This window comes from Phyllostomus discolor, chromosome 4 (genome assembly GCF_004126475.2).
Source record: "Phyllostomus discolor isolate MPI-MPIP mPhyDis1 chromosome 4, mPhyDis1.pri.v3, whole genome shotgun sequence".
Classification (NCBI taxonomy): Eukaryota; Metazoa; Chordata; class Mammalia; order Chiroptera; family Phyllostomidae; genus Phyllostomus; species Phyllostomus discolor.
In genome coordinates this window covers 166,053,995-166,126,083 of record NC_040906.2, presented here as the reverse complement: position 1 = coordinate 166,126,083, position 72,089 = coordinate 166,053,995, and the positions used below count along the sequence as shown (strand labels likewise).

The 72,089-nt window shown below is 40.4% G+C and overlaps 1 protein-coding gene and 1 pseudogene across 2 annotated transcripts; one reads left to right on the top strand and one right to left on the bottom strand.

The window, feature by feature from the left end:
* Positions 1–34,897: 34,897 nt before the first annotated feature.
* LOC114495068 lies at positions 34,898–35,684 on the bottom strand (annotated as a pseudogene).
* Positions 35,685–36,145: 461 nt separating this feature from the next.
* On the top strand, positions 36,146–69,220 carry OSTM1 (osteoclastogenesis associated transmembrane protein 1). Of its 2 annotated transcripts, XM_028509997.2 has the most exons (6): positions 36,146–36,644; positions 44,118–44,232; positions 56,416–56,513; positions 59,547–59,714; positions 61,879–62,044; positions 66,456–69,220. In XM_028509997.2, the coding sequence occupies exons 1-6, from the start codon at positions 36,243–36,245 to the stop codon at positions 66,509–66,511; spliced, it is 1,005 nt and encodes a 334-aa protein (XP_028365798.1). In that variant the 5' UTR covers positions 36,146–36,242; the 3' UTR covers positions 66,512–69,220. The 2 variants fall into 2 exon arrangements, with proteins under 2 accessions (XP_028365798.1, XP_035880433.1); XM_036024540.1 differs by lacking the exon at positions 61,879–62,044.
* The last annotated feature ends 2,869 nt before the right edge of the window (positions 69,221–72,089 follow it).

Here is a 72,089-nt window from a genome sequence, read left to right as displayed (position 1 = left end):
AAGAGATTAACGTGGGTGTAAGCCATGGATCTAATCAGCCACCTCATCAAAAGACAGAAATAGAAATGGGATTTTTACCATCAGAAATACTGCCAGCTTAAAAAGAGAAAGGAATGGAATGAAGGCATGCTGTTAACATGGCTTATCTTTCAAGAAAAGGGAAGGCTGCTTTCTCCTTGGTTGTAGAGGGCAAGACCCTTGAACAGAGCCCTGATGGGGCCCCCAGCAGAGAGCTGAAGGGGTGGGGGTGCCCACAGAGCCTTGAGGGCGACATCGCTGCCACAGTGGCCCTGAAAGCAAGGGCATCTGACCAAAGAGGACTGTTCTCGAGCCTTAATAAGAGCTAGTGAAATGCCTTCCTGCCATTAGACTTGCTTGGGACTCATCACCCTTTCCTTCTTTCCTGTTTCTTCCTTTAGAAACGAGAATGTTCTGTCCCTGTCACACCGGTGCATTTGGGAAGCAGATAACTTTTCTGGTTTCATGACTTTACAGCAGGAGAGGAACTTTTCCTTACCTAGAGTCTCACCCATATCTGATTTAGATGCTATTTAGGTGAGACTTTGGACTTTAGAGTTTAATTTGATGCCACAATGAGTTAATACTTTTGGGACTGCTACGATGGAGTGCATGTATTTGTATGTGAGAAGAACACAGATTTAGGGGGGTCAGGGGTGGAGTGTTGTGGACTGATCATGTGTGTCACCCCACCCAAAGTTCCTATGTTGAAGCTCTAACCCCCTATGTGACTACACTCATATTTGGAGATAGGGCCTGTGAGGAGGTGATGAAGGTTAAGTGAGGACATAAGAATGAGGACCTAATCCAATAGGGCTGGTGCCCTTATAAGAAAAGTGAAAGACTTGAGCTCTCCCTTTCTCATGTGAGGACAAAGAGAGAAGGCAACCATCAATAGGCCAGAATGAGAGAGTTCTCACCACAAACCAAACTGACCAGCACCTTGATCTTGGGCCTCCCAGCTTCCAGAACCATGACAAAATAAATTTCTGTTGTTTAAGCCATGCAGCCTATGGCATGTTGTTATGGCAGCCAGAGCAGACTAACACAAGAACCATGTAAAGGAAATACCAATCATTGCCCCCACCCACTTCCCCTTCTAAAATAACCCACTTTGGCCTGCCCCATGGGCCGCATGCTCTTGTGTCTTCAGCTTATGGGCCAGGGATGAGGTGAGCATCTGACCTGGGAGACTCCTTTCATTGGCCCCTGAAACATTTCTGGCATAAACCCCACAAATTACAACTTAGTTTAGGTTCAGAAGATCTTTTGTATTAATACTTCTATGGGATAACTCATGTTAGGATAAGCTAGCTTGGTCAGATAATCTTAATACCTACTTGAAAAGTTTGTTGTAACAGTAATTTTGAAACTTGACTCACTTTCCAGAAAGGACAGGCCTCAGACCAGTGTAGCCTTTAGGACCTTTCAGAAGCAAAGGTCAGTGGGGATGTAGGACACGTGTGGGGAGTGGTTCAGAAGTTGGGGAGGGTGGGGAGATGGAAGCTGGCAAGACAGACTTGGCTGGCGTTGCAGTTTTCCCCAGAACTTCTGATCATGCAGTCTCCCCACCATTTCCATCCAATTCATCTTGAGAGTGGCTGTTGTTACCATTGTCCTAATGGAAACAAACGCGATTAAAAAGATACAAGACCCATTCAAACTTACACATGTATTGGGGAAGGGGTGGCGGTTATTGGATGGATAACGGGGAAGTATAGCCGGACTTCTCAGAAAGCTACAGGTATTCCCTTCTCTCTCTCTCTCTCTGCCTCTGAGGCCCTGTGGCTTCCCGCGTAGGTTCACCTGGGCAAGTCTGCCCATCCCTGTGCACAATGCTCTCTCTGTCACCACAAGGTAGGATGGGATTAAGTCATCAAGCATCTGTTGAGGAAAGGCGTGCTGAAAATTTCTATTCAGATTGTTAGAAATGTTTAAAAATATCTTTTTTTCTATTTTAAATCCTAAATAATTAGATTTAAATTTGGATTAATGGGTACACTGGGGAGTGAAATATAATGACTCATTTTCTGATAAAACCTTTGTGATAACCAGAAAATGCTTTTATTAAAAAACATAAAATAAAAAACTTCAGCCTGGCTGGTGTGGCTCAGTGGGTTGAGTGCCAGCCTGCGAACCAGTTCTATTCCCAGTCACGGCACATGCCTGGGTTGCAGGCTAGGTCCCCAATAGGGGGCGCGTGAGAGGCAACCACACATTGATGTTTCTCTCCCTCCCTTCCCCTCTGTCTAAAAATAAATAAACAAACCTTTAAAAAAACCCCAAACTTCAAAGCCCTGGCCAGATATCTATTTGATTAGAGCATCATCTAGATACACCAAGGTTGTGGGTTCGGTCCCTGGTCAGGGCAAATACAGGAAACAATCAATGATTGTATAAACAAGTGGAACAACAAATCAATCTCTCTCTCTCTCATTAAAAAAATGTTTTAAAGTTCACAAGAAAATGTTTCTAAAATGTTTGTGTTCCTCTTTTTCTAAGACAGTGACAGTATTGTTCCCTCTAGGTGACATGCGAGTCATGATTTTAAGCAGCAGTTCCCGTGGAAGAGGTCCCAGGGAGAAGGGGAAACAGTGCTGGGTTTAGGGATCGGAGCATCCCCTTCCAGCAGGCCCTACTGTCAGAGGAATCTCAGGTACATCACTGAGCCTCTTTGAGCCCTACTTTCCTCGTATGACAAAGAAGAGATGGAGATGATGATACTTTTCTTTTCTTTTCATCTTGGGGGTAATTACTTCAAATTTATATGTGGAATGAATCAGTAGATGTAAAGTGAAAGTTATTATTTCAGTCTTGGCATATAGGACTTGCTCTATAAATGTTTGTTGAATGACTTCTATGGTGCTAAGGATCTCCATGTACAAGGTATAAGAAATTGGGCTGAATTTATGCAAATCCCAAATCTTATTAACCATTAAATTGAGGTTACTGTTTTAAATGCTAAAGTCATAGGAGTTACTTCTGTTAGCTCCTCCTTTCACAAAGTATGATATATGGAAAAAATCAGAAAAATCGAGGGTTTCATTTATTGAGTTCAGGTTTACCTGAGCTGCTACTGAACAAGAGAGTCATTAGTAACGTATTCATTTTTTAGGAACTTCTTCAACAAACATGTACTGTGGACAGTGGAGATAGATGGCTGAACAGAAACAGACTCGATCCGTGCCCTCAGGAGCTGACAGTCTGGTACTCAGAGCGCCCTCACACACCAGAAAGGACTGTGAGAAGCTTCATCTTCCCTGCCTGGTTTTCTTAGTCCCCGCAAATGTCACTTTTGACCAGCGCCAAGGTGGAGGTGAGAGAAGCAAGACAAACACCAACGTCCATCAGTCCAGCGAGGCACAGGGCCTCGATCTAAGTCCCACATAAAGGTTGTTAGATCACTGCTGGAGGGAGGGGAGAGATTGTTTTTGTTTTACTTTGTTTTCACTGATGCTGGAACACCCGCAGTCACTCTGTGTGTGACAGTATCCAAATGCCATGCCTTGGCTTCACTTCTTTAAAAATTTGGCTTACCTTTAATCAGAGGATAACTAATACTTTTTGGGAGCCTATTAAATATCTGGCACTGTGTGGGACACTTCCTGTGTTTCGTGTTTAATCTTCATACTGATCTTCTGAGGTAGACCCTGTCATCACCTCCAGTTTGCTTACCAGGGGACTACAGCTGGAGAGGACCTGGTCAAGGTCACAATTGGTGGTTCCAAGGGAACTAAACCTGTTGCATCCTACTCCAGTGCCTTCTTCTTCCTGCCAGGCCATGCAGGCCCTTCACTCCTTTCTAGACAGGGTGTGGGAGCTTTGTATTTCTACTCCTCGCCACAGTGGGGGAAAAGTACATGTGTTTTTCAACCCATCAAAGGATAATGATGGCAATAGCTAATGTTAATTGAGTGATTACTATATGCCAGACTACTCTAAACTTTTTACATGTATTCTTTTTGTCTTCACAAGCCTATGAAGTGGTTACTCATTATTTAATATTATTCACTTACTATCTTATAGATGAGGAATGGAGACAGAGGGTAAGCAGTTTATCCAAGGTGACTCAGCTAGTATATGACACAGAGTTTAGACCCAAGGTGTCTGGCCCCAGAACTTAAAATTTGTCATTTCATCCAAAAGAAATATACTACTTAAAACATCTGTTGTAGTTTTCCTAAAGTGGAGAAGTAGAGATGGCTAGCATGGGAGGGGACCCCTCTGTCCTCACCCCCCACCTCAGTAAGCTGGAGACCCAATTCCATCCACAGGCTGATGGAATGCTTCCCTCTGTCTCTGTGCCATGTTCGACCTACACAACGGTAAGCAACAGCCCTAATTCTGTCCACCACAAAATGACACATGACCCAAAGATGCACCTAATTTAGTTTCTGTTCCCACACATGGAAGGTTTCCCACAGATGTGCAAGGTCTCTCAGAGAGTTAACAGCATGCCTTGAGAAGAGAAGTTGAAGAAGCCTAGGAGCATTTTCTTTCTTTCTTTTTAAAAATCCTCACCCAATGATATTGATTTTATTGATTTTAGAGAGAGTAGAAGGGGTTGGGGGGAGAGAGAGAAATGTGAGAGAGAAACCTGGATCAGTTGCCCCCCATACATGTCTGAACCTGGGATCAAACCTGCAACCTGGGTATGTGCCTTACGTACGTACCAGATGAGGCTCAGCCAACTAAGACACCTGACCAGGGCAAGGAGCATTTCTTTACCAGCTCAGGCAAGTGACTGAAAGTCAAAAATTAATTGTTTCAAATACTAGGTTTTGGAGCTTCACTCCGCCTCACTGGCTGTTTGGGTAAATTGGACAGTGGCATCACTGACTGGCACCAGTGCAGGGGCACGGCCGGGGGCAAGGCAGGGGCAGAGGGCAGCAAGAACAGGCCAGGGCTGCGGGCTGGTGGGTTCTCACCTCAGTCCAAGAAGAACACTCTCCCTCTTCCTGCATCACAGAGACACACGCGAGTGATCTCTGAAGCAGGGTGACATCCTCAGATATAAACCTCATTTGTGGCTATGAACCATTAAGGATGCTTGATAACTACTAATTAAATGAATTAGGTACACAATATATAATTACTAATGTTCTACTCTCCCCCGTCTTTGCTGCATCGTGATCACAAAAAGTTTCCACCGCAATTTGTTTGTATAAGCAAAAAACAAAATTAAATTAAGAGGTCACACACCAGTAGCAAAGACAAAATCAGGAAAACATTTTCTAATCAGAAACTGCAAAGAAATTGGGGCTTTTATATAATAGCGAAATTAGGATTTGGATGGTAGTATTCTTTCAACCAACTTTTCACAAATATTTCCTGGAACAGGCCCAAGGACGGAGTCCTAATTTAGCCTATTCTTTTTCAGATGTAACTGAATTCACTCGTTTGGGTTTCTGCCTCCCCCACCTTCCCTCCAGTGGTGGCCCAGGAGTGCTGCTTGGCCCTCAGGAGGCACCAGGGCGGCCAGTGACTGTGACTGTGTTTGCTGGTCTCTTCTCCAGGGATCCGGGGCTCTTAATCCATCCTCCGCTACTCCATACCCCGGGGCAGTTTCTCCAGACCCTTCCCTCCGCTAGTGCTGCTCACCAACACCCCCTCCACTGCTCTGCACTCCCAGGCCCCAAAGTTACTCTCCTATGAAAATGACTCCCTCAGATGGGGAGGCAATGGTCTGGAAAATATCCTCTGGGAGGAATCGCTGCAAGAAAATATGAAGAAAGCTGTCGAATCCTTGACTGACATCACTTAAGATTGCGCAAGCTGACACTAATGTGAAGCAACCTTGGTTCCTTGTGGCTAAGGGATTCCTGCCTCAGGAGAACCAGGGCAGGTACCTTCTGTTGTCTCAGCCTGTGGGGAGAGGGTCTAGCAGCACACACCCCGGGTTGGGATGAAGCTCTCTGAGGACACAGTCATTCCCATGTTAGGTCCATGAGGGCAGGCCTCTGGCTTGGCATCTACTTGGAGTGCGAACAGCAAAGCCATCTCCACAGGAAAGATGTGAGGTGCCCAAATGTTCCCACCACCGCCTGGAGGGCCCCTCCTGCTCCTGGAGTTCTCCCTGGCACATTGGCTGGCTGACTTGGCTTCAGAATTTGACAAAAATATTAGCTTTTACGCCTGCTCTTTGAGATTAAAAAATGTTCAGATGAAGGCAAGGCAAGGAAATATCAGAAGCCCATGTCTCTCTCCTTTCTGTCCTGTCTGCATTTTAAAAAAGAATTTGATTTGGAGCTAGAAACCTAAATAAAAAGACTTCCCCTCTCCCCTTGGAGGGTTCTTTTCCCACGGTCAGAGGCTAACTAAGGTGACTGGAACACACACACGCACACACACATACAAGCGTACACACTCCCCAGCAGGTCAGCAGTCTCTGGTACTCACATTTCATCCTCAAGGAAGTAAGGGCCTCCAGGATGAGAACCCCACAGCCACTGGGCAGTAGAGTCTGGTGAGAAGCCAGGGGGCCCCGTCTGCTCTTGCCACGGGGGCTTCTTTAGCCTGGTTTAGTAGGAATCAGAGTCTGTGTAATTTCTGCCATGGTGCCCAGACCCCAGTTGTCCCGTCTCCAAGCACAGCCTGCGACGTGCGGCAAGAGAATGCAGGCTTCTTTGAAACAGGATTCTTAGAGCATGAGCTTAGGGAGCTAAGTGTGAAGGATGTCAGTAGCGGTGACACGCCCTGGGGGAAGATATGGGACCAGCTGGGCTCTGAGCCAACCGCAGGAGAGGGGAAGGCTGCAGGGAGTCAGAGGAGTTCTTCCAGGGTCCCATTTTCTTAAAGTGACCCGTTCACCGTTGCTCTTATCCTGGCCCCAGGGCATGCACTAATTTTCGTTCACGAATGTATGCCTTGGCAATCAAGTCATTCTCATACAAATGGTATTGTTTACTCCTCATAACCCAGGAATTAAGTGGCATTGCCCCCATTTTATGGATAAAGAAACCCAGGTTTCAGAGTGGCTTACATAATGTGTTCCCCAATGTAACACTATTAGCCTTAGCAAAGTCTCAGGCCCCCTCAATTTTAAGTTCTTTCTCTTGCACACCTTTAATCAATGAACAAGTGTGTACTGTACTCCTAGCATGGAACTAGTATCAGGTTCTGTTGGGAATTCAAAGACACTGTGACTTAGTCCCTGTCATCCTGGCACTTACAATCTGGTCAGCCAGAATCATCAGATACGGAGGGGCTGGATGGTATCCGTTTAATGAGTTATTGGTTTGTGTATGCACTAAGCAATTGGTTCTTGAGAATTATGTGCCAGACGCTGGGATAGGAATAGAAGGACACAAAGATGAAAAGGACACAATCTGTTTTCAAGACAAGAGACTTTCACTCTTCGTGACTGTTCAGTGGCTCCTTGTTGCTTCTACAGGAAAATCTCAAGTTCCTAATGTAACCCGCCAGGCTATGGGAGACTAGACCTTTCTCCAACCTTACTCTGCTCCACCACACCAGGCTTAGTTGAATTCCTCAATCAAGCTAAACCTTCTTCCTTCTTTGGGGTCACCCAAAGAAGGAAGTCACCCAAAGAAGGAAGTGTCACCCAAAGAAGGAAGTGTCACCCAAAGAAGGAAGTGTCACCCTGGGATGACACTTCCCAAAGAAGGAAGGGTCACCCAAAGAAGGAAGTGTCACCCTGGGATGACACTCCTGAGAAGTGTCATTTGAGCAGGGTATTGAAGAACACATAGATTTCCAGGCAGATAGTGATGGGGGAGGCAGTGGAAATCCAGGTAGAGGAGTTTGAATGTGGAGGGAACTGAGTAAATAAGAGTGACTGGGAAGTTTCATACAGAAGGCAAAATGACCCTGGCTGGTGTGGCTTAGTGGATTGATTACAGGCTTGTGAACCAAAGCGTGGAGGGTTTGATTCCCAGTTGGGGCACATGCCTGGGTTGTGGGCCAGGTTCCCCCAGTAGGGGGCTGAGAGAGGCAACCACACATTGATGTTTCATTCCCTCTCTTTCTCCTTCCCTTCCCTCTTTCCATAAATAAATAAATAAATAAATAAATAAAATCTTTTTTTAAAAGGCAAAATGTTCTTTGTATATAACTGATATCCAGTAACTATCTGTTGAACAGAGTTGGGCTGGGATGGCTGAGGATGGACACTGTGGCAGGACAAGAGAGCAGAAGAGTGAGGGCGGGGCCACAGAAGCAAAGCCTTGGCTGAGTCTGCCCAGGGACAGAGAAGCCATCTGAGAGGCAGTGTGGGGAGGTGGGGCAGTGACGTGTGGGAGGGTGCGTACTTTATGGGATGGAATAGGAGAACTGAACTCCAGGTGTAGCTCAGCTACCTGCTTTGTGACCTTGGATAACTCACTTCTCTAGTCTGGGCCTCAGAACATGTGAGGAAGATGAGTCTCTAACCTCTTCTTTCCAGCTGAAATGTGCTCTTTAAAGTTCAGGTGATGATGGAGAATTGCAGAGGCCAGGGTGGATGCGAGACATTGGAAAAGAGGAGGAAACCCCAGGACAGAGAGACCCCAGGACAGAGAGAGCCCAGGCCGAGTGCTGGCACCAGAGCCCTCTGCAGCACACAGGGCTCTGAGGGAGGACTCGAGAGGCCTGAGGCGAAGCCAGGGGAGGTGTGGGCGGGGGGTGCTGCTGCCTATGCCCACCAGTGCCCCTCCAGCAGCAGATCAAACCCCGAAGAAATTTCCTAAGACAGCCTGACTTTTCCTCACTTCTACCCCGATCTCAAGTCTGATGTGGGGGGAACCAGGCCCACCATCAGGGGAGAAAGCTGCTGTGTAGATAAAACTGAGGGCCAACTTCAAAGGGTAAGGAAGGCGGGGAAAGAACTGAAGGGGCTTTGGGGGCAGTCCAAGGGAAAGGACAAGCCCTAACCCAGGTTTTTTCTCCAGCGACCCTGTTCTTCCCGTCACTTGTTTCTCTCCTTCTCTTTCTTTTTTCTTCTCTCTCCCCTCTCTCTTTTTCTTTCTTTCTTTCTTTTCTTTTCTTTTTTTTTTTTTTTTTTGGAGCTTTTGGAGAGGGGGAGCAGGGCGAGGGAGGTGGGAAGAGACTTTTTTTTTTCACATGAGTCCTCAGAATTACAGTTCACAAACTATTCAGTAAACTGACCGGCCTCAACCTCCCCTTCAACGGCCTAATCTAAGGGGTGGATCTATGTGTTTTGTTGCTTGTCAGAAACAATCGCTGCCCGGCCCATTACATTTACAGCACGTCGCCCTTTAATTGGTGTAACACGCTGAGGCCTGAAAGGAGGAGAGGCCCACAAAAGCGCCTGTGAATGAGCCTTGACTCACACAAAAACACTCTGCAGAAGTTCAGAGCTGGCCACTAACAAGGAGGTAGGGAGTTAGTTTGAAAAGGGGTGAAGTTCAGAAATGTGTCACCTTGAGGAGCCTCCCATCAAAGCAATGGTCGCATTGACAAGCTGCAAAGAAAAAAAGTTAAACCTTCAGGGCTGCGGACTTGCCTGCTGGATTTATTCTTTTTAAACTTGAGGAGGGGTTGGGGGAGGAGAGGGGAGAGTCTTTCTTTTTCTTCTCTTCCCCACCCTTGTCTCTCTGCTCCCCTTATTTACTTCAGAGTGCCTTAAAGAAGTCGGCATGAAAAACATACCCCCCACCCCCCTGCCAAGATACACTATTAAGAAAAATACATGTATAAAAAAGTCAGGCTGAATGCGGCTGCCTGAGGCCTCCGCAGTTGATTTCAGCCTCTGTGGGAATCGCGTCTTGCCTCTGCCCTCTTGTTTTCTACCGCGGTTCCCCACGTCCTGGCGCTGGGAGCAGAGCGGCCCTGAAGCCCGTGGAGCTGGATTCCACGAAGGCGGGGGGGGGGGGCGTGCGTTCCAGTCCCGGGGCGGCAGAGGGGACTGGTGCGAGCCAGGCCAAAGCTTGCGGGAGAAGGGATCTGTGCCCGCACAGCTCCAGCTCCGCCGGGTCCCGCCACCGCCCAGGGCAGGGGACGTAGCTTTCCCTCCTCCAGACAGTAACTCCTGGGGAGACCCTACCCAGGCCGAGCAGGTGACCACGCTTTAGTTCCAGTTTGCAAAATAAGGCTTTCCTACAATTAGAAACTAGCGCGCCCAGGTGCAGGGTGGAGGCTTGGGACTGGGTCGCACCCTCCATTCCTCCGCCTTCTATAGTCACCTGCTCGGTGCTCCTCGCGCACCTTCCTCGCTCCACATGTCCGGAATTTACCCACTGGTGGTGGTGGGGGGGGGGTCGATCTCTCTCGTCACCCTCCTCTGCACCTTGCCCCCTGCCTTCCTCCGTGGGTTGCTCCCTGCCACACCTTCCTCCCAGGCGCCGCACCCAGAGGCACCCTCCTCGGTTTGCCCCTCTCCCGCCTTTGTCTGGCGAGCGGACCCCGCCCCCCGAGCTGCTCCTGTGAACCTCGCGAAGGCCGGGGCGAATTTCAATGCAGGGCCGCAGCTCGCTCCAGGTTTGTAATCCGCCAAAAAGCCGCTGATTGCTGCAATCGTTACTTTTCATTAAAAAAACTTAGAAGCAATTTGGGAGAACCCTTCTCAATGAATACATTTACCCCCGAACGGGCTTTATTCTCCGCCTCCACTTGATGAGTTTCTCTGGCACGAATCCGTTCTTACAGGCACAGAATGGGCAATCCCTTGATCCCCGTCAATTGTCATCCCGAGTCGGGGCCACTTTGACCGCCAATAGTGGGGAAGTCAGAGCTAATCCTCAGAAGGAATCACGGGAAAAGAAAAGCAACAATAACCAAGTCAAGCGTAAAAAATGAAAGAGAAATCTCTATTATCACTCACTACATTTCCCAGCTATGTACTGAAAAAATCAGCTTGCTTGTCATTCGAGTCAGACACCCGCACAAGAATATGGGGTCGTGGTGGGTTGGTAGGCTCACACGACGTAAGGACCGATGTTTGAGAGCGAAAGGCCTCTCTTCTGCCTCTGCCAAATCCCCCTCACATCCACCATAACCATTAAATGCAGACTGACTTTATTCTGCAGGGAGAGGCCCAGGGGTGGGTGGTGAGGGAGCCCCTAGCTGTGCATGGATACAAAAAAAAAAAAATCCCAGGGGGGCAGGGTATCGGTACTAAAGAAACGCGCCCCTTGTGGGCACCTCTGGCTCCTGGACCTGCGGTTCCTTTAACTGAGCCCACCGGGATCCAGCCAGAGTACTGGGTGCCCCCTGCGCCCTCAGCCCCCGCAACCCTGCGGGCGCGCGGCCTTGGCGGTTTGGTCTTCGCGCGGGAGCAGGTGCTTCATGCGCGCGCGCGCGCACCGGGTCCGTGGGCCTTGGGCTGCGCGCAGCCGGGGATCTCCCTGCGGCCCACGAGCTGTGTGCTGGGGGTGGGGTGTGAGAGGATTGCCGTGCCTGGGGAGCAGACACAGTGAGACCTGTGAGAGTGCGCAAACACTGCCACTTTCCACGCTGACACCTACAATTATCTGACACAGGCTTTGATTCCTTTAAGCCGAAGCCAAGCGAGGGGCAAAGTTACTTTATTTATTTATTTATTTATTTATTTATTTATTTTTATTTTAATCATTGTTCAAGTACATTTTTCTCCCCCCTACTCCCATTCCAGCCCACCCACCCAACCCTCCCCTCTTGCAAAGTTACTTTCTAAAGAGGCCGATGTTTAAGCAGGACGCAGGGTGGGATTCCAGGCGTGGCTGCCCAGTCTGCAGGAGGGGTTGCCCTAGCAGCCGTGCACCCCTCTGCCTCCCACCCACGAAGGAACCTGGAGGTCGGGAACTGCTCTGGGAATCCGAGTCCCCCCCAGCACCAAATTTGGGAGGGCCGCGGAGGACCTGACTCCCAATGCACCTCCGGCAGGGAAAAAGGACCGGGGCCTGGGTGGGAACGCGCAGTCTCTGATCATCCGGTGGCTTCTACTCATTCTCTTCTGGCATTAAGTTACAAAACCGGTCTGGGGGTGCCTTTTTTGGCTACTTTCATTTTTCCTAGGTGGATCAAGGGAGCCTCCCGCGGCTGAGAGGTGAGGTTGCTTTACCTGCTTGCTTGTGGGACAGAGAGTAGGCGCCACACGCAGCACAAAGGCCTTCCGACAGCTCTGTCCGCCGCCACCAGGCCTCAGAGGCACCGCTTCCGCCAGCGCTCCGGCTCCGTCCTCGGCCTGCCTGGCGCAGCAGTCTCCCGTGGCATCGCAGGGCCTTCAGAGGCAGCGCCCAGCTCCCATTTCACCCCTGGGCACCCAAACTTGTGAAGCTTGGAGGGCTTCTCCTTGCGGGGAACCTCTTCAGGCTGTCTGCCCCCCACCCACCTTCACGCCACATACACAATATCACAAGTGTGCACATACCATCTATACGAAATTCTCACACTTGTGTGCATGCATACGGAAAAGCATTCACACAGTAACAGTACTTGCAGTTACACAAGACCTGGCTCACCGCGTGCACATAGACACGCAGACAGGCACACATTCCTGCACATCAGGCATGTGTGCACGACACGTGCACGCACTCCGGCACTGCCTGCCCAGAATGGACAGGAGGGAGCTATCCGGTTGGGGGGCAAGGACTTTGGCCCTGAGATCAGGGCCTCCTTTGGGATCTTGTCCCGGAAGATCCCTGAACTTCCTGTGGAGCCTGTGAGTTGAGCGCGAGCTGTGCTCTCACGCCTCAACCCCTACTCGGCAGGCGACCACACCGATCAGGCCAGAGCCTGCAGCGAAGACTAGACAGGGGAACTCTGCAGCACCCGACGAATGCCTGGGAGCATCCACAGGCAGTGGACCCACCATCCTCCTGTGGCCGGGGTTGGGGGGGTTGGGAGTGGGAAGGGCAGGGAAGGAGTGGATCCGACCTTACTGACCCGCATTCCCTCCCAGGTTGGGCAGCGGGCCCTAGAAGGATGGCTTAGCCAGCCGGGTGATAATCGCCTTCAACAAAGCAAGTCTGCCCAGATTTACATAAATGCGGATCTCCTCTCTGTCCCCGAACTGGAAAGGGTGCTTGCAGAGAGGGCGACATCCTGCAATCCTAATTAGTGATTTTTGTCCCCTTGTTACTGGGCTCAGTGTCTCATGCAAATGAACCCTTCATTTCAGCCACATTACCCCAGCTCCAGAATTAACTGACTCTTATCTTTAATGATATGCTGCTGAAGTTCTCCGAGCCCGACTAGCTTTTTATCTTGATTACTCTAATCAATAAGAAATGATAGAGTAGAAGTATAAACTCTATTGGCTTTTAAATGTTGCCGACAAGCCCTCTAGGTGCCATTCCCGTTCATTGGTATTGATTGAAATGATCTTCAGCCTAACAGCAGATGCAAATAAGAGGTGAACAAGAATTAGCCTCGGGATTGTCCCAGTCGGTCCCTGACACCTTCGCCTGCCCCCCAGTCCCCAAGGAAGGTTCTTGCTGTTTGGGATTGATATAGTGAAAACATACATATTTTAAAAGAAAGTTGCTCTTTTTGAGGAGCAAAAGAAACACACACATAAACAAATTAAGAAACACCAGATTCCCCATCCCACCCAGATAGATAGTCTTAAAGGTCGAGGCTTTGAAAAAGCTTGTTGGGATGAAGAGCGAGTCCTGGAAATGAATCCAGTGTACAGGACACACACGCACCCTCCACACTGACTGCACGCCCAGCTCACATACTTTGCACATCAATACCTATAGACATTTGTACAGGTACGTGTAATTTCAGACAGAAAATGCAATTTCCTCTACTTAGTTCCCTTGGAAGAAAAACGAGGATTGAATCTCTTGCTGTCTGCAGATGATACCTTCAACTCCAGCTGGATGTTGGGTGAGGATGATTGGACAAGGCGTCAAAGCGCCTCCGTTGGGAAGTTTTTGGGTTCCTAGACGTCCAGGACCAGATGGGTTGAGACGGGAGCACATCCCTCTCTCCTCCGGCAACCCATCACACACGCCCCTCCAAGGCCAGGACCCCGCTACTCTACCAGTCCCGCCTCCCTCTCAGGCCAAGTTTGCGAAGCACAGTCTGTTTCCCAAGATGCCAAAAAGGGGGTGTGGAGCACTTCTTTCCTTGGCTCCCCGAGAGTGAAGTACTTATGGTTTATATGAAACATCCCTTCTCACCCTTGACCACCTTAACACTCTCCCAAATCTGGGCTCTGAGTTAGGTCGCGTCCGGGCAGGAGCTTTCTGGGCGGCCCAGCGGCTGCAAGAAGGCTGGTCTTCGACGTTCATCAGAATCCTGTGCTAATTTACTAGCTTTCGTTAGAGCCAACAAAACCTATTGAGAGCCTACTCTGCCCCAGGGAGGAGTGTGGCCCTGGCCTTAGTCGCGCGGGATCTTTCCCCACCTCGTCCGACTGTCCGCCCCCGCCCCTCTGCGGACGGGTTCTCAAGACCGTGGCTTCCAAGCCTCGGAAAACACAAACACACACTCTGCCCTGCAAGCCATCAGGCCGGCAAGCCCTGGGGCGTGCAGCGCGGGTCTCGAAGCGTTTGCGCCAAGTAGGTGGCGCGCGACCGGTCCAGCTCAGGTAACCGAGAACTCTGGCCCCCGCCAGGCCCCCACCGCCGGGCACAGAGCACAGCCCGGGGCTCAGAGCAGCTCTCCGCCCCGAGGGCGGGGCGAGCTGCGCGCTCAGTCTCCCCGGGGCCCGCGGTCCTCGGAGTCCAACCGCAGCCCGCGGACGTGCGGGTGGGAGCAGCGGGCGGGGAGCCAGAGGGGCCGGAGCACAAACTCAGGTCCGCAAGGCCGCGATGGGTCCGTGGCAGGAGAAGTTGGAAATCGCGGGCAGGATAAGCCTTTTTTTTTTTTTTTAAATGACACGTGGGGGGAAGGGCTGTATGTATCAAAATCATGTAAAATTTCTGTTCTTAGCAACATCCTTGTTATTAGGAATGATGACTAAACCGCCAGGATTATTCTGGACTGTAAGTTATCAAGAGCCCACTAATTTCACATTAAAGCCCATTGACTGCAACGACGTGATTGAAGGGTTTTTAACAATTAACATAATCAGAAAATGAGCTGAGATAATTTTTATTCAACTCATTACTTTTTAATAATGTATTTCTTTTAATTAATATCTTCTCCGTGAACATAACACAAAGCGAAGCCCCAGTGCTGGCCCAAGCCAGCCTGCGGGACTGAATCTGACACAGCCAAACATTTCACCAGCCGCATTCACTGCATCTCTATTGTGGTGTGGAGGAGACGGAGAAATCTTGTCCAAAAGTCACCCTGTTGTTTTGAAACACAATTTAGGGGCGGGGGTGAGGGGTGGGAAGGAGGCTGGGAGCGTACAAGCCATACGCTTTTAATTCGGCTCGACGTTTTATATTTGGTCGCCTCTCTTGGTTTGCAGCCAGAGGGATACAAATGGGAAGGAAGAAGCAGGAGGAGAAACAAGAAAAGGCTTTTGGAGATGAATGTCCCATCCTGGGTTCTGAGATAATTGTGCTTTGGCTGCTAAGGCCCGCTCCCCGGGCCGTCTGGGGGACTTCGAAGGCACGGAGCTGCTTGACTGCAGCGCGCCTGCCCGGGGCCGCGGAGTCTCGGCCCCTGCGCACCCGGCTGGCGGAGCTTGTCAGGGCCCAGGCTTTCAGCCCTGGCCCCTACCCCGAGCTTCCCGGGCTGCGAGCAGGCGGAGTAAGTGTCTCCACTTCCCTGGCCCACAGGAAAAGGCAGGATCCTGAACCACAGCCGCAGCCGCTGTTTGCACTGCCCAGGCGTTTGCATTGCAGTCTAGGGTGGCTACCGCAACGGTCCCGCAACACTTTATGGTATCCCCAACCCCCGGGACCTAGATCCAACTCAAAGGCCTCAAACGGGGCAAAGGACGGGCATTTTTGGCGGCAGAGAGGACTCCAGCCTCCCCCTAGACAAGCTGCTTCCTCACTCGGGTAACTCCGACTCAGGTGGCAGGGGAAGCGCATCTGCCTTTAGCCTCACCACAATTCCCCCCAAAAGGCTGTGTCTGGACTAACATCTCTCGCGCTGTGGAAGCCGCGTCAGCCTCAGAAAAAAAGAAACAAAGTCGACCCCTGGTGGAAGAAAGTGGAATTTTAAGAAGATAAGGAAGGTTTGAGGGAGCTGCTTGTGTCCAAATATCTGTACACGGGAGGGAGAGGGATAGTAGAAGGAAGGGAGAGAGGGCAGGAAAGAATCAATAAGGAAAAGAATCATTAGAAGTGGCAGGAAACAGGAGAGATCACAGAGCAGCACGTGGAATTCAGGTGGAGAAGGCTGGGAAAAATTAGACCCAGAGAGCCCATCCTTTTGGGCCCTTGGTTGGAGTGCACCTCCATGCTTGTGGCCTGGCAGTGGGTGTCAAGGGCCAGGTAGGGACATCTGACTTCTCTTTCTCCCCAATGGAAGTCTGGAAGTTCTATGATTACAGAGGGTAGATGGAGGTTCCCGTTGGACACTTGCAGCCACTGACTGCCTCTCCCAGAGAGCGTCCAGTTTCCAGAAAATTCCTTCTCTTTCCTCTACTAGGGGTGCCCAACCTGCGGCCACATGAAGCTCAGGATGGCTGTGAATGTGGCCCAACACAAAATCGTAACTTTATTTAAAACATTATGAGATTTTTTTCGTGATTATGTGTTGCAGTGTACTCTTCTTCTTTCAGTGTGGCCTACAGGCACCAAAAGGTTGGACACCCCTGCTTGTGTCTCTGGCCAGTTCTCTCAGTCTTAGCTAGGTGATGGTGAGTAAGACAAAAACCCAACATACCAAGAAGGAGAAAAGACGCTGAGAACGCAAGCCCATTCCTCTCTGGTATTTATAAATGGCTGGATTTTCATGGAGAGCCCCTGGGACACAGGGCTGTGTGCCCCGGGGGGTGGTGGTGTTTCCGGCACTGAGGGAAATCAGTGATGGAAGAACCACTGTACCAAAGCCTCTGCTTCTGTCCAGGGTCAAACAGTTAAAAATAAAAGAAAGACAAGGTGACGTCAAAATTCTCACTAATGAGCAAGTCATCATTTACTCAGAGTGAGCACTTCAGGTTAATCAAGGAAGTGCAAAGGGTGGGGTTTATGGCCTTCAGCTCTTTTTAAAGCCTTTCTCCAATCCGCTGTCAAGATGTGCCTCTGTGTTTCCCCTGCATGCACACACACACTTCTATGTGTCCTGATACTATACAGGGGTTTCTTTCACACGCCTTCTCTCTCCTGCACCTATGACATGGCAGGAGCATCTTCTTTTCCCAGAACCCCCCTCCCCCCGCCCATTATCCATTATCCAGAACTTTGTCCTGAGTCAGTTCTTAGGAACTATTTGTTGAGTTGTTGACCATCTCTGATATTCAGAGTTTGGGCTTATAAACCAGGACTATGAGCAGGGAGGTTCCAGGCTGGTAAGGCAAAAATCCAACATATCAAGGGGGAAAAAAGAGGCTCAGAATGCAAGCCCATTCCTCTCTGATATTTATAAGTGGCTGGATTTTCATGGAGAGCACCTGGGACACAGGGCTGCGTGCCCAGGGGATGGTGGTATTTCCAGAATCTGGTATGAATCTGATATTGCCACTCCTTGGCAACTAAGAACAATTCTTGCTGTTACAGGAAGTTGTGCATGAGTGTATACTAGTAAAGAAAACCCACGTGCTGTGCTTGTAACTCTTCAATGCAAGAGTCACGTGTTCCATTTTGAGAGGGTGAAGAAGGCTTTGTTGTTAGTTATCTTGATTTTTAGTTGTTAATTATCAATGATAAACAACTGATTTCAAGTCTGAACATTTCCTTCCTACCTCTAACCCTTCACAAATCAGCACTAGGTTTTCAGCTGGGTCAAAAACTGTATTTTCTTTGAAGATCAAGAAAATGATAATCATAAAGAAATGGAGCACTTCCAATTTTATTCTAGCAGACAATGCAATTTCAATACCTTAGTTTATACAGTTTATATATAAGCTTATATAGTTTATTGTATTTTATCAAATGTCTCTGGAATGTGAGTGCTAAATGTGAGACTTTGGAACACAGGAATGGCTATAGCAAAATAATAATCAATGAAGCAGAGATTTGCAATTATTTGGTTCATTTGAACTGTTAGATAGCTTACCTGGGTAACTCAGAGCCCAAGGCCTGGATTTTCTCACTTAATTAATTTTCTAGTTTTTAGCATAGGTACGCAGTGGATGCTTAATGAATGCTCAGTGGTGAGGGTGACAACCAACATTTATAAAGCATGATACACTCCACCAAATCTTTTCACACATAAAGTACTAATATCACTATATGTTGTATAATTACACCTTAAATAAAAATGCTGTGAGACTACTATAAGCATTGCATCCCTATCTCAATCATCAATTTATTTTAGGTCTTTTTGTTTTTGTAAAAACGGACACATTAAGCTATTTGACCTATGAAGAGAGGGATAAGAAAGCTTTGTACCTTTTTAGGAGATGTAAACTTTTGATAAACTTGTAGAGTAAGCTTGTAAAAATTAGAACAAGCATCAAGGGGCAATGGAAGTAGCCCACCTAGGGTCAGTCTGGTGTCTTCTGGTGCTAGATTTCCTAGTCCAGAGCAGCAAATTTGCACAAGCCTGGGGACATAGTCTGTAGGTTTGCAGACTTGGTGACAGTGAAGGCAAGGAGAGTGAATTCTGGACATATGAAAAAATTAATACTGGCCAACACATCTAGGAACAGAAAGTAAACTTTTTCTGTTTTCTTTTTATTATGAAAAATTCAAACATAACAAAGGGTGGGGAGAATAATATAACTAACACCCATATGCTCATTGCTTATCTGTGATAATTGTTACTATTTTGCTATATTTGTTTCTTATTTTTTGCTGAAGTATTTTGAAGAAAATATATGCAGTATCTATCCCTAAAAATTAAGAACCATTTGTCTTCATAACTTCAGTGCCTTTATCATACCTGAAAGATTCACAAGTATTTTCTAATGTTATCTAATATCTAGAAAATAAACTTCATAGTATCATTCATACACAAATGAAATTGTAAATATTAAGTGGGGAAAAAAACATTCTTTAGCCACCGGTGTTCACCTTTGCTGTCCACAAAGGTGGTTTGGGGTTGTTATAGCACTCCAGGGCCAGGACACCTGGGCTCTGTCTGGAGCGCACTGCCAATTTGTGGTGACATCACAGACAAGTTGGCTGACTTCCCCTTCTCTCAGGTTCCTTACTTGTAAACAAAGAGGATGGAGTAGATTATTTCCACGGGGATTTGCTTGAAGAGCTGATAATCTGTAGGCCTAAAGGTTATTTGGCTCTATTTTCACACGTTTTTGGGATAGTACAGGAATAAAGCAGAAACAAGTTGTTTTACTATCTTAGTCCATGCAGGCTGCTGTAACAAAATATTGGCCCACAGACTGGGTGACTTATAAACAGCAGAAACTGATTTCTCACAGTTCTGGAGGCTGGAAGTCCCAAATCAGGCTGTCAACGTGGTTGAGTGAGGACCTCTTCCTTGGTCCCAGACTTCTCGTGTCCTCACATGGTGGAAGGGGCTAGGAAGCTCTGAGGGATCCTTGCTATAACAGCATTAATCCCATTCATGAAGGCTCCACAAAAGCCCCACCTCCTAACCCTATTCAAATTGGATTTTAGGAATCTGACATGTGACTTTGGAGGGGACACAGACATTCAGACCATGTCAGAAATATTTTTTCTATTTAAAATAGCATTCTTCTCTGTAAGAATATACTTGTATCACTAACTCTTTATTCTTTTTTCCATGATATTATCACCTTGACAGTGTTGCTGTGGCTGCTCCTTAAATGAAACTGAGCCAGAGCATTTTCTGACTTTTCCACAGTGGCTTAGGGACAGAAATGCATGTCCCTAGAACTTTGACCTTTCTTGACCTGTGTGATGGCTAGTTTTATGTGTCAACTTGGCTAGGCTACAGTACCCAGATATTTCATCAAACTCTAATCCAGCATCGCTGTGAAGTTGACATCTACCACCAGTTGATGTTAAGAAAAGGAGATTACTCGCAATAATTTGCGTGGGCCTTAAAAGCAAAAACAGGTTTCTTGAGAAGAAATTCTGCTTCAAGACTGCAACATGAACTCCTGCCTTAGTTTCCAGCCTGCCTACCTGCCTTACGGATTTCAGCCTTGTCAGCTCCCACAACTGCATAAGCCAGTTCCTTCATTACAAAAATGAACCTCTTCATACGCACGGTGCAGATCCTAGCAGTTCTGTTTCTCTGGAGAACCCTAACTGATACAACCTGCTTTACTGATCAGAACAATTTTAACATTACATATGTTATAAATTAACTTGGATTTCTCTAATTCAGGATTTTGTTAATGTAGAATTTTAATTACTTAGATGTTACTTTGAAGTCTAACTTTTTAATGTCTATGAAGAAGAGCACTGGGCAAAAATGATAGATCATAGGTGGCAATGTTTTTCCCAAAAGGAGAATAATATTTACTCAAAGGGAGAATAATGTGCAGATTGCAGAGATGGAGCAGTGTCTGCTTTCCCCTGGAATCACCTCCTAAATACCTACCTAAGGACAAGTCTTTAGCTCAGGCTCTGGTTTTCAGAGGCGTCTCGACTAAGACAGTGACAGAAATTCACTGCTAAAGAATGGCCTCGCCCTGGCTGGTGTGGCTCAGTGGTTTAACTGCCAGCCTGTAAGCCAAAGCATCACCAGTTCAATCCCCAATCAGGGCACATGCCTGGGTTGCAGGCCAGGTCCCCAGTGGGGGGTGCACAAGAGGCAGCCACACATTGATGTTTCTCTCCCTCTCTTTCTCACTCCTTTCCCCTCTCTCTAAAAATAAATGAATAATTAAAAAAAAAAAAGAATGGCCTCGAGGAGCAACTGAACCTGTTGATTAGAAATGAGTTCAAAATCATTTATGTTAAAATCATTTTTGCACAATGGTTTTTAACGTTAGTTTGGAATGCTTCATTTAAAGAAATTTACTTAGAACTCTAACATAGAAACAAAGAAAATTGGGTTTCCACTTCTTCCTCCAAAAGTGCCTGAAAGGGTATTTGTATTAGTTTGCTTATCCACTACAACCTGGGGTTGGGAGTGGGGCTAGGGCTTACACAACAGAAATTTATTACCTTACAGTTCTGGAGGCTAGAAGTCTGTGGTCAAGGCCAAGGTGTTGGCAGGGTTAGTGTTCTCTGAGGGCTGTGAGAGAAGGATCTTTTCCAGACTTCTCATCTCTAATGGCATATGGCCATGTTCTCCCCATGCATTGTCCTCTCTCTGTGCGTGTCTGTGAGCCCACATTGCCCCTTTTTATAAGGACACTAGTCACACTGGATTAGGACCCACTCTCACGGCCTCGTGTCTACCTGGCCACCTCTGTAAAGACTCTATCTCCAAATAAGCTCACATTCTGAGGTACTGGGAGTAGGATTGCCACATATGAATTTGTGGGGGACACAATTCAACCCATAACAGTGTTTAAAGACTTTTAGATCACAGTTTGAAAACTACTACTTTCAAGATCCAGTTGGAAAATTTGAAACAATCCCACCCATCAGATTAACATTTTTATTTAATAGGAGCACATTATGCAGATCCTTGGGGTAACAGTTCTACTCAAAATTAAACATCTCACGTGAGCGATGTTCAACTTTATTTTAGGGTAGAAATATATTATGTGGAAACTCCTGCCCTCAAAATTCAACGGTTATCTTGTAACACAGATCTTTAAGCTTACAGCAGATTTGAAACTGCTGTTTGGGAAAAGTTTTAGCCAAGATCGCAAAGTCTTACACTTTCATATAGTTTCTACTATGCCTGGGATAGTTGGGCCTCCTATTAATCAGCAGTACAGAATGCCTGAATTCTTCCCTCCCCAAAGTTACCATGTAGGTTTGTTAGATGCCAAAATAAATATCAATCTTATTAGTTTTGGACGTGACAAAATTTCATTGGGAAGAAAACTCTGGGAATATTAAAGGTTACTCTCCAATAAAAGACTGAAAGAGAAAACTAACCTGAGTAATATTTTTAAAGTAATAGACTTTGTTTTTTAGAACAGCTTTAGATTTACAGAAAAATCAAGAAGACAGTATGGAGAATTCTCATGTACCCCACACTCTGCTTTCCTTATTATTAACATATTTCAAAAGTATGAAGTATTAGTTACAACTGATGAACCAAGCAGTCATACATTCTTATTAAGTAAGGCCCATAGTTTTCTCAGATTTTCTTAGTTTTATTTAGTATCATTTTCTCTTCCAGGATTCCATCCCAGACACCATGTTATATTTAGTGGTCATGTCTCCTTAGGTTCCCTTTAGCTATAGCAGTGTTTCCTTGTTTTTAATAATCTTGACAATTTTGAGGAATATTAGTTAAATATTTTATAGTAGGCCCTTCTATGGAGATTTGTCTAATGTTCTTCTCATGCTTAGACTGGGGTTATGGATTTTTGTGAGGAAGACCCCAAGTGTCAAGTGCTATTTCATCACGTGATACCAAGAGACCATGATTTATCACTACTGATTTTTTTTAAATTTTATTTTGAAGATTTTATTTATTTTATTTTTAGAGAGAGGGGAAGGGAAGGAGAAAGAGAGGGCAAGAAACATCAACGTATGGTTGCCTCTTCCACTCCCCCTACTGGGGATCTGCCCTGCAACCGAGGCACGCGCCCTGATGGGGAAATTGAACCTGCAACCCTTTGCTTTGCGGGCCTGCGCTCAATCCACTGAACTATATACCAGCCAGGGCTTACTGCTGATTTTTACATTGCTCACTTGGCTGAGGTGGTGTTTGTCAGATTTCTCCAATGCAAAGTCACTCTTTTCTCCCTTCACACCCATAACAGTACTCTTTGGATAGAAGTTACTATGTGCATTTATGAAATGGGGAGTTGTATTCCACCTTCTTGAAGATGGAGGATCTACATAAATAATTGGAACTTTTTTGCAAGGGAGATTTGTTTCTTCTCCCATATTTATTTAGTCAATCCTTTATTATATCAGTATGGACTCATGAATATTCATTTCATAATTGAGGATATGCCCCTATACTCCTTTATTTTGTTGCTCAAATTGTTCTTTGACTGCTAGAAATGCTTTCAGTTGGCTCCTGTGTCCCTTCGATATATTCCCATCAAAGTAAGCTTTCTGTCTTTGGAGCGCTTCCATACCCTCTGGTGGTGTGGCTCTAGGCTCATCTTGTGTATTTCCTGCCCCAGTCCTAGAATCAGACATTTCTCCAAGGAGCCGTGGTTCCTCTTATTGGAAATTAGTATTAAAAACCAAGATTTGGGAGCTAGGTATGTTTGTTGCTACTGGGGTTGTAACAGGGTGCAGCCAAGAGGGGGTCCCCAAATAAGGATTTGTGACAGGGCCCAGAAGAGCTTGGAGATAATTGGCTCCACACCTGCCTGGAATGCTGGCAGCGGTGGCCAATTGTGGGAGGAGTTGGAAATGAGGCTGCAGAAGAAGATTGGCACTGGGATTTAAAGGGTGATATGGCAGCCATTTGGTGTCTCTTTTTGGGACCACGGGTCTTTTCGGGGATCACGCGGCTTTGGCACCTTGGAAGAGGAACCAAGCAGCTTTCGCAGAGTGGTAACCATGCAGCTTTGGAGAGAGTGAGGACCACATGGCTTTGGAAGTGCTCCCTTTTGCCACATGGATGGTGCTGGGAGCCTGAATCACGGGCTTCTACTTCTTTTCTGAGATAGAGTACCCCAGACTGGGCAGAGGGAGAAGGAAGGACTGTGTGCATTTGTGGGTATTCTAAACAACTTTAGTCTGTATAACTTTTAAATAAATAATAATTCCTTTCCTTTTCACCAATCTGTGGTATTGAGAGACATCTTTCCTCTGGCCAGGCAAAGTGAGCCTAGTGCGGGGGAGGAACCCCTGGAGAAAAACGGGGGTCTTTTATATAGTTCAGCCCCATTCCCCAGTCTGTTCTGTAACAGAGTGTCATTACTTCTAGGCCCTGCCAGCAGACACAGCATATATATATGCATGTATACTGACCTAATTATATATATACATCTATAAATATTTCTCTATATAACCATCTGTATCTATATTAAGCTAAACATAATGTAGTTCGTACTGATGTCTCCAATGCTAATCTATTCTAGTCTCTTGCTTATCAGTAAATTCCAGCTCTAACAGTGGGAGACCTTATTCCCACCATCCACTTACTTGATTGTTCAATTCCAGTATTCATGTGCAGCAGTATTGGCATCGTTAACATGTACCCCCGTGGGAAATAACACCGACTAGAGTATAGTGTCTATGTGCAGTTCCTTTTGCTTTTAATCTTATAGATTCTGCTCACTTTTGAAGTTGCTTAGGCCAGAACATTTCCCTCACCCCCTACTTTGGTAAAGTTGTCTCATACATTTACAATCCAGATCAATTCACTTGTGTTCCTTCTGTGTTCCTTCCTGGATCCCCCAACCTCCTAATTATTTTTTTTAAAAACTTTTCTTTATTAAATCTCACCCTTTCTGCTGCAAAGTATTAAGGTTTTGACAAATGCACAATATCATGTATCCACAATTACAACATTTTATAGAATCGTTTCAATGATCCCAATCCCAAATCCTGTCTTCTTCTATTTAACCCTCCTCTCTTCTCAAATTTGATGTAGCAATTTAATATAATTTTTTAAAGTCCACCTGGATTTTTTATGCAACTTGAGAAACTGATTAAAATACAAATGTAAGAGCAAATATCTAAAAATATACCAAACAATTCTGGTGGGGGAGGGCGGGCGTGGAAAGAATGAGGATGTGGAACTTTCTTTTTCAAATATCAAGTCATTACAAGGCTTTACCAATTAAACTAATTTGGTTCAGAAATGTTCAAAGAGATCAGCTGGGTACAGTAAAAAGCCCAGAAGTAGACTCATGCATTTAGGTGCTCCTGATCTACAGTGGAGGTGATATTTACATCAGGGGTGACAGGATGGATGGGTTGATAAATGATGTTGGCACAGTTGACTTTCTATATGGAAAAATAAAATTAAGATCTCTGTGTCACACAAAACACAAAAGCAAATTACAGATTAAAACTTGAAGAATAAAAAACAAAACTTTAAAATTGTTTGAAGAAAATATAGGGAATATCTTTAGGACCTTGGATCCCTGAAGGTTTCTTAAACTAGATACAAAAAGTACAAATCATAAAGGCAAAGAACTGATATTTGATTACATTAAACTTTTTTGTATGAAAAATACATATGAAGTGTGATGAAAAGCACAAAAAACTCAATAAATGTGAATAGAGACAGAAGGGTTTAGGAAACTCATGTTATTTATCAACATGTGAAAAGATGCTTAACCTTATAAGTAATAAGGAAAAAAAAATGCAAAACCATGAGAGACCACATATCACCAATTAAATGTTGGCATGAAAGTTAGCAAGAGGTAAATCTTTGAAATTTAAGTAGCAACTTAAATTATTGGATGTATCATTTTCATTACATTTTGTCACCTAGTGGCTGCTCCTTCTGCATTTTGGTGACTTACTATAACTAATCATATAGAATGTGGCAAAAATAAGTTTACAGTTGTGAGTACATGAAACAGTTTATTCTTGTATTATTATTTATTAATTACTATATTATTTCCACACAAACAACTGTGAACCTACTTTTGCCCTACTTTGTATATATTTAAATCACTTGGATCTATCAAAAAAGGTATTACTTGTGATAACTTAGTAATTATGCTACTTCAAATGTTAGGCTTTATTTTAAGGCTCATTTTCACATTTCATTCCTTTTCTTTGGATTAGCCATTTTATGAGGGCTATCTTGAGTTCCTCTTATGGGAAATCCAGTATAACAGTGTCTCTTTCATTTTATAATGAATGGTACAATTAGGATTTAATTAGAAGCACACTAGTAAGGGAATTAAAAGCTACTCTGAACCTGAAAATGAAATGTTCACTTTTAAATTGCTCACATGTTGCAACCCACCCTCTCTAAAAAGCTACCACCTGTAAACTTAATTTGAGATGTCTTTAAAAAAATAACACAATTGCTTGTTATACTTAACCTCTTCCTCACCATGAGCCCACCAAAACTCATTTTATCTAAAGAAGAAAAACTCACAGATGCTTTAAAGAAGAAAAGGGAAATTTTCACTATATTTTCTTTACAAAGAACACTCTGTGGAAGTATTTAAGGGTAAGAAGACCTTACTCTCATTAATGCACCTCTTACCTGCTTCTCTCCACAAAGAAGCACATTTTGGGAAATGATTTATGCATCACATAGGAATCAATTTTGAATAAATATGTAGCTTTATATTTAGAACAATGATTTAAAAACTAATATTGATACTTTCTATTATAATTTGTCTTCATTATTGCTTGTAATCCCATCACTTTTTTCAAATTTAGATTTATCATTTTCAAGACTGAAATAGAGGGTACATTTAAATTAATGCAATTATAGGCTTTCTCACTTGAATTGAGATTAATTTCCTGAAAGATAGGATGGAATAGCAACTTGAGGTTTGAGGTGAGAGAGTTCAAAGCTGCTGATAGTGAACTGCTGACCTATCTTGGCTATATAGTAAGAGGAGTATCTTTGCTCCAAACTGGATCTCAGGCAATTACCTATACAAATGCCAAGGGCTTGAAAGGTTTCTGACATCTTGGTCTGAAAGTTGAGAATTAGTGTCTTTGAATCCTTTCTTATCCATCTTGTCCTTTACATCTAGGTCCAGAAGGCCTAATCATGGAAAAAAGCAGAGAAAGAACCAAGTGCTTATGACCATTATGGAAATGATGATTTGCAGGAAATCCTGAACACTCAAGGTCTTGACATTCACAGGATGATCCAGAATTTGTGTTTTAAATGCAGAACATTTCTGGAACAAACTTATCACCCACCTGTCTCTGTCATTAAGGCAACATAGTATATTATCCTAATGAATACATCTTTTAATAATGGGGTAGGTGATATTTTAATATATTTTAAGAAGAAAAGAGAAGGATTTTCCAGAGGTCATTATTTTAGAGAGATGGCTAATTATCTCATGTTTATAGATCTCCAAGAAAGATGACTTCAGTAAACTTGAGCCTTACATTTCTCTTTCTATAGTCTTAAAATATAAAAAGAATAATACTGGCCACATATCAATGTATTAAAATCACACTTCTCCCAGGATAGAATTTATTGACCCAGAAAATAACCAATCACTGTATATATAGGGTCCAGTAGAAGTAATACCTGCTTGAGTGTGGTTGGTAGGGTAATAATATGGGTGTAATAATTTATAGTTTTAATTTGAATATTTTATATAAAATGCATATGGTGTGCTTGAGTGTGATATGTTACAGAACTACATGCTTATGATTTTGTAATAAAATATTTTGTAATTAAAAGGGGTGTTATTTGTGCTGGATGCTGTGTGTGCACACATTCATGTGTGTGCTGTGTGTAACTTGAGCTTAAGATCAGCATGAAATAATAGGCTGGCTGCCCTGACTTGATACCATTCCATTCTAAAGCAGAGAAATTTGATGTTAGGTAGCTTTGTGTCAGGTGAATTTATTATTTCATTTAGACTTTATAAAATATTGGAAGTACACTTATGGATCTTCAGTTCTTTTTGTATGGACTCCTAGATATCTAGGGATCTCCAGCTGGAACCTGGTTTAAAGGATGGAAACAACTGAGTGCTTTTCTAAATATTATGATCATTTCACTCACTGTGATAACTGAGTTGAATCTCTGCAAAGCTGATCTGGATAATTAACATTCATTTGTATTTTAAATGACTCAAAACCCAGGAATATATTTGTCACTATTAATTAATTCTTTTTGTGAAAGAATGGCCCAAAGAATGAGCTATATTTCTTTTTTATTTTTTAAAGATTTTATTTATTTTTAGAGGGAATGGAAGGGAGAGAGAGAAGGAAAGAAACATCAACGTGTGGTTGCCTCTCTCACACCCCCTACTGGAGGCCTGCCCCAAGACCCAAGCATGTGCCCTGACTGGGAATCAAACCAGCAACCCTTTGGTTCACAGACCAGCACTCCAACTGAGCCACACCAGCCAGGGCAGAATGAGCTATGTTTTTTAAAAATACATAAAAGTGAATTGAAGGCAGCCCCATCCAAAGGCCCAATAGCCTCAAAATTCGTCCCTTTACCCAATCTACCTTAATACCATCTGCTTCCTTTTTTATACCATGGACTCCAGTAGGCTACTGTTTATGATCAATTTTCCATTAGGAGGGAAGAGAAGGGCCTTGCAGTGGATACATAATAATTTTGTGATCCAGCCTCTCTTCTCTGCAAACTCCTCCCCCCCCCCCATCAGCCACATGGTCACAGGATGGCCTCTGAGCAGCCGTGGTTGTAAATGATGACTGCCTAACTCTTGTACTGGCTATAGTTTGGATTGAAAAGAAACTAGAAACTCAGCCTTGGGAAATCTGGAATCAGGAGTAAGATCTTGCCTTTGTCCAGGTTGAAATCTTCAATAGAGCAGGTATAAAAAATGGAGTTTTTGCAGTCATATTTTTTTACCATGAACACTGGGTGGTCAAAGAGATACACAGGGTGAAACAAAGAGAGAATATCTGGTGCATAGTTCCAGTCCCATCCTGAGATATGGCCATAGTTTCATTCTTATATTTTCCAATTTTTGTTTAAGTTAACTTGAATTGGTTTCTGTTTCTTGAAAGGAAGAAAGATTCAACAGAAAGACTGCCTATTGTCAAGTCCCACAGTCACATTATTGCCTCTACTAGATCAGTCAGGAGTTATTCTCCCCGAGCAGAGAATATAGTCTCTGAAGACCTAGGTATACAATCACAGTACCCCAGGAAAGTCAAATGAAATCTTGGTTTATAGCTGACAGATCCAAGATTTATATGCAAATATGAATGTTTATGTATATGTATAATCAAGTAATTAACTTAAATAATTGACATAGTATTTAAAATGTTAGCAGACTAATAAGAGGGAATGGAGGGGCAAATATCTCCCTCATGGTTATGCCAGCAGCAGAATAGTTTTTTGTTTGTTTATTTGTTTTTTTATTTGTTTTTCTGGATAATTTTTCTAACTTTTAGGAGGAAAAAAATGACCTTGTCCATAGTTTTACCATTCAAATACAGAAAGCATAGCTCTCCATTCTCTATGAAAGCTGGGGTGGACACAGCTGGAAAGAACAGGATAATTACAATGTCAACCAGATCAGGGGAGAGGAAATGACTTGACTCGAATAGAGCATTTGGGAAGAACTAGAATTGGAAAGAAAATAGAATAGTTTGCAAAAGAAGCAAAGCAAACAATTTAGCTGTGCATGGAAGGGATCTAGGTTGCATACTCCTTGTAAGAATCTAATGCCTGATGATCTGAGGTGGGGCTGTGGCAGTGAGGCTAGCGCTGTGCAGCAGCTGCAAATATAGATTATCATTAGCAAAGAGGTAGGACTGCACAGAGACCATAATAAATCAGTTGCTTTCAGATTCATATACCCTATCAGTGAGTGGCAAGTGACAATTAAGTTGTATCTAGTAGCAGGCTAAACCCATACCCCTCCACCCAAGCCTCAGTCTGTGGAAAACTGTCTTCCACAAAACCAGTCCCTGATGCCAAAAAGTTGGGGACCACTGTACTAAACAATTAAGATTTTAGAAAGTACAATTACTTTTTTACTTATAATTAAGGTATCTTTATTAGTCAAGATTTTACAGAGAAATAGAACCAACAGGATGTGTGTATGTGATTATATACACATGTATACACACATACATGTGCATATATACATATATGTTATGATATGTCCACAAGGTATCCAGCCATATAATATGAAAAACAGATATTTATTGAAGACACAAGATACGAGAAATATTGTACATAGGACAATGACACCTCAGTCCCCTTCAAAGTAGGTGTCTTGGGACCTCACACAGTTCTCTCAATCGCTATCAGCTGCCCTGTTGTATTTTCCTGAATCTCATTGATGGTCTGAATGCTCTTCCCTTTCAAAGGTGATTTTAGTTTTTGGAAAAGATAGAAGTTGCAGGGTGCCAAATCTGGGGTGTAGGGGGGTTGAGTCATCTGGATGATTTGATATTTCATCAAAAAACTCTGCACAAGAGGTGATGCATGAGCAGGTACCGTGTCATGATGAAGCTGTCAATCACCAGTTGCCCACAGCTGTGGTCTTCTGAATCATCCAAATAGTTTCCGCTGAGGAATGTTGAAGCCTAATGCAAAATTTGATGTATATTTGTCGCTGTATTCCCTTTGCCTTATTTTGAATGTGATGGCTACACAGTACACATGCTCACTCAACAGCATCTATAGTCCCAACTGATTAGTACAGTGAAGTCATCATTGTTCATGCATGTGTATTCCAGCCCATTCTCCTTGGCTGCCTGGTTACATTGATGTTGAGTGAACTATTCCTGTTATATTAACAATGGCTGGACTTTTTCTGGACAGACCGCACATATACACACACATATATATACATATATTCACACACACATATATATGTATATATAGAGAAAGAGTAAGGATTGCCTCATGTGATTTTGGAAGCTGAGAATCCCAAGGTGTGCAGTTGGCAAGCTGGAGATTTAGAAGCTTATGTGTAATTACAGTTTGAGTCTGAAGGCTTGAGAACCAGGAGAGCTGATGGTATAAGTTCCAGCTTGAAAGTTGGCAGGCTCAAGACCCAAGAAAAGTTGATGTTTCAGTTCAAGTCTGGAGGCAGGGGGAAAAAAAACAATGTTCCAGCTCAAAGCAGTCAAGTGGAAGGAGTTCCCTTTTAGCATTTTATTCTATTTAGGGCTTCAGTTGATTAGATGAGGCCCACCCACATTAGGGAGGGCAATCTGCTTTACTCAGAGTGCTCATTCACATATTAGCTTACCAAGAAACATCCTCACAGGCACACCCAGAATAATGTTTACCAAATGTCTGGGCACTCCATGAACCAGTCAAGTTGATATGTAAAATTAACTATCAAAAGTTCACCCCTTGTTAACTTGGCACCCTTTGCATTTCCTAAAACCAAACAATCTCTAAAAAAGACAATAACAAAGTTATAATTCTACCTAACATGATACAACTATACTGCATACAACCAAAAGCAGACTAACCCCTTTCCAAGAAAAGGAGATACAGTCCTTAGTGATGTTTACTCTTCTCCTTGACATCCTTTAACTTAAATTCTATGATCTATTAGCAATACTTAAATACTATGACATAAAGTAAATATACCTTATGTTATACAATAAGGGAATAAGAGAGAGAAGAAAACAAAGATTTTACACACGCATTTATAACAAAATAAAGAGGATTAGCCATGACAATCGCAGTCCTTGTTTCTATAACTGGTCACGTGGTTGGAGTTGGCATCAAAGGCAGTTATTACTGCCTTCTTCCACTCCCCATCTGTATTCCCTTTGCCTTCAGCAAGCACCTCAGTTGGTCATGGCTCTTTACCTGGCGGGGTGACCCAAATCTCTGTTCCTGTAGGGTCTGGGACAATAGTGGTCCTGCTTGGACTGGATTGCTGTAGTTTTACATTGGCCTTAGTCAGAGGGCATGGTAATATCAAGAGACACCTTAAGGGATCCCTTGTTTTCCAGACATACTCTTCCTTATCTCCATTGTGAAACAGTAGTCCAATTTCCCCTTGGTAGTCAGGATCAGTCACCCCAGCCAGCATAGTTACTCCTTTCTTTGCCTGTTGTTTCAGATGTATGAGATGCCCAATGTAGCCAAGTGGCAGTTTTAGCTTCTAGTTCAATGGAATCATTGTTGTACCTCCTGCTGGATGCATTGCCTCCCTTTGGAACTAAGACCTCTGGGTCAGCAGAACATAAGGTTCTGGGAACAGTAAGCAAAAATTTTGTTAGTGGATCATTAGGGGAAATAGCGAGCAGTGCTACTCCCATTTCCACTTCTTGATTCCTGGACCAATGAATTCTGGCTATGGAATAGCATCATATATTAGGTATCTAATTAACAATAAATACTTCTGTTATATTAGGAAATGGATTGAGTGATCATAATTTGGTTACTGATAATATAAAAATACTAAAGTGCACATATTCATGTATATTTCTATTCATTTCTTTATTGAGCAAGTATTTCCTTGAAAATATATTGATATAAACTTAAAGTTCTAGTAAGATTCATCTATGAAAAATATGTTTACCACCATATAATCTGTCAGGTAAATATGATTAAATGTCATTGCTTTAAAAATATCTCCTAATGGCCCTGGCTGGTGTAGCTCAGTGGCTTGAGCATGGGCTGTGAACCAAAGTGTCACAGGTTCGATTCCCAGTCAGGGTACATGCCTGGGTTGCAGGCCATGACCCCCAGCAACCGCACATTGATGTTTCTCTCTCTCTCTATCTCCCTCCCTTCCCTCTCTAAAAATAAATAAATAAAATCTTTAAAAAATATCTCCTAATGAAAAAGCTATAAAATGCTCTATTTGGGGATGAGAGATTTGGAAATGAGACTGGACACAGGAGTGAATACGTGAGACTCTGCAAAGTGTTATAAATGAACAACATTATTTACACATTCCATGTATTCAGGTCATTCTAGTCAGGCATGCAAAGTTTATAATCATTAGAAATTAATTCACTGCATTTTTGCATATTAAAGAATTAGAAAAATGAAAGTATAAGTTTTGGCCCTGGCCAGATAGCTCAGTTGGTTAGAGTATTGTCCCAATATGACAAGGTTGCAGATTCAACCTCTAGTCAAGGCACATGCAGGAAACAGCCAATGAATGCACAAATAAGTGGGACAACAAATTGATCTTTCTCTTTATTCCTCTCTCTCCATAAAAATCGATAAATAAAAATAGAAAGTATAAGTTTCCACTGATGTATCAAAGGAAAAACAATTAAAGTGGATGTACATTTGCACTATATAAACTCTATTTGCACTATTTGCACTGTATATTGAGTGCCTACTATGTCCACAGCATCAGGCTACTTGGAGGAAACAGATTGTGAGGAAGGAGAAGAAAGACGTAAAAAGAAGTTGTAGCATCTACAAAACAAGAGGAGGATATTGGTGGGAATCAGGGAGCATAATGAGTGAGGTAAGAAGGGTTTCTATAGAGAGGAGAGGGCAGCAGTGACTGGGAGTTTGCTTACATTCAGAGGGATTGATCAAACAAGTAAATATATTAAGAATAATGACCTATGCACCCCAATGTTCATAGCAGCACAATTTACAATAGCCAAGTGCTGGAAGCAATCTAGGTGCCCATCAGTAAATGAATGGATCAAAAAACTATGGTACATTTACACAATAGAATTCTATGCAGCAGAAAGAAAGAAGGAGCTCCTACCCTTTGCAACAGCATGGATGCAACTGGAAAGTATTATGCTAAGTGAAATAAGCCAGGCAGTGAAAGACAAATAACATTTGACAAGAACCTAAACAACAAAACAAAGAAACAAGCAAAATATAACCAAAGACACTGAAATAAAGAACAGACTGACAGAGTTCAGAGGGGAGAGGAGAGGGAAGTTCAGGGGAATTTCAGGGGAAAAGGGAAGGGTTTACAGGAACGAGTATAAGGACACATGGATAAAAACTAGGGGCAGGTGGAAATGGGAGGGAGGAGGGGAGAGTTGGGTGAGTGGGTTAGGATGGGAGTAAAAGATAGAAAATTGTACTGCAACAACAATTTAAATAAAATTTTAAAAAAGAAAATAGTTCATCAAAACATTATCAATACAAAAGTAATTAAAAAAAAAAGAATAATGGGAATCTGGTTTTTCCACTGTTGGAGAAGGGAGTTAAAAATATGAAAAGGGAGAAAAGTAGAACGAACTCTGTAGTGTTAGATCAGAACTAGCAATAACAGTGACTGGAAATACATGTAGAAATAAAAATAAATGTAAATGTGTATATATTTATGTATATGTACACACATACACATGTATGTTTTGTGTGTATTTTCCTTGGCTTTGTCCACTGAGAAAGTTTAGTAGCAGAGGCACCCGAATAATGTCCATACATAGTGCCCAGATGGTGGCTTCTTAATATCATTCTTCATTAAAAAATAAACAGAAAACCAGGACTCCTTGGAGAAATACCTGCTTCCACCACTGGGGCAGGAAAAGTGCAAGGTTAGCCTGAGCCATCTTGTGCCAGAAAGTAAAGATGGGCTTGAAGAATGATGGGGACCTAACAAGAACATATAGAAACCAGCCTGAACAGGCTCCCACTGGCCAAATATGGGACAATTTGAGCATCAAATTCAGTTTTTTGGTAACAAAAATGAAACAAAACATAGCCATAACAAGGATATTCAGGAACTCAAAACAATATCCAAACAGATTGGGTAAAAAGTAAATCTAAGGCCCCTCAGAAACATAAATTACACCATAAGCTGAATAAAAGTATAGTAACTCTGCAATTTACAAGGCAAAAATAAAAACAGGATGACACAAAACAGCTGAGAAATAGTTTTCTAACAAACTTGTCAGAGAACTGTTTTGCGCCATTAGCTTAAATTCTTTTTACAGCCCAGGAGTAGTATCAGGATATTTGTGAGAGTGTCCCCTATTATTGCCTTGAGCTTGTCAGAAACTGGATGGGAGCTTGAAGTTGAATGAATTTTCCAGGTTTTTGCACTGGATGCACATTTGTGCTGTACCCCTGGAACCCTAGACTCCCTTCCCAAGCAAACCTGGAGGTTAGACACCCTTGGACTATACTACAGAGTGAGAACTTATTCCTGCTGTCCAACACAGCATCACTAGCCAGATGGGGCTATGTACAGTTAATTAAATAAAATTAAACATTCAGTTTCTGGGTAGCAGTAGCCACATTACAAGTGCTCATCAGCCAAATGTGGCTAGTGGCTACTGTATTAGACAAAGCAGATATAGAGTCTTCTATCGATACAATAAGTCATCGGAAAGCACTGATGTAAGCAGTTTAGAGTGTTTGTTTGTTTGTTTGTTTTTTCCTGAAGAGAGCCAGTTTACTACATTCAATACTGACTTCTCTGTCATTTTTCTGTAGAAATACTGGTTTATTGTGCCAAGCTTCCAATATTCACCTATAACTGGTTAAAATGGGCAGAGTGTGGGGTATTCTACTTATTTCCAGGTGAATTCTTCACATATCCTGGCTTTTGAAAGTTCTCCTTCCACAAATCTTTTACAACTATATATCCTGGTAAAAGCCCCAGTCATAACTTCTTTCCACTGACCTAGCCCAATGCGATGGCATGTTGTGGATAATAAGGAGAGGCAGCTAATCCCGCGCAACCAGGATATATCAGCTTCTTTGTTTTGAACCTGTAGCCAAAAGGAGTCCAACAACTCCAGCAAAACCAGTAACATCAAGTCTTGGGAAAAACCCAGGAGGTACATTTGAGTGATATTCATAACTGTATAACCATCACTGAAGCAAACTTTGCATCTTGGGCTCTGTTTGGCAGTTCGGTTCCTGACACCAACTTTTAAATGGCTCGCAATACTGTCGGAGACGTGAGATGCTTTCTTCAAGTTGAGTCCTTGGCTCTTCCACATATTTAGGAATGAAGTAGAATGAAAGCTCATTAACGTTCACAGAAGTTTTATGGAGTCCTTTTCCTGTGATGCACAGACTGTGGTGAGTACACTTATGCTGGCCGGTCCCAGAGATCTCTGAATTGCCTTGAACGTATCGCTGGCAGCGGTGGCTCTTGCAGGTCCCTGTTTTTTGTTTCTGTTTTTTTTTTTTTTAAAGCTTGGAAGCCTTACTAGACTCCACTACCAAAAATAATCAATAGATGTTCTTACTCTTTCCAACAGGAGGACGGTAAAATTACGTTAAGAAACACAAGCAAAAAAATCTGCAAAGGCCCTGCCAGCGGCCTTAGGGAACTCACTCGTAATTCCCAGGAGTCCGTCTTTCTGCGGCGTGACTTACAGAGCGCAGGGAATCCCCAAAGCGGTGGGCGATCGAGGGCCAATACCTGGGAGATTTAATTGTTTGAAGAGTGGACGCCTGTTTTCACAGGACAGGGGAGGCTGGGCTGGGTGGCGCACAGGCAGACGCCACCCCAAACCTCGCGCACCCCTCTGTCAACTGCCTGACGCCGGGTGTGGGTGCGAGACAGCTCAAGTGTGCGCACTCCCGGCCCGCGCGCGGGCCCGGTAGCCAATGGGACTGGGCGCCGCGCGCCGGGGGCGGGGCAATGACGCGAGCCCCTCGTGACCCCACTTGCGGCCTGCACTTCGAGGAAGCCGGAAGCGGCGGGGTCCGCGGCACCGGCTGGGGTTGGGGAGGTAGTGGTGAGCACCCTCGGGTGTGTGCACCCCGCAATGGATTCCGACGCGACCGTCGCGCGGCGGCGGTCGTTGCTACTGCCGCAGCTACTGCTGGTGCCCCTGCTGTGGTCGGGGCTGGCTCTGGGCACGCTCGCCTTGGACAGCACCCCCCACAGGATCTTGTACGACCTCCTGTCAGAGCGGCAGCTGCTGATGGCGGAGGACTTGTCTCTGACCCTCCTGCAGGGAGGAAGGCTAGGACCACAGTCTCTACCCCCAGACCTGCCGGATCTGGATCCTGAGTGCCGGGAGCTGCTGCTGGACTTCGCCAACAGCAGCGCAGAGCTGACCGGGTGTCTGGTGCGCGGCGCTCGGCCGGTGCGCCTCTGTCAGACCTGCTACCCACTGTTCCAACAGGTCGCCAGCAAGATGGACAACATCAGCCGAGCCGTGCAGGTGGGTAGAGGAGCATCCCGGCACCTCTGGTGTGGAGGGTTGGGAAAGGAGGAGTACGTAATCATGGCTTCACTTGCAGTGGAGCTGTTTCCCCATCTGTAAGAAAAAGGGGTTGGGCTAGGACTGTAGAGTTTGAGCATCAAAAAGTGGCCTTCGGGTTTTGAAATTTTGTCTTCTTGGCGCTGTCGGACATCCTCTTAGTTCATACTGTTTACAGATAGATACGACTAGTTTTCTTGGGGCTTCTGCATCCCTAACTCTACCTTTTCTTTCCTCACCCCCTTTAACCCCCCTCCCCAAACTCCACCACAGCTCCGTCGTACTTCCACCTGGAGTTACCAGGAAGGACCCTTTCCCGAACTTCCATGTAGAGTGGGAAAGCTGCAGTGTGGCAGTGGTTAGGACCTTGAGCTTTGTGTCCAGAAATGTTCAGATCCACCACTTTCTAGAAGTTTGACCTTGAATTATCTTAATCTTAATTTCTTCCTATTAGCAGTATACTCTCAGCAGGTTGCATACTCTGTGCTTATTTTCTCATCTGTAAGATGGAAATAAAAGTAACTCTTAGAAAATTGGCACATAGTATTGGTTGTTAGTAAATGGGAGCTAAAATGTTAGGAAATGGTGAATAGGAAATGGTGAATTGACCCATCGCCTGCCCCCTAGAGCTGTTTTGGTCATGCAGTAGCTGCCATGAAGGACTTAAAAAATATATGTTCCTGCTCCTAGGATCCTTATAAGGTCTAGAATAGGAAAGGAATCGTGTCCAGTCTGGTGGGAGTCACGAGGTGTGGGCCAGAGTTGCCTTGTAAAGGGAAAACATGAATAACTTTGGGATTATAGAGTGGGGAAGTTTCTCTTGTGTTGAGAACACAAGCAGTCTCATGAAAATGTGGTTGGAATTATTTTTTTAAAGATTTTATTTACTTATTTATAGAGAGGGAAGGGAGGCAGAAAGAGAGAGAGAGAGAGAGAGAGAGAGGGAAACATAAGTGTGCGGTTGCTGGGGGCCCTGGCCTGCAACCCAGGCGTGTGCCCTGACTGGAAATCGAACCTGCCACACTTTGGTTTGCAGCCTGCACTCAGTCCACTGAGCTATGCCAGCCAGGTGTGGTTGGAATTATTTTAAAAATCATAGTTGATTGGACAAAATACAGACTTGTATATAGTTACATTTTGCTTTAAGTCAGCCTGATATTATATAATATAAACCTAATTTTTTTACATAAAGAAGGGATTTATTTGCATTAAATGATTCCTGTGGTCAATCATTTAGCTCTTCTGTGAAGAGCTAGTTTTCAATGTAGTTTAAGTAAATGTAGGCTTATGTGCAATATTTTTCAGGCATAATTCTGTTGGGTATAGCAAGGGATACACACACACCTCACTATGATTTAAAAATAAAACCCCCACTACTTGTCCCTGTCCACTATAGCAGGGTATTATTAAATGGCATCATATTCTGTTTTGAGCAAAGGTGAGTTGTTTGTGGCCAGAATGACTGATTATGATGCAAAGCTTGGGTTTTTTGAGGCAGCAAAAGCTTTTCTCATTTGTGTAGATACTGCAGAATTAAGAAGTTAAAAATTATTACAAACTTTTGGGTGATTATGGACATCATCCAATCTCTGTAAAGATTTCCACACGAATTCCCCTTCCTACAGTGGGAGTGGCAGAAACTTCCTTCTCCTTTGTGCCTCTCAGACTCTACCAGTGATCTGGGACCTGGCTCTCCTCACCCTTGTGTGAAAGAAGGAGGTAAAGAGATACAAAGAGACAGAAAAACCCTTTTCCCAATGTGCATTTTTTTTCCAATTCATTCTATACTTTGATCTCTTTCCCTTCCTTTCCTTAGAGTTGAATGTGGTACATTAGCTCAAATGTATGATTTCTATAGTTCCGAGGTACTTAATAGATTTAATAGGCATTTTTAAAATTGGTTTGGGTATTGAACCATAATGTATAATAATGAATATATGGAAAAATGTGTTCTGAGTTTCTTAGGAGTGAACTTACAGGAATCAGTTGTTTTTTGTGTTTGGGGATGGGGTGGTTTTTTTCTCCAGAGTAATGTATTTTCTTTGACTCACATAGACTTAGTCTTTCATTTAGATTAGTTTAATCAGTAAGCACATGCTATTTGTAAATATTGGGATGGTAAAAGGATGTAGAAGGAAAAAGGAAGATTAGGTTTAGGCCTCAAAACTGTTAGTATAGTTGGGAAAATAAACCAATATTGTGAAAAATGAAATAGGAAAAACATCAATATTAATGTATAAATTGTACAATAGCAATTTAGTGCAAAAGGGTGAAGGATAACCTGAATTAAAAAGGAGAGCAAGATGGGGTTAATCAAAGAAAATCTGCAAGCAGAATTTTGAACAAAACATACTTTCTCACCTCTTTAGAGTCAATCCATGCCCATGGCTTGATTGAAAGAAGAGAGGAGTGTAACAACGAGAAAAAGAATCAAAGGTAGAAATTAGCAGGCTATTTTGCTGGTACAGCAAGTTAATTCATTTAATCATAATAGAATTATACGATGAGAATTCTGTTTTCTTGTTACTTCCTCTCTGAATTAATGGGACAAGGATCACCTATAGTTTTATTATCTCAAGGTAAAGAATACAGTGATTTGTGAAACCTGAAGGTAGAACTGATGAATTTCCCTTTCTTTAGTTATACTTTCTTCTTTTAGTTTAAACTGATAGGGATGTGGCTTCATTGAGCTGTTCAGCATAATTAGAGTGGTTGCCAGGATGCTTTGGCCCCATAAATCCTGAATTACTAAGTTCTATCTTAGTCAACGTGGTTTGTTTAAAATTTATATAGATAGACATATGGATATGTATATCTATTTATTTATGAAGGTGCTAATGATTGGGGGTATGTACCTAGAAGTGTTCAATATACCTTTAGTGTAGATAAATAAGTAATTCTTAGGAATATAGGCAAAATTGGAACATAGCATAACAATAATCTGTGTCTTTCATTAGAAATCAATAGAAATGTAATGCTTCTTATGCATTCATTACAAAAATTAATGAGTACCAATTATCTGCTGGCTAATGGCAGCTACTAGGAATGTAGCTGTGAATGAGTAGAGCTTGTAGTGTGGTAGGGAAAATAAATATTAAATGTATTATTATATAAGTAATTACTTAGTTCATTTGTGATAAGTGTGCAGGATAAAACCTCAGATGTTACTGAAGCATATAACAGGGTACTGATCTTCACTGGGGCTGGGAGTAGATAGTGATTAGGGCTGACCCCTAAAATTTTAGAGGATGTGTGAGGTACACATATAAAGAAATAGCAGATGTGAAGACCGAGATGGGAGTCTAGTGTGTCTGAGGAGTAGAAAGAACTCAAGGCACTGTGAGCCAGGAGACTAGGGAGCTGAGCCTGAAGAAGTAGGCAGGTGCATGGTCACGTGGACCTTGTAGGGTATGTTAAGGGTTTTAGACTTTGATTGTCAAAAGCAGTGCAGTATACTGAAAGTTATAATTCTGCAGAATGACACAGTCAGATTTGTACTTTAAAAGACCATCTGGCTGGCTACGTGAGAGAAAATGGAGGGGACTGGGACTGGTAAGGGTAGAGAAAGAGTAGGTGTGGGGAAATGAAATGAGACTCTTGCAGTGATAAGAGAAATGGTGGTGGCCAGGCTACATAGGGGCCATTGTAATGGGAAGAAATGGGTAGATTTCAGAGATACTTAGTAGATAAAATTGACCAGACTTGGTAGTTAATTGAATGTGGAGAGTGAAGAAAAGGAAATAATGATTTCCTGTGTTTTAATAATAACAGCTTAGTGAGTAGTGTTGCTATTTACCCAAATGGAGGGAGGAACCTTTTTGGTGGGGAGAATATCATGAACTTCATTTTGAGGTGTTTATGATACATAAAGTGGAGATAATGCATATGTGGTAGGCTACATATGTCTAGAGATCTGGGTTTGAGATAATATGTTTGGGAGTGGTCAGTTTAGAAAGTAGTGTTTGAAACCATGGCATGGTGAGTATACTTGATAAATGAGTAAGGCATGCTAAGAGTTGAAGACTTGGGTAGAGAATAAAATTTCAAAGGAGACTGAAAAAGAAGAGTCTGAAAGATGAAGAAAAATTAGGAGAGTATAGTATCCTGCAAATAAAAGAAAAGGGAAGGGTTGGTTATTTGTGTCAAATCCTGGTGAGGACTGGAAGTGCATCTGTCAACATTATCATTATTGGTGCCACAACCAGGGTAATTTTGATGGAGTGCTTGGGTTAAAGCAGGATTAAAGTGGGTTAAATAGTGAATGGAAGATGAGGAAGTGGGAAGAGTGAATCTACACAACTGATGAAGAGTTTGACCTTAAAGAGGAGATAAGATACTCAATAGGTCACTACAGAGGAATGTGGGACTCAGCGATTTTCTTTAATTTCTTACTGTTACTTTGTCCCTCCTTTCTCTGTCTCTTCTCCCCTACTTCTTTCTTAAGATGGAGAGACCTGAACATGTTTAAATGCCCCTGGGAAGAGGATCCTATAGAGAAGGTGAAGATACAGGAGAGTGGAAAAAGTAAACAAGGTCAGTTTTCCTGAGAAGGCAGAGTAGATGGGAATCTAGAACATCCACACAGAGATGAGCCTTTGACTTTCTACACTGTAACCAGAGGGTCGAGGGAGAGGTTGGGAATGGAGGTAGTCAGCTCAGAGTTTCAGCTTGATAGCTTCTCTTTTCATTGTCAACTAGGAAGCCAGATGTTCTCTTGAGAGTAAAGGGTGAGAGGGATGTTGGAGTTTCAGGGAGAATAGGGAAGATAGGAATAGTGGTTTTTAAAGAGGAGAGAATGAGCTGACAGGAAAGTGGTGAGTACAGTTTGGGATGATGGATTTATTGTGGAAATAGTCTGCTTGGTTTTTTGCTTTTTGCCATACAGACATGATGAAAGTGGATGGTTGGGTTTATTGTGGTTAGGGTTCTGCAATGTGGTTATGTGGTATTTGAGTATGAGTATTTGAATATTAAGAATTTAAGTATAAACCAAGAACCATTGTTTTTTTTTTTTTATCACATCCTACATGTTGGGAACACAAAGATATAATACAAAGTTTCCATCCTGATAAGGAACCTTATCCAGATAAGGTTCCAGATAAGGAATCTAGGCATACATATGTGGATGTGATGCTTTAACAAACTGAGCCTCAGAGTGATTAAGTAACTTATCCAAAGCATTGTAGTGGAAGAGACTGAGTTTGAATCCAGAAGGATACTACTACCTATTTCAGAGAGTTGTTACAAGGAGTAAACAACTCACACATTTGAAACATTTAGAACCATCAGGTACTGAACAAGTACGTGATCATTGGGATTATTCATCTCTTCCCTTCCATTTCCATGGTTGCCACCATCTTTACATCGTACTTTAACTGTGGAAATGGTCTAATTTTTCTCTCTGCCTCCTCACCCTGCGTATTGTAACCTAGAGTCCTGTGTTCTCCAAACTGCTTTTCATGGCACTCCCCTCAGAAATCTTTAAAAGTTTCCCACTGTTTCCCTGGCCAGTGTGACTCAGTTGATTGGAGCATGGTCCTGTAAGCCAAAAGGTCACAGGTTCAGTTCCTGGTCAGGGCACAGGCCTGTGTTGCAGGTTTGGTTTCCAGTTGGTGCGCTTATGAGAGGCAACCGATCAGTATTTCTTTCTCACATCAATGTTTCTCTCCCTCCCTTCTCTAAAATCAATAAGCATGTCCTTGGTTGAGGATTTAAAAAATTAAAAAGTTTCCCACTGTCTCAATCTTGTGACACTCAAGACTCTTAGTAATCTTGCCCTAAAATTGTCCCTCTGATGCCTCTACTTTCACAGAGGTATACTCCATTCTAGCTATATTAGCCTATTGAATAGTCCCTGACTACCACGTAATCATTCCTCTTCCCTTTCTCAATATAGGGCTTAGTTCAAATCTCACTTCCTGTAGGAACTCTTCCTAATTTCTCCCAACTACACTGAAGTCTTCCTCAATTGAACTTTTTCACACATTAATCACTCATATAGACTAAATTACATTGATTTTTTTAAAATAGCTAGTCATCTGCTTAGGAAGATTCAACTCATGTAACTGATTACACTTAGCCTACAATATCCACTTAGAGCACTTCAGGTTGGCAGCAAGGTAGCTAGGTGAAATAGCATATATCAGTTACCTACTAGGTGCCAGACATTGTTCTAAGTGATTTTGTTATTCAGAACTTGTGTCTATGAAACTAAACGTCAGAGAGGTCACCTTGGCTTCCCAAGGTGGCCAGCTAGTGAATGAGGCTTGTCTGACTCCTTAGGCTATGCTCTAATATTTAAGAAGTGATGATGAAAATTTTCTGCTATGGCTGATATTGCTCTGAAAGCAATTTCAGGAAAGGGGCTTTCAAAATGCTTTGTTTAATTTACTGTTTTAAAAGCAAATATTCATTTGAATGCATCTTTTAGTGAGATGACAAAACTAAGCCATAGAGAGGGTAACCATCCTAAAATGAACATTAGAGATATTTCAGAGCAAGAATTCTACCGGCAAGCCATCATTCCCTCTTTTTTCACCCCCGCATGGTTGATCAGTTCTTTTCTACAGCCATCGATCAGTCTTTCTCTTTTATTACTCATCACACTATTCCTTATGTTTCTGTGTCTGGGGAAGTTCTTGAAGCCCCAGTGTTGATGGCATTCCCTTTTACTTTTTTGTATCCTGAAAACACCAGGATTCTTATGGTGCTTGGTAAGTAGTAGGAGTTAATTAACTTTGAAAGAATGAAGAGGACTTAGTTCCTTGTTTGGGGCAAAAGGGAAATGAAATATATAAAGACCAAATAATTTAGAAACTTGCACTTACTATTTGCATAGTTTGAGTTTCATTATTAAAATGATCTGTGGAAAGCATATTCTTTTATCTGGGTACAAACTGGGTGTGTACCAAAAACTACCCAGAAGATGAAACTAAATGTTTTGTGATCATTTATTCACTAGATTAAAAAAAAACATGTAAATAATATATGATCATTGTAGAAAAACTTAGTGTGAAAGATGCAAAATAAAATAAAAATCAGCATATTTCCTTATTCATATGTAACCACTGCTACATTTTGTGAATAGCTTTCCATAATATTTTCATATGCACAAAAAGTAAGAAATATGACATGCAAAGAATTTGGGCATAAGTTGTTGAGGTTGTGCTATAGAAGCAGACACTTATTTAAAAAGCAAAGATTTTCTTCCCTTACAAATGAACCTGGTATCAATAAATGTTACCTGCTATTGCTTTATTACAATTGTTATTATTAATGAAATCATTATTTGAGTATATCAAACAATGTTAAAATGCTTAGTGTAAATATTTTAACTATCTCAAAAAGTTTTTTTGTCTTAAGTTGTTTGGAACTCTTAAAAATACTCAAGCTATATTTTTCTTTTCTTTCTTTTTTTTCTTTTTTTGGTTACAGAATACTTCTGAGAGTCATAGCTGTGCCAGAAGTCTCTTAATGGCAGATAGAATACAAATAGTTTTGATTCTGTCTGAGTTTTTTAATTCCACATGGCAGAAGGCAAATTGTGCAAGTAAGTAATTTTTTCATTTTCATGTTGCAATTATGGTCCAGTATATAGAGGTCAGATTTTATTTTAATGAACCTTGAAATCTTTGAATCTGTAGAATACTTTTTAGTACTGTGCTTAAATGAACCCTGATTAGCATCATGGTTTATTAGTGGGAACTACTTGGGCAAATACTGAAAGGCAGAAAAGTGTAGCAGTTAACAGCATGTGGTTGGCAGTCACACAGATCTGGGTTTGATTCTAAACTCTGTCACTTATCAGCCCTAACGTACTAGGTACAGGATAGAGGCCATTTTTTTTTGCTTCCCACAGCAGACCAGAGTAGAGCTGTCCCTTCACGTGGCCAAATCTTGGTCTGTTTGGGGCTGATAAACTCTGTTGGCCTCACCGTGATGACTCCCTGAGACCCTACTCCATCACAAAAGTGTACAAGAACCCAGTAGGTGGCAGCTAGACTTGGTATACTGTGGGACATTTACTGAGTGGCCTCAGACCCAGCGCTGGCACTGAATTTGAACCTGTATCAGCCTGGTGCATGCCACTCACCTCTGCCTGGTGACTTACTGAGAACATATCTATGCAACTTGAGTATCACCCAGAGGTGCTTTCAGCAACTGAGCTTAACAGGCAGTCAGCAGGTGGAGGCAGGTCTTGGGGGACCTTGGGACTTTTGCTGACATGCCCCTGGGCTTGGTACTGGTAAAACACCTTTGGTGCACAGCTTGGACCTTCTAATGCACACCAGGCCCAGCAAACTGTGCAGCCACAAACTGGATCACTTTGTACCTCCAAACAGGTTGTCCAGGGCCAGTCATAGACAGCATTTGACATTCATTGTCCAGCACCAGAGTCCCTCCCAAGAGGCCCCAGGAACAACACATCCAGTGGCCATCTTCAGACACCATCAGAACAGGGTCCAAGAAATTTCACAAGCAGCATCTCCAAAGGGAGATTGCATCAGGCATCAGACCCTGCTGAGGTGAATTTGGCTTAGTGTGGTCAGCACGTCCACAGCAGCTGATACACTATGGTTGGGGTTGATTCTAACAGTCAGCCAGCTTGAGGATTAACCCCATGCACAAATGGGAAAATAGCAGTCAAGGCTCAGTGACAACAGCAAGTTGTCACTGAGGAAGGCTCATATAACCTATACAAAGGACATTTCTGGAGCTCTGGTGATTCTCAGCTCTGGTGATCAAGGAGACTGCAGCACTGGGTCTTTCAGATCACCTACTACATAAGGCCACTCTGCCAAGACTGGGAGTCATAGCAGGTCTACCTAATACATAGAAACAAACACCAAGAGACAGCCAAGTAGGTAAGACAAAGAAACATCCTTAAATGAAGACCAGGAGAAATCTCCAGAAAAAGAGCTAAATGAAACAGAAGTAAGCAGTTTATCAGATATAGAGTTAAAAAATGGTTATAAGGTTGCTCAAGAAACTTAGTGAGAACTACAGTAATATGAAAAAGGATAGAGATGCCATAAAAAAGAACCAGTCAGAAATGAAAACTACAGTATCTGAAATGAAGACTACACTGGAAGGAATAAGCAGTAGGTTGTATGAAGCAAAGCATTGAATCAGCAATTTGGAAGACAAGGTAGAAGGAAACACACAATAAGAGCAGCAAAAAGAAAAGAGAGTTTTAAAAAATAAGGATAATTTAAAGGACTTTGGGACAACATGAGAGCAAAGAATCGAGAACCTATTTAAAGAAACAATGACCAAAAAGTTCCCTAAACTTGTGAAGAAACAAGACACAAGTCCAGGAAGGTCAGAGAATTGTAAACAAGATGAACCCAAAGAGACCTACTCCAAGACACATCATAAATAAAATGGCCAAGGTTAAAGAAAAGGACAGAATCTTAAAAGCTGTGAGAGAAACACAGTTATCTACCAGGGAGCTCCTATAAGACTTGTTGCTGATTTCTCAACGGAAATATTTCAGGCCGAAAAAGATTGGCATGGAATGTTCATAGTGATGAAAAGCAAGGACCTACTGCCAAGACTACTTTATGCAGCAAAGCTATCATTTAAAATTGAAGGAAAAACAAAGTTCTTCCCAGACAAGAAAAAGCAAAAGAAGTTTATTACCATCAAAGCAACATTATGAAAAATGTTAAAAGGACCTGCTTGAAGAAGAAAGAGAAGGGGAGGGGAGAGGGGAACATAGTTAAGAGAATAAAATGGCAGTATGTACCTATCAGTAATCACTTTAAATGTAAAAGCCTTAAATGCACCAATCAAAAGACATAAGGTAGCTGAATGGAAAAGAAGAACAGATCCATTAGTGTGCTGTCTGCAAGAGTCCCACCTCAGAATGAAAGATACAAAAGTAAAGGTATGGAAAAAGATATTTCATGCAAATGGAAAGGAAAAACAGCTGATGTAGTAGTACTTATGTCTGACAAAATAGACTTTAAAACAAAGGCTATAGTAAGAGACAAAGAAGGACACAATGAGATAAAGGGAGCAATCCAGCAAGAGGATATAACCCTTTTAAACATATATTCACTCAATAGAGGAGCACCTACATATGTAAAGCAAACCTTGCTGGATATAAAGGGAGAGATTGACAGTAATACAATCCTAGTAGGGGATTTTAACACCCCATTGACATCAATGGATGAATCTTCCAGACAGATAATCAAGGAAATGGTGGCTTTAAATGACAGATTATATCAGATGAATTTAATTGATATCTTCAGAGCATTTCACCCCAAAGCATACATTGTTTTCAAGTGCATATATAGAAAATTTTCTAGGATAGACTACATGTTAAGACATAAAACAAATCTCAATAAATGTAATAAAATTGAAATTATATCAAGCATCTTCTTCAACAATAATGGTATGAAACTAGAAATCAATCATAAGAAAAAAACTGAAAAACACAAAAACCTGTAGGCTAAATAACATATTTATTATGGATAAACAGTGTGATCAAGGAACAAATCAAAAGATACCTTGAAACAAATGGAAATGAGAACACAACAGCCCAAAATCTATGGGACAGAGCAAAAGCAGTCCTAGAGGGAAGTTCATAACATTATGGGCCTATCTTAAGAAACAAAAAAGTCTCAACCAATCTAACTTTACACTTAAAGAAACTTGGAAAAGAACTATAAACAAAGCCTAAAGTAAGTAGAAAGAAGGAAATAATAAAAATCAGAGCAGAAATAAACAAAGTAGAAACTATAAAAAATACAAAAGATCAATAAAACCAAGAGTTGATTCTTTGAAAAGATAAACAAGATTGACAAACCTTTAACTAGACTCGTCAAGAAAAAAAAGAGGACCCAAATAAATAAAATCAGAAATGAAAGAGAAGTCATAGCTGACACCAAAGAAATACAAAGGCTTATAAGAAAATATTATGAGTAACTATATGCCAACAAATTGGACAATTTGGGAGAAATGGATAAATTCCTGGAAATGCAGTTTTCCCAAACTGAATCAGGAAGAATCAGAGAATCTTAATACAACAAGTGAAATTGAAGCGGTAACAAAAATCTCCTAACAAACAAAAGTCCTGGACTGGATGGCTTCAAGGTGATTTTTACCAAATATTTAAAGAAGTAACACCTATCCTTTTTGAACTGTTCCATAAACCCAAGAGGTAGGAAGACTTACAAACTCATGTTATGAGACTGGCAATATCTTAATTCCAAAACCAGATAAAGACACTACAGAAAAAGAAAATGGTAGGCCAATATCCCTGATAGACATACATACTAAAATCCTCAACAAGACATTAGCAAATTGGATCCAGCAATATATACAATCAAGTGGGAATTATTCTAGGAATGAAAGGTTGGTACAATAAATGCAAATCAATAAGTGTGTGATACATTACATAAAACAAAATGAAGGGTAAAAACCACATCATTATATCAATAGATTCAGAAAAAGCATTCGATAAAATCTGGCACCTATTTACGATAAAACTCTCAGCAAGAGGGAATAGAGGGAACATGCCTTAACACAATAAAGGCCATATATGACAAACCCACAGCCAACATCATACTCAATGGGCAAAAACCATAAGCATTTCCCTTAAGATTAGGAAGAAGACGGGAATATGCTCTTTTACTCCTCTTATTCAATTAGTACTAGAAGTCCTAGTCACAGCTATCAGACAAGAAGAAGAAATAAAAGGCTTCTAAATTGGAAAGGAAGAAGTGAGACTGTCATTATTTTTAGGTAACATGATACTGTATGTAGAGGACCCTAAAGATTCCACCAAAAAACTACTAGAACTGATAAATGAATTCAATAAAGTAGCAGGATGCAAAATAAATACCCAGAGATAACTTGTATTTTTATATACCAATTATGAACTTTCAAAAAGGAAAACTAAGAAAACAATCTCATCCACAGTTCCTTCAAAAATAACAAAATACCTAGGAATAAATTTAACCAAGGATGTAAAACTCCTGTACTTGGAAAAATATGACACTGAAAATAGAAATTGAAGAAGATATAAATAAGTGGAAGCCTGTATACTATGTTCCTGGATAGGAAGAATTACCATCATCAAAATGTCCATAGTACTCAAAGCAACAGATTCAACATAATTCCTCTCAATATACCAATTCCTCTCTAGCATATTTCATAAAACTAGAACAGTATTCCAAAAATTTATATGGAATCACAAAAGACTCCAAATAGTCACAGCAATCTTGAGAAAAAAGAACAAAGTTGGAGGAATCATGCCACCTGATTATCACAGTACACTACAAGGCCATAGTAATCAAAACAGCATGGTACTGGCATAAAAACAGACATAAAGATCAGTGGAACAGAATAGATAGCCCAGATATAAACCCAACCCTTTATGGTCAAAGAATTGCTTTGACCATAAAGGGTTGGGTTTGATAAAAAAGGGAAAACATACAATGGGGTAAAAATAGTCTATTCAATAAATGATGTTGAGAAAATTAGACAGATAGGTGCAAAAAAATGAAACCAGACCATCTTCTTACACCACACACAAGAGTAAACTCAAAATGGACTAAAGACTTAAATGTTAGGCTCAAAGCCATAAAAATACTAGAAGAAAACATTGGCAGTAAAATCTTGGACATATCTCATAGGAATAATTTTTCTGATATATGACCCTGGGGAAGGGACACAAAAGAAAAAATAAACATGTGGGAGTACATCAAACTAAAACATTTTTGCACAGCAAAGGAAACTACCAACAAAATGAAAAGACAACCCACTGAACGGGAGAACATATTTGCCAGTGATAAATTTGATAAGTGGTTAATGTCCAAAATTTATAAAGAACTTAAAAAACTCAGTACTAAAACAGCGAACAATTCAATTTAAAAATGGGCAGAGGCCCTGGCCAGGTGTTTCAAAGGTTGGAGCTTCATTCCATGCACCAAAATGTTGCAGGTTCGCTCCCCAGTTGGGGTGTGTATGGGAGGCAACCAATTAATATTTCTCTCTCACATCGATGTATTTTTTTCCCTCCTTTTTCTCTCTCTATAATCAATAAACATTTTTTGCTGAGGATTAAAAATGTGGGCAGGGGACCTAAGTAGACACTTCTCAAAAGAGGACACACAGATGGTCAATAGACTTGAAAAGGTGCTCAATGTCATTAATATAATTAGAGAAATGATTAACCACAGTGAGGTATCACCTCACACCTGTCAGAATGGCTATCATAAAAAATTAATAAATAACATATTGGTGAGGATGTGGAGAAAAGGGAACCCCCCATGCACTGTCGGTGGGAGTGCAGATTGATGCAACCATTTGGGAAAGCCCTTTGGAAAGCCTCAAAAAATTAAAAATGGAACTGCCTTATGACCCAGCAATTCTACTTCTGGGTCATAAGGCAGTTCCAAAGAAATTCAAAACACTAACTTGAAAGAATTTATGCAGCCCTATGTTCGTTGCAGCATTATTTACAATAGCCAAGACTTGGAAGCAGCCCAAGGGCTCATTTAGTATATGAATGGATAAAAAAGCAGTGGTACACTGGCCAGGTGCATCAGTTGGTTTTAGCATCATCCAGCTCACCCAAACATTGTGGGTTTGGATTCCGGTCAGGGCACATATGAGAGGCAACTGATCAGTGTTTCTCACATTGATATCTGTCTGTATATGTGTCTTTCTCTATTTATGTCTCTATCTCTTTTTATCCCTCTCTCCCTCTCCTTCTCTAAGAAATAAAAGAAAAGCAGTGGTACATTTACACAGTGTAATTCTTACTTGGCCATAAAAAAGAGGGAATTCTTACCCTTTGTGACAGCATAGAAGGATCTGGAAAGCATTATGCTAAGTGAAATATGCCAGTCAGAAAAAGGCAAATACCATATGATTTCAATTTTTTGTGGAGTCTAATGAACAAAGTGAACTATCAAGCAAAACAAACAGTCCCATAGACAGAGAACAGGCTGACAGCTATCCAGAAGCAGGGGGATTGAGAGCTGAGTTGGGATGTTGGACAGAGAAAGCAAGAAAAGAAAAACTCAGGATTATGGGTCTAAAATGAGACATCCGGCCAAGACAGAGGTATAGGTAGATACACTTTGCCTCCTTGCACAACCAAAGGAAAGACAACAACATATTTAAAAAATAACCAGAACTGCCATAAAATCGAACTGTATGGAAGTCAGACAACCAAAGTGTTAAAGAAGAAACATTCATTCAGACTGGTAGGAGGAGCAGAGACTGGTAGTCAGGGTAGAGAAGACCCCTGGCAAGGTGGGGGCTGGAAGACTGGTCGGGTGAGGTGGTGGCTGGCGGGCCGAATGGTTCCACATTTGCATGTGGGTACACCAAGAGAAACAAATGGGGAGCAAGACACTCTGTGCAACCCAGGGTTCCAGCGTGGGAAAAGAAATCCTCAAAACCTCTGACTGTAAAAATTTATGGGGGTGGTGGTGGTGGGAGAAACTCTCAGTCTCAGAGGAGAGTTTGTTGGAGAGACCCACAGGGTCCTAGAAAGCTCACAAACACACCCACACAGGAATCAGCACCAGAAAGGCCCAATTTGCTTGTGGATAATGGGGGAAGTGACTGAAAGTGGGATGAGAGCCAAGCAAGCAACACTGTTCCTTCTCTGACCCTTCCCCCAGATAGAGTGGCACAGCACAGCAACATGGGTTGTCCTACCTTGGTGAATACCTAAGATTCCAGTAACAGGTACCACCCAGACAAAGAAATATGGTCCCCCCAAAAAGAACAGAGCAAAACTCAAAAAACAGAACTAAGTGATGAAGAGATAGCCAACCTATCAGATGCAGAATTCAAAACACTGGTAATCAGGACGCTCACAGAAATGGTTGAGTATGATTGCAAAATGGAGGAAAAAGTGAAAGCTATGCAAAGTGAAATAAAGAAAGATATACAGAGAAGCAACAGTGATGGGAAGGAAACTGGGACAGAAATCAACAATTTGGAGCAGAAGGAAGAAAGAAACATTCAACCAGAACAGAATGAAGAAACAAGAATTCAAAAAAAAATGAGGAGAGGCTGAGGAACCTCCAGGACAACTTTAAACATCCCAACATCCAAATCATAGGAGTACTGGAAGGAGAAGAGGAAGAGCAAGAAATTGAAAACTTATTTGGGAAAATAATGAAGGAGAATTTCCCCAGTCTAGTGAATGAAATAGACTTCCAGGAAGTCCAAGAAGCTCAGAGAGTTTCAAAGAAGTTGGGCGCAAGGAAACATACACCAAGGCACATCATAATCAGATTACTGAAGATTAAAGATAAGGAGAGAATCTTAAAAGCAGCCAGAGAAAAGGAGACAGTTATCTCTGAAGGAGTTCCTATAAGACTGTCAGTTGATTTCTCCAAAGAAACCTTGCAGGCCAGAAGGGGCTGGAAAGAAGTATTCCAAGTCATGAAAGGCAAGGACCTGCATCCATGATTACTCTATCCAGCAAATCTATCATTTAGAATGGAAGGGTAGATAAAGTGCTTCCCAGATGAGGTCAAGTTAAGGAGTTCATCATCACCAAGCCCTTATATGAAATGTTAAAGGGATTTATCTAAGAAAAAGAAGATAATTAAAAATATGAACAGTAAAATGACAGCAAACTCACCATAATTAACAACCACACCTAAAACAAAAACAAAAACAAACTAAGCAAACAACTGGAACAGGAACAGAATCAGAGAAATGGAGATCACACAGAGAGTTATCAGAGGGTAAGTGGAGGGGGGAAAATGGGGGAAAATGTACAGAGAATAAGAAGCATAAGTAGGTACAAAATAGACGGGGAGGTTAAGAATAGTATACGAAATGTAGAAGCCAAAGAACTTATATATATGACCCATGGACATGGACGAAGGGTGGGGGATTGCTGGTGGGAGGGAGTACAGTGAAGAGGGGAATTAAAGGGAAGAAAAAAAAGAAAACTCATGGACATGGACAACATTGTGGGAATTGCCAGGGGAAGAGGGTGTAGCGAGCAGTGAAGGATGATATACAGGGGATAAATGGTGATGGGAGGAGACTTGAGTTGAGGTGGTGAACATAAAATATAATGTACAGATAATGCGTTATGGAATTGTGTGTCTGAAACCTGTATAGTTTTGTTAACCAGTGCCATCCCAATAAACTGAATAAAATGGAAAAAAAGTTTCCCTAGGATGTTGTAATTTTGTGTTTTAGGAAATCAGAATATACTACACAAAAATATGGGTATAAGAGACCAGAATATGCCACCCCAAAATATGACCTTTTTTCTTAAGGATCATTTTGAGCTAATTATTTTGAGAAATAGCAGGCACAGGAGAAGCTCTGAAAACAGAAATAATATTTTTAAGGGAAATTTATATTTATGAAGGAAATCTTCATGTGTAAGCGGGTCTGTTTATAGCAAGAGAATGATGGCTCCAAATCACAAGAAAATCTTATACATGGAGAAGGCAGGGAGGTAAATCTGTGTAACAAACTTTACACTTGTTCACCATGCTTTTCCTTGTCATTTCCCCATAACTGGCCTCCCCACCTCCTTCTTTCTTTGTTTTAAGCTGAAGATTTAAGCTTGAATTCTAAGTCACCTCTTTGAGTTACTCATTTTACCTATGTATCTTCTGTGTATATATGAGATACAGAAGCTAATAATTAATAAACTTCTATTTGTTTTTCTCTTGTTAACCTGTGTTTAGTTTCAGGTGTGCCAGCTGAGAACTTAGAAGGGCAGAGGAAAAATTATTATTTCTCCTCTATATTATTTACACACACACACACACACACACACACACACACACACAAATAACAATATCAATATTAAGATAATTTTTTCTGGATTATTGGTTTTTTTATTTAAACATAAATAAATTTTCTGAGAACTTGTGTGAAATTGTTAAACACAAACCACTAACCCATTTTTCTTAGTTGTCTTTTTTGCGATGATCTAGTTAGTAAATTTGCAAATACACAGCTGCTAAATGATGCCAGCAATAAGGATCTTTAACACTAAACAATATGGAGTCCATTAAGTCTGGCACTTAAATGATAAAATGAGAAGAAGAAAAATTATAAAGGAAGAACAAAAACTACTGATGTGTTTAAAAAATTTGTTTTTGTCTTTCTCTGGCCTATTTCACTTAGCATAATATTCTCTAGGTCCATCCATATTGTTGCAAATGGTAAAATTTTTCTTTATTATGGCCAAGTAATATTCCATTGTATATGTGTACTACAACTGTTTTATTTACTTGTCAGTTGATGGGCACTTGAGTTGCTTCCATATCTTGGCTATTGTAAAATATGCTGCAGTGAGCATAGAATAATTCTTTCAGATTTGTGTTTTGGGTTCCTTTAGATATATTCCCAGACATGGGATCACTGGGTCAAAAGGCAAATCCATTTTTAATTTTTTGAGGTATTTCCATACTGCTTTCCACAGTGGCTGTACCAATCTGCATTCCCACCAACAGTGCACAAGGGTTTCCTTTTCTTCACATCTTCACTAACACTTGTTGTTTATAGATTTATTAATGATGGCATTCTGACAAGTGTGAGATTGTATCTCATTGTGGTTTTAATTTGCATTTCTCTGATGATTAGTGACATTGAGTGTCTTTTCATATGTCTATTAGCCATCTGTATGTTCTCTTTGGAGAATTGTCTACTCAGATCCTCTGCCTATTTTTTAATTGGCTTTTTTTGTTTTTGTTGGTTTTGGGGGGGGTCTTGGTATTGAGATGTATGAATGCTTATACATTTTGGATATTAACCCCTTGTCAAATGGAGCCTTGGTGAGTATCTTCTCCCATTTAGTAGGTTGTCTTTTAATTTTGTTGATGGTTTTCTTTGCTGTGCAAAACCTTTTTAGTTTGGTTTTACTTATATGTGGAATCTAAAGAACAAAATAAATGAACAAACAAATTGAAAGACTCATAGATGCAGAGAACAGACCGATGGTTGCCAGAGGAGAGGTGAGTTCAGGGACTGGGTGGAAAAGGTGAAGGGATTAATAAGTACAAATTGGTAGTTACTAATAATCATGGGGGTGAAAGTAAGGCATAAGGAATGTAGTCAGTAGTATTGTAATGCAAAGTATGGTGCCAAGGGGGTACTGGAAATACTGGTGGAGGGGGAACACTTTGCAAAATATATTATTATCTATGCTGTATATCTGAAACAAATATAAAATAATATTGTATGTAACCTGTAATTGAAAAAAAAATAAAAAAATTTGTTTGTAACGGAGACTTAACATGTGGTCCAGTTTGTAGGGTATATCTTTTGATAGGAAAATGAATGTTTGTTTTTCATATATATATAACTATATATATATATGTAACTATGTAATTATATAGTTAAAATCTTTAAAAATGAGTAAGTGCCTATTAGAATTTGAAAAAAGAATATTATTAAAAATATAAAATATAAAAAGCTAAAATATTGTTTCAAAGAATATTAAAATTAATACACTGCCCAAACCACATTTCTTACTACTTACTAGCTGTGGGTTGGTACCTAGTCATTGCAGTTGTTAGAAAAAGAGGCTAGAATCATGTATTACTCCCATCTCTTTTATATTTAGATTCCCTATGCTTTGAATGATGTTAATCTTGGTAGGCAGTGAATTTTTGGAAATTGATGGAGACTCAAAGGAGGTGTTAAGAGCTCAAGTCTTCCAGACTTGAGATACAGACATTACAGATAACATGGAAACTAGTTCTTGTGGAGAATGAAACTAGTTCTTGTGGAGTAAATAAAATATATCAAAGAATTCTCCTGTACAGAATTTTGAAACTGTTATCAGAAGTGGATTGTGGACATAAGGGTAGCCCTAAAAAAAGATTTTATTTATAGAATAAAAATATTTTATTTATAAAGATTTTATTTTAGAAAGATGGGAAGGTAGGTAGAGAGGCAGAGAAACATCGATGTGTGAGAGATATATCCATCAGTTGCCTCTCGCACACCCCCAGCTGAGAGCCTAGCCCGCCACCCAGGCACGCGCCCTGACTGGAAATCAAACTGGCAACCTTTTTGTTCTGAGGTGGACACTCAATCCACTGAGCCACACCACTCAGGGTGGAATATCATTTATATATAAGATTTTCAAAAACATGTAAAACAGGTTCTGTTTTTTCCCCCAGACTTTACTTGAAGCCTCTGTATCAGTATTTAAGGCAAAATTCCCACCAGCATGTTTTTCTGATCTCCAGACTTGCACTGGATTAGAAAGAGCATATGAAAAAATGATACCCTGTTAGATGCAAGAAATGACCCACTAGAGAAGATGGGACACGGAACTACTAAATTTAACACAGGAAAGGATCGTAAAGCATATGAGTTTAGGTAAAAGGAATGCAGGATAAACGGCCTTATCCCTAAACAGCACTAAGAGTCCTCCTACTAAGGCAGCATTTGATAACTGATGTTCATGATTAAGATGTTGGCTGTCAAAAATCAGTTTAAATTTTATTTGGTATATTGTTTTTATAAAGAGGAGAATATGTGATTATTTTAAGATTTTCATAAAAACGCTTATGATAGAAAAAATAACCTTTGGAACCTAACAGGTTAATTTCGTGTATGTAGAAAATTCTCTTACGTAGAACACATCAAGCTTGTTTGAATAAAGAATGACTCTAGTATGAAACAGAAGATGATAGCTTGAGAGAGAATTGACAGTATATAATTGTTGCTTGAGATATATTAATATACTTTTTTTGGTCTTTTTTGACAGATTGTTTAACGAACAAAAGTGAAGAATTATCAAATAGTACATTAAACTTCCTCAATCAATTTAATAACACCTTGGCCTGCTTTGAGCATAACCTGCAGGTATTTTGTATATGATACTTGAAATTTAAATGCTGCCTTATACAAACAAATGATAAATGATTCCAACTCTTACGACATTAATTATTGATATTTATCTATACACACAATGTAGAGAAGTTAGCGGACCTAGATGCCCTAAGTTCTTCCGTTACTTGCCCTTAGGCACGTCATGAAAATCTCTGTCTTCCTTTTAGTAGGGTGGGGACAGTAAGATTTACCTGCCTGCCTTCAGGTATTTTGTACTGAGGATCTGATGAGATAATGAGCACGAACACATTAACTGAGCCATGTGATGTTTAACTAAAACATGATGTTTTTCTGCCCAAAAGTAATTTACCTTAACTTCATTTATGCAATCAGGTATTTGCAATGCAGTATGATTCTGTTTATAGGAAGCTTATTCTTTATGTCAGTATTTGCTTATGTGTTTAGTAGGTAACTTTGAGTGTTGAATTATAATATAAAAGGTAGCCTTCAACAAATGTACCTTGGTAGTTTTTGGTGTCTCCACCTCGGATCTGTGAATGTTGGAATTGGAACTTTCCTGGTGGTGGTGAGGGGTGAGATTGGAACTCTGGTAAAATCATAGTTTTGAAACTTGCTTAACAAGTAAGTAATCTCCACAAATAGATATAAACATGTTTAGAATATAGATATGCATAATTTCTTCTTCATTATACAGAATTAGATATTTCTCTGACAGTAATAAAAACTATTAGATGAGCATTTCTTTTTTTTAATTCTTTTTTTTAAAGATTTTATTTATTTATTTTTAGAGAGGGAAGGGAGGGAGAAAGAGAGAGAGAAACATCGATGTGCGGTTGCTGGCAGCTGTGCCCGGCAACCCAGGCATGTGCCCTGACTGGGAATCGAACCTGCGATGCTTTGGTTTGCAGCCTGCGCTCAATCTACTAAGCTACGCCAGCCAGGGCAAGATGAGCATTTCTTAAACTGTGTTCTGCGAAATGTTAATAGATGGCCCATGTACTAACAAGGTTGGGAAATTTTTTTTTAAGATTTTTTTATTCATGGCTTTAGAGGAAGGGGAAGACAGGGAGAAAGAGAGGGAGAGAAACATCAATGTGTGCTTGCCTCTTACACATCCTCAAATGAGGACCTTGCCCACAACCTAGGCATGTGCCCTTGACTGAGAATCAAACCAGCAACCCTTTGGTTTACGGGTCAAAACCCAATCCATTGAGCTACACCAGTCAGGGCTTTAAATTATTTATTTATTTATTTTTAGAGAGAGGGCAAGGAAGGGAAAAAGGGGGAGAAACATCAATATGTGAGAGAAACATCCATCAGTCGTCTCTTTCATGCCCCCAACCGGGACCCCACCTGCCACCCAAGCACATTCCCTGACCTGGGAATCAAACTGGCAACCCTTCAGTTCACAGGCCGGCACTCAATCCACTGAGCCACACCATCCGGGGTGGTTGGGAAATTCTTTACTGTAGGACTTCAGAATTTTAGTGGACTAATGTATGTTGTAAAACTCTAAATGGTAACTTTTGTTTACAACATGTATTAAACCCATTTTCCCAGAAACTCTTTAGTTTAAGAGATTAGTATTCTGATAAATGTATTTTAGGGGAATTAGCACTTTCCCTGGGATGTTAGTTGCATATATTTTTCCTAGTTTATTTGTCTTTCTATTATGCTTTTCTTTTTGTTATGAAGAAATTTTATTTTCATGTTAGATTTATCAAAAATTTTAATGGCTTGCAGATTTCTTGTTACACTAGAAGGCCTTTTCCCACTTTGAGATTATTTTTTAAAAATTCTTGTGTGATTTCTTTTAGTACCTTTGTGGTTTTTATTTCTATGTCAAAATATATGTGCATTTTAAATTTTAACCTAAATGGCTAAATTACACTCCCCCATCAAGGATCTGTGCTCAATTTTTGATTGAACAGATTTGGCTAAATACACAATTATTCTGTGAAAAACAAGCAATGGGCTATTTCTTGTGGCAGAACCAACGGGAGTCTCAGTTTCTCTGTCGGATAGATGATGGGGTAGCATTGTGAGGGCTCTGTCATTTTACATCCTTTTGCGTTCCTTTCTCTTTCATTCAGACACTCAGTTAACATAGCATGTCTCCAGGCTATGAGGGAAAGAATGAAGTGAGCTGACCCTTCTTCTGGGAAAGACAAGCGTCAGTCCTAAAATTGGAAAAGACAGATTCGCTAACATAATACATAATATGTTATATCCATTACTTTCATTTAGGTTACAGTTCTTTGGTATTAGTCCTATTTTGTTGACTAGAAAGGCCTGGGTTATGTGCCTTGGGGCCACAGAGCTGTAGGGGGATGTAGTGTTAGTGCGTTTCCCTTCCCCATTAATAAAATCCTCTCTGGTGAGGTCAGCACAAGCAAGGGCCTGTTGTATTTATTTGATGAGAGTAGCCTAGATAAGAGCAAATATATTAAGTGACAAGATAATTTAGGAGAGTTTTGGTATTTAGGATTTGGAATTTGGCAGATGAACTCATATTGTCCTCAGTTAACAGTGGCTAGTGAAGAGGTTTTCAGAATTTAGAGACAGAGCCCTGGTTGGTGTAGCTCAGTGGATTGAGTGCAGGCTGCGAACCAAAGGGTCGTTCCTTCGATTCCCAGTCAGGGCACATGCCTGGGTTGCAGGCCAGGTCCCCAGTAGGGGGTACATGAGAGGCAACCACACATTGATGTTTCTCTCCCTCTTTTTTTCTCCTTCCCTTCCCTTCTCTCTAAAAATAAATAAATAAAATCTTAAAAAAAAAATTTAGAGACAACTGGGAAGTGCCAAATCTTTTGCTGTGGGTTTTACACACCAGGTTTCTAATCCTTGGGACCTACAATACAAGTTGTGCAGTCCTCTTTTATAGATGGGAAAACTGAGGCTCAGAGTGACTTAGCAACCTGCCCAACATCATAGCTCAGCTGTTTAACATACTATGTTATTTCCTGTTTTCTAGGAGGGCAGATAGCATACGTTAAAGAGATGTAATGTTTATTGTGTGTGTTACATGTGCCTTTGATATTTTAGGGGAGCATACAGAGTTTTCTACAGTTAAGAAATTACTCAGAAGTATGTAAAAACTGTCTCATAGCATATAAAAATCTGAGTAGTCTGTACAGTGAAATGCAAAAAATGAATGAACATGAGAATAAGGCTGAACCTGGAACACATTTATGCATTGACGTGGAAGATGCAGTAAGTACTTTGCTTCTAATATGATACATACATATTTTGCAGTGTTGTCGAATGTACCTTCAGTATTATTACCCCTTTCAGAGGTGAATTGGAATCTTCATTTGATGTCTTCACTCAGAAATAGCCAGCTCTAAAGTAGTAAAGTTTTAGAATATCCTGATCTGTCAAACTAAAGTGGAAATTAATCAGTTTTTCATAAGCAAGTTGATAATTTGGTATATTTGTTTCTTTAGTTTGATAATATGTGTCATTTTCTGAGATGTGAGCTTTGTTATGTTTCCATTTTAGTTTCTTATGCTTGTGGTCCTAATTCAAGAAGTCTCCAAGTTTTGTTATCATGCGTTTCTGAAGCCATTCCGTAATTACTTCCTATTCCATTGCTTTATTTCTTTATATCTATTACGATCTGAAGTGTTTTATTTGTATATTATTTATAGTCTGTATAAAATATAAGCTACATGAGGATAAGGACCTCCTTTTCTTTTTCTTTTGTTCACTGTTCAGTAATTAGAACAGTGTCTGGCATGTAACAGGCCCTTAGTAATATGTATTGATTGAAGGAATGGTCAACAAAAAAGCTTTTTTCTCCATTGTATAGCCTGCACTTTCATGTGGTACCACAAGATGGCGATCATGACTTTCTTATGGGAATATGATGCCTGTGTATTGAGGCTTTAGAACAGTGATTTTCAACCTTTTTTCATCTCATGGCACTCATAAAAAAAAACCTAAAATTTTGAGGCACACCAAAAAATATATATTTTTGCTAATCTGACCAAAATCATAGGTGTAATTTTGATTACACCAGAAGGCTATTGTGGTGGTTGTTGACATTTTTTTATTTGACGATATGAGGGAAAAGAGGTCAGTGCCTATGACTAAATTGTCAGGTACTGCATGTTTTAAACATTCTTGGAACACACTAGTTGAAAATCACTGCATTACAGGAAAGTGAGAAATTATTGGCTAAAAGTAGAGAACTTAAGGTCCAACTTGATAAACTTAATGGTTGAGAATGGTAAGTGTGAATTACCATAGCAGCTCAGAGTTAACTATATAGTAAATCAGTAATATTCAGGATGGCAAAACAGCACTTAAAATGATTCACCATGGGGGTTTTTGTTGTTTTTTACTGCTTTATTCCCAGTTTCTAGAATAGTACCTGGCTTCTCATAGGCTCTCAGTAAATGATAAATATATATTTAAAACAATAGTCTATTTTATTGCATTTAAAATAAAGATGAAAATGAATATTAGTTCTGTGGGAGTACACAGGGAGTCAGCATGGCCACCTATTTTGCAATAAAGCCAGACTTACAGTAAACATACAATGTACTATTTGTAAACCGTATCTCAGGTGAGATGAGAACAGTTTTCTGCATATAATTTGATAGTTTCCTTATATAAGCCTGTTCTACAGAAACTAAGAATTCAGTGAAAGTGAATTACTGTTGCCCCTAACTTGTATCTATTGTATGCTGCTAAATAAGATATTAATATCATCTAATGTTTCCGTGATTCATTAGGTATTATGTACTTAAAAATTATTTGTCACAAGTATGTATCTTTCATAATATCTCAGGTAAAATATTAAGCATTTCATAGAGAAGCTTTATAAAATTGATATTTTTAGTTTCATATTGCAATAAGCTTAGAGATTACATATGTAACATTGAAATTTTTTTGTTTTGTGAGTCTTTCTACCACCCCCACAGTTTTATTGAGGTATAAATATTAAAGTGTTGTGATGGGATAATTTGCTATGTGAATACATTGGGAAGGGATTCCCACAGTCGAGTTTACAGAGCCATCACATCCTGTAGTTACCATTTTAATCTTTTTTCATGAATAAAGCATGATCTAACTATATTCTTATTGATAGAGTTTCTCTGCTTGAACTCTGTGAAAGATTGACATTATATGGACAGTATTATGAATTTAGAACATGAAACTTTTATACAGGTATAAATTTATAAATGACTAATTGTGAACCACCTTCTTTCCTGGCAGAAGAGAAATTGTCCTCAACTGTCCATAGATTTTTTATGATGTGTATTTAATCTAAATTCTGAGTGCCTGTTTAGTTATTAACAAAATAATTGTATGAAATTGAAGACAGATTAAACATAAAATATGGTAGTAATATTATTTGTTATTGTTTCAGATGAACATTACTCGAAAACTCTGGAGTCGAACTTTCAACTGTTCGGTCCCTTGCAGTGACACTGTGCCTGTAATTGCTGTTTCTGTGTTCGTTCTTTTCCTGCCTGTTGTCTTCTACCTTAGTAGCTTTCTTCACTCAGAACAAAAGAAACGCAAACTCATTCTACGTAAGTGTCTTTTTATCATTGTTCATTTATTTAGCTAAAAACTTGTATTTTAAAAGTTTAGGCCTGTTTTAGAAATGACATATACTCTGAGAGCTCAAACTATATTCACCTAAAATAGCTCTGTACTTCACATTTTATGCTTACTAATGAAAGAGATGTGTAAGAAGTTTGTAAGTGCAGATAATCAAAAGTCAACATACAGTATCTTTCAGATGCTTTAATTGAGAGAGCTAGATTCCCAGGAAAAAGGTTGGCAACAGCAGAGGAATAAGTAACAAAGACTTTGCAGACCTGGAATGGCCACAGTAGGGAGGTAGAGACAGCTCATAAGGCCTCTTGGAGCCATAGCAGAAGCACCTAAAAAGTACAGCAGGCAAGGATGAACTGTAGCTTACACACAGTTTATTGATGAGCACATTGAAATTGCAGTTATAAGAACATTACTTGACATATAGCATGTGCTTGGTACAGATTCCTTTGTTCTCATCACATGAGGCAGAGCAGAAAAAGCACTAACTAGAAGATCCCAACTAGTGGAAGGAAAGTGATTCTGAGTCTCACGAGTTTCTTGTTTATTATCAAAATGAAAGTATGAGCTTATCTTACAGTAATTTTAGTTTTTGAAAAGAAATTTTCTTGAGAAAAAAGTTAGGCTTTTTTCCCTCTTGTATATTATTCCTAGTCTAGAAACCTGTGACATAAAAACCTTCCCCCATAAATTTTCTAGCACTTCATGGTTTTTCTAATTTGGTTTTTGATATATATAACTTAAAAAAAAGGTTACTTGTACATCAGTTTGAATGGAATTTGTAATGTCTTATCACCTTAAAAAGCTAGCTACTGGAGAAGAGGAGAATCTTTATCATGGGTGTATTTAGTAAAGCCTTCGGAAGATTGCCAGCATTCATATATATGTAATATCTCAGCCCTAAAAACACTTATTTAGAATAATATAATATTGCAGGGACCTCACTGTTGAGAAACTTTAGTTTTCAGGGTTTGGTGTACTTTAAAGATTAGCATCCTATTTGCTTTGCAACTTTATTTAACACTGTGAAAATTTTTACTGCTGCTCATCTGGGTTTCTGTTTGTTTTCACAGTAAAAATCAGTATCATCTACCTGCTTGTACAAGCCACAAACCTTGTTCTCTTTTAATTTCTTAATTTTTTCCTTTATTTCCCCACCTCCCCATTCATTTCCCACTTCTTTTCCCCCCTTTTTATTGAATTTATTGGGGTGACACTTATTAACAAAATTATATAGGTTTCAGGCACACAATTCCACAACACATCATCTGTGCACTGTAGTGTGTGTTCAGTACCCCAAGCCAAGTCTCCTTCTATCACCATTTATCCCGCTGTGCCCTCCTCCACTTCCCCTGCCCCCTAAGCAGTCACCACACTGTAGTATATATGCATGAGTTTTTTCTTTTTTCCTACCTTGCCTCTTTTTAGTTCATCAGCAAGTACTATCAACCCTACTTCCAAAAATATATTTGAAATTGTCTTTTCTTAGCCCAGGTCATCCTCTCTTATCTCATCACTAATGTAGGAATCTCTTAACTGGCATCCCTGCTTGCATTTCTTGACTCACTACAATCCATTTTCCATATAGTGGCTAAAGTACTTTTTTAAACACAAATTTTATTAAGTTCCTCTCCAACTTGAAACCCTACGTGTTTCCCTAGAATAAAATCCAAACTTATTTCCAGGGTCTCCTCTCCAAGCTGTATTTGACCTGGCCCTCATCCACCTTTCTGCTGTGTTCACTTCTCTCCTTTGCTCGTGAGGCCATATGTAGACAGTTTGGCCTTCTCTCTGTGCCTCTCAAATACTCATTCACAATGCCCCTTTCCAAGGCTTTTGTACTTCTCCTCCCCACTTCTTCTTGACCTAGTGCCTTGTCATCCAGGTCTTAGACCAAAGGTTGCTTACTCAGAGACCTTTTATGCCCTGCCCTAACCTAAGAATATACCCTTCTTTTAATTCTTCCATAACATCTTTCTTATAATGGTACTTAATCATTATTTAAATTAACTTTTTTTTAAAGATTTTATTTATTTATTTTTAGAGAGGGAAGGGAGGGAGAAAGAGAGAGAGAAACATCAATGTGCGGTTGCTGGGGGTCGTGGCCTGCAACCCAGGCATGTGCCCTGGCTGGGAATTGAACCTGCGACGCTTTGGTTCACAGCCTGCGCTCAATCCACTAAGCTATGCCAGCCACGGCTTTTAAATTAACTTTTAAATTTATTTTTGACCTTATCTGTTTGTTTCCCTTGACCCACCTGTGAGCCCCATCTGAACAAAGATTTTATTTGTCTTGATCACCAGTACATCACTAGCATCTGCAAAGTACCTGGCCCGCAGTAGGTGCTCAGAAATAGTTGTTAAATAAAAACATTTTACTTAATGTTAGCATTTCCTAGAGTGTGTTTCTCAAAAACTAGTCCTGTAAATTATTTTTTATCAGCTTCATAATATAGTTGTATATAAATTAAAAACTCAGATTACATTCCTGAAATTTGACAGAACTTTTGTATAGTAGCTATTACTGTTACACAGAAGTATTGTTTATGAATTAAATTATAAATCTAAGGAAATGCTAGTGTAAGCTAATAGTTCTTATGCTGTTACCTCGTGGACATTTTAATTTACTTTTCTTTATGCCATCATTTTATATGATCCCATTCATCAAGTCCTCAGGTAAGAATTAGGGATGAAAAAAAAAAAACAAGGTACAATCCAGCAAGTCTTCAAATAATGTTGTTTTATTATAATATTGATGAGATGCCATAGCAACTCAACTCTTGTTTATATAATTAACCTATGGTAAACTTGGTTTTGTTATACATTGCTTCTCTTAAAGTCACAGAACATATTATACATTCCCTCAAACAACACATTGACCATCATCCAATTATTACAACAAATGTGGTAGAGGTATATATAGTGTGATTGGACCACGGATGAGGATAAGATCAACTCTGCATTATGGGTGTCAGGAGTCACCATTAGATGACCCTTAGGGTAAAGTTTAAGGAAATGCCAGTGTAAGCAAATAGTTCTTGTAGGGATGTAGGGATTTATCAGAAAATAAGCAGACGAAGAAGTTACAGGTATAAGTACTCATTGGTATTGCTGGTTAGTTTAGTAAATTTAGTATTTAGTACAAACTAGATTGCTTCTAGTAATTTTAAACAACATAATTGGAAAAAAGAAACCCTTTTGATTTAGTTTACCTCCCAAATCCCCTGAAGGCTTAAGAAGTAGACTTTTAGCTTAGGCTGAAGCAGTACACTGTTCTAGGAAGTTGTGTTGTCATCTTGCACTTAGAGTGATGTTCAGGGGAGACCCTGATAGAACCCTGGTTCTTGTCCTTGACCATATATCAGAGTTGTCTGCTGAGCTTAAAACAAAGACAAACAAAAAACCCAGATGCCTGGGTCCCAATGCAGACCATGTGAATCATGACCTCTGCTCTTGTGTTCAGAACCTCTAAAGTACATAGATTCCTATGTATCCAGTGTAAGATACTTTAACCGTGGCATGATTGTTTTTCATTTCTGGAACAGGAGAAACATTTGTATTTACCTGTAAGTACAAAACATATTACCAGGCCAGATAGCCATGATTTTTTAAATTCACCCTAATGGTCCAGTCCCATTAGCATTGTAATCAAAGTTGATTGTACATGTTTTATTAATAGCTGTATATATTTGTCTATGCATTTGTGCATGTATAATGTACAACTCACTTTTTTCTTTCAATTCACTCTTCTTTGTAAGCCACTTAAATTTTTTTTAACATTGCAAAGATATTTCACCAAATTCAAAAAATTTATTGCAATTATTGGGGTGACATTGGTTAATAAAGTTATATGGGTTTCAAGTGTATAATTCTATGATATATCATCTGTATATTGTATTGTTTATCCCCCTTTACCCTCTTCTACCTCCTCCCACCTCCCTTTTCCTCTGGTGATCCCCCTACTATTATCTGTGTCTGTGAACTGAACTCCTTTAAGAGAAATTTAGGTTTGGATTTCTAACTTAGACTTTTGTGTATATAATTTTAGTATACATTATAGCACTTCGATTCTGTGAGTACTTTCACCTGTATTACATATTTAATATTGCGATGTTCGGTATGACATAAATTATGTCTCTTTTACTTGGTACTGCTTCTAACAAAGTCAAATGAAGCTTCCAGCAAAGTTATGCTTTTAGAGGTTGGTAGATAAAAATAGACTTAGGTCTTAATTCTTAAAAAATTGAACCGATTCTGATTCAAATATAGAAGTAATAGTTGAATACTCTAGTTTTCTTAATACTATAGTTTACATAAAATAATGAATAATCATGTTTAGAGAATTAAATTAAAATTAAAATTTAATATTTTTTATTTATATAGCCAAACGTCTCAAGTCCAATACCAGCTTTGCAAACATTCAAGAAAATTCAAACTGAAACCTACAAAGTGGAGAATTAACATCATGTCCCATGGATGAGTGGTAGAAGATACAGCTTGGTCCAAAAGAAGATAAAGTTCTTAAGAAATGCAAGGACTTCATATTTATTTTTAAATAAGAATGTTCGATTTTTTTTCCACCTCCTTTGTAAGGGTTTGGGTATTTTTAATTTACAGGCATAGCAATGTGGTCTATTTTAAAGTGTATTTGTTATAATAACAAAAGATGCAAGAACAATCTTTGTTTTATTTTATAGGCATATTAGTACTATTTGAGACTTCTGGTATCTTCTAATTAATAGTATCTCAAGTAGCAAAGTTTTTGAAAACTAACATTTAAAAATTAGTCAGTTATAGCAAAGACTTTGAAAAAGAGATATACTTGCCAAAAACTAGCAGGTCCAAAATTTAATTTAAATTACCACTGCAGTATTATTGTTACATACATACTTAACATGTCATATGTTATAAATAATATGTAATTCAATCTCTAGTTTCCTTAGAGTCATTTTTGAAACCACTGATTATAAGCCACCCTAACAATTTTTAGAAGTGGAAAGGCACATTACATTTATCTTTGTAAAAAGATTTATGAGAACTGGTTTCTTACTTGACTTTTATAAATAGTATTTTACACCTTATTTTTGCCTTTATTTCATAAGTAATTTGAAATCATTGGACTGCTTTATTATATTCAGGGCAAGATGGATTCTTTTTATACCAGGGGTTTGCATTGTGAATTAAATTATTTCGCAATTTATAATTTATTGCTATTTTAAATCAAATGTGGCATTATCACACTGTATTTAAGTTGTGACTTTTTAATGGAGACTTTCTCTTAGAATATATAGGAATTTTCAGAGGAGAGATAAAGGAGTAGGGAAAAAAGCTTGAGGTTCAGAAGATGGAGAGGGGCCTGAGGGGATCTCGCAATGAGGCTGTTACATGGTTCACACTGGAAGCAGGAGTCAACAAGAGCCTGATACAAGAAGCAGTTAGGCTAAGATGATGAGTTTTTCCTTAAATTATCTAAGTCACGTAAAAGTGATATGGTTGATAAGAAGTCAAATATTTCGCTCTCAGAAAAAACTCTATTTTGGAATGTTTGTATCAATCTTTTTTTTAAAACTTCATATCAGAATTGTTTACAATTTTTTCCCCTTCAGGTGTTTAGTGTTAAATATTTTATTTGTTAATTTCTTCTTGCTTTTTTGGTGGAAATAGGCTTTGTATTAAATGTTGAGAAACAAGAGTTTGGTTACATGTTGAAAGAATTTGAATACCTTAGTATACTGTAAAATACTCTATTGAGAGATAAGAAAGTGTTTTTGTTTTATTTTTTTTAATGTTTACTATATAGGCAGATGAAAGAAAAGGCTCATCGTGGGATATGTAACATATCCACAAGCTGTTACAGTTTTTCCAGTCTGCTGTGATCCATTAAAAACTTGCTGGGGTTTGTTCTGTTGTTGCTGTTCCCGCTGCTGATACTAATAGCACTATTACGATTTGAAGCATTATAGTTGAGGGCCATTGAAAGCAATCTTTCATTAAAGCAGATAAAACCAGTTTACATGTGCAAAGGTATAAAATGGCACATTCAGTTCTGTAAGTAGTGACTCTGAGCACTTTTTGAATATTATGTATTTCTAAAAACTATTGCTTTGGAAATGTTTGCTAATAAGCCCTTTTAAAAAGAAAGGGCAGCCTTTACTATTTTTCTGGTTGAGTCATTGCTCTTTAGAAGTAGCATCAGCAATAGATTTCAAAAATAAGTATTAAGTACTACACTGAAGTGTGTAAACATTTTGTTTTTTAGTTATATTGGAAAATTCTTTGCATAGTTCTGAATGTTAGATGCAGAGCATATGTGTGCACAAGAACATCTTTGTTCTTAATTTTTTTGACAGTTTCAAATAAAGGAATTAGCTTAAGGAAATTGTAGTGCCATATTTGATTTTAAATACATTTTTAAAACTTCAGCTGTAATTAAAAATCACATTTCAGTTTTCCAGATACTGAGTTTAAATATCTACTTTAAAAGTACTGTTTATCTTATAATTTTGTTGCAAATAAAAATGTACTTTTGGATTTTGTTGTTGTTGGATTTGAGAGGTAGAAATAGCATCAGCCATCTTAAAGTGTACCTCTAAATCAATGAATGACACCAGGCTTTAGTTGGTAAATGTTACTTCTAATGGGACCAGTATTTTGCAGTGTTTTATGGATGGGCTCTACTTTTTACTGAAATGGGCTCCTGAAGATGAAGTGTTTTCCGGAACCACATTGTAGTTGGGTCACATTTCCGACCAAAGACTTGATATTAGATAAATAATAGATCACCAGCAATGAATTGTGAAAGCAAAAATATACTAGGAACCCATGTAACATTTTCAAATGGAAAAAAAAATTATGTTCTAAGTATATATATATTTATATTTAGAGCTAGAAGATATCCTTAGAGGTCATCTGGTCAAGGAATCCTAGAGCTGGACGGAATCCCTAAAAGCCACTCAGTGCAGCCTTCTATCCGCTGCACGGGATCCCTCTGAGACGTTGATCACTCATTTCCTGTCTTCTTAACTGAGGGAGCAGAACATTGTAGAGCTCCATATTTATGACTGAGCCATTGTTTTATAGACAATTCTAAAACTGAAACTTGAGATGCCTAATCAACTATTTTTCCACTGCTCCACTCTGCTTATCTTGTAAAAATTCCTTAAGATGATTATGTTGATTATAAAAAGGGCTTTGTCCTGTGTTGAATTATATATGTAGCACATTAAAGTGACAACTATACCAAGTTGCTTATTCTAAACTATTACATTTGGTACAATAAATATTGGTCACATATATCATATTTATTTATTTTTATGTATATTTTATTGATTATGCTATTACATTTGTCCCAATTTTTTCCCTTTTGCCCTGCTCTACCCAGTACCCTCATTTCCCTCCAGCAGTTCCCCCCTTAGTTCGTGTCCATGGCTCATACATATAAGTTCTTTGGCTTCTCCATTTCCTATACTCTTCTTAACCTCCCTCTGTCTATTTTGTACCTACCATTTATACTTCTTATTCCTTGTACCTTTTCCCCCATTCTCCCCCTTCCCTCTCTCTGCTGATAACCCTCCATGTGGTCTCCATTTCTGTGATTCTGTTCCTATTCTAGTTGCTTACTTAGGTTGTTGTTTTTGTTTTAGGTTCAGTTGTTGATAGTTGTGTGTGTGTTGTCGTTTTACTGTTCATAGTTTGTATCTTCTTTTTCTTACATGAGTCCCTTTAACATTTCATGTAATAAGGGCTTGGTGATGTTGAACTCCTTTAGCTTTACCTTGTCTGGGAAGTACTTTATCTGCCCTTCCATTCTAAATGATAGCTTTGCTGGATAGAGTAATCTGAATTATAAGTCATTGCTTTTCATCACTTTGAATACTTCTAGCCAGTCCCTTCTTGCCCACAGAGTAACTTTTGAGAAATCAGCTGACAGTCTTATGAGAATTCTTCGTAGGTAACTCTCTGCTTTTCTCCTGCTGCTTTTAAGATTCTTTCTTTATCTTTAACCATTGGAATTTTAATTATGATGTGTCTTGGTATGGTCCTCTTTGGGTCTAACTTGTTTGAGACTTTCTGTGGTTCAGAGACTTGTATGTCTATTTCCTTCATCAAATTAGGGAGGTTTTCTTTCATTAATTTTCAAGTAAGTTTTCAATTACTTGCTCTTCTCATCTCCTTCTGGCATTTTGATGTTGGCACATTTGAAGATGTCCCAGAATCGTCTTATTCTCTCTCTCTCTTTCTTTTTTTTTTTTTTTTTTGAATTCTTGTTTCTTCATTCTGTACTGGTAACTGTTTTTTTTTTTTTTTTATGTTCCAAATTGTTGAATTTAACCCTGGCTTCCCTTCCTTCACTCTTGGTTCCCTGTGGATTTCTTTATTTCACTTAGTATAGCCTTCATTTCTTCCCTTATGCATTTGCTATACTCAGTGAGTTCTCTGAGCATCCTTATCACCTGTGTTTAGAACTCTGCATTTGATAGGTTGTTTACCTCTGTTTTAATGAGTTCTTTTTCTGGGGTTTTGACCTATTCTTTCATTTGGGCCATATTTCTTTCTCTTCTCAATTTGGCAGCCTCCCTTGTGTTTGTTTCTGTTGATAGGTAGAGCTGCTTTGACTCCATGTCTTGGCGCATCTGTTACATTGTAAGGGACAGAGTCTTTAGGCATTCTCTAGAGTAGGACAACCCACTTCCCTGTTTTGTTGCACTTTATGTAGGGGAGGGGTTGGAGAGGGAACAATGCTGCTTTATTGGCTCTCACCCCATTTCCAGTAACTTCCCCTACTTCCTGTATGCGACTGACGCCCTTCTAGCTGCTGCCCTGGTGGTGATTCCCAGAGTCGGTGGGTTTGTATATGTTTTAGGACCCTGCGGGTCCTTTAAACAGACTCTTGAGACACCGGCAGTTTCTTCTGCTGTTCCAACCAATAACATATATTTAAAAAAAAAAAAACAACGAACATTTTTATTGTTGGAACTATTACAGTTGTCCCCCATTTCCCCTGCCCCTTGCTCACCTCTACCCAGCCCCTGCCCCTGCTCTTGTCCTTCACCACACTGTTGTCTCTGTCCGTGGGCTATGCATATATGTTCTTTTTTTTTTTTTTTTAAAGGAAATATTTATTTTATTTTATTTTAATTGTTGTTACAGTACAATTTTCTTTTTTTTCTTTTTTTTAATATATTTTATTGATTATGCTATTACAGTTGTCCCATTTCCCCCTTCACTCCCCTCCACACTGTACCCCCCTCCCACCCACATTTCCCCCTTTAGTTCATGTCCATGTGTCATACTTATGAGTTCTTTAGTTTCTACATTTCCCATACTATTCTTGCCCTCCCCCTATCTATTTTCAACCTACATTCTATGCTACTTATTCTCTATACCTTTTCCCCCTCTCTCCTCCTCCCACCCCCCTGCTGCTAACCCTCCATGTGCCCTCCATTTCTGTGGTTCTGTTCCTGTTCTAATTGTTTACTTAGTTTCTTTTGGTTTTGCTTTAGGTGTGGTTGTTAATATTTGTGAGTTTGCTGTCCTTTTACTATACATGTTTTTTCTTTATCTTCTTCTCTTAGATAAGTCCCTTTAGCATTTCATAAAATAAGGGCTTGGTGATGATGAACTCCTTTAACTTGACCTTATCTGAGAAGCACTTTATCTGCCCTTCCATTCTAAATGAAAGCTTTGCTGGATAAAGCAATCTGGGTTGTAGGTCCTTGTCTTTCATGACTTGGAATATTTCTTTCCAGCCCCTTCTTGCCTGTAAGGTCTCTTTGGAGAAATCAGCTGACAGTCTGATGGGAACTCCTTTGTAGGTTAGTGTCCCCTTACCTCTTGCTGCTTCTAGGATTCTCCTTCATTTTTACCTTGGCTAATGTAATTATGATGTGCCTTGGTGTGTTTCTTCTTGGGTCCAACTTCTTTGGGGCTCTCTGAGCTTCTTGGATTTCTTGGAAGACTGTTCCCTTTGCCAGATTGGGGAAGTTCTCCTTTATTATTTGTTCAAATACGTGCTCA

Excerpts from the sequence above, each read along its gene's own strand:
- OSTM1 (XM_028509997.2), top strand. The coding sequence starts at position 36,243 with ATGGATTCCGACGCGACCGTCGCGCGGCGGCGGTCGTTGCTACTGCCG. Across the intron at positions 56,514-59,546 it reads GCTTTGAGCATAACCTGCAG|GGGAGCATACAGAGTTTTCT; the intron begins GTATTTTGTATA and ends TTGATATTTTAG. Across the intron at positions 59,715-61,878 it reads GCATTGACGTGGAAGATGCA|ATGAACATTACTCGAAAACT; the intron begins GTAAGTACTTTG and ends TTATTGTTTCAG.